At 40.9% G+C, this 72,089-nt stretch overlaps 1 protein-coding gene across 1 annotated transcript; it reads right to left on the minus strand.

The window, feature by feature from the left end:
* Positions 1 to 29,824: 29,824 nt before the first annotated feature.
* On the minus strand, positions 29,825 to 30,970 carry LOC137095869 (uncharacterized protein PF3D7_1120000-like). The gene has a single exon (XM_067463194.1). It carries the CDS (start codon positions 30,968 to 30,970, stop codon positions 29,825 to 29,827), a length of 1,146 nt encoding a protein of 381 aa, XP_067319295.1.
* Between the last annotated feature and the right edge of the window lie 41,119 nt (positions 30,971 to 72,089).

Raw genomic sequence — 72,089 nt, forward strand, 5'->3', positions numbered from 1 at the left:
ACGTCAGGAGATAATACTACTGGAACATAGACATACAACCAAAAAAACTCACAGCAACCCAGTGATTCAGGCCATGAAAGCCTTCAACAACACAATGTATATCATATACATAGGGCCATCTCAGTAAAGATAAACATCAACCAAACCCTTATCTAACTAAACACCTATACAAGTTTTGCCATCCTGCTTTACTTGCCTTGCATTACATGCTGTGGTGATTCAAGTCCTGTTGCAGTAGAAAGCGGAGTTGAATCAGCTGGGGAAAGGTTTACTCATTATATGAATTATATGAACCCTGCTATATGGGTTCAGCTGTAGTAATAGAAGTGCAGAACTGGAAAGGCTTCAATGCCAATCCTACTAGTTTAACCCACACCTGACTTGGGTAATGCCCTAATGCTTTCTGACCTGCTGCTTTTGAATCAATACTCACGGTCCATTGAAAAATAACACTATGTAATAAAATTTGAAATTTGTTCTGTTACTGTTTAATTGTGTGGTACATACTTTGAAAGTAATTGTTATACTTCAAAAACTTCATTTTTGTGGCTGCTACAAAATACGATGAATTGATAGAGACTCAGTGAGCTATCCATTGAAAAACTATAGCAAAATGTGCTGCAGGATGTCCTGAAAAAACAAACTTTTTGCAGTCTAATAAACCTTTTCCATGTTTTATGATAGATCCAATTAGGAAATGACATTTATAACCCAGGAACAAAAATCGGGTCACATAGTATAATACACACACAATGAAAAAAGCAACAAGCTTTGCTCCCAATTTACTTAATGCTTCTGCGGAGTTTTTGAGAGCCAGCCTAGGACTCTAGAGACAAGGCTTTGAAAAATAAGGTCTCTGCCACTTGCCTTTGGTTATGGCATCTCGCCACCCATGTGGCCTATTGGTGTAGCTTTCCTATGGTAAGATTTGTGGATGATGCCCAGAGGGCTTGTTAAAGCACTGTTTTAAGCCAGCATCCATGTATGAATGAGTGTAAACGCACGCACACAAGTACAGCTGCGTGCAGACCTTGAATTTATGTCAGAGAGAATATAAAAGAGAAATCACATTGATTACAGCCTACTGTTCACAGCAGAAAAAGAGAGATGTTTCAACACAACCCTAATTATAGTTTTGTGAAGGAATGTTGAGGCCTGCTGTGAGGTTTCATCAGGATACATTTTTTATTGTGCTGTTGCATCCTGTTGCCACAGAAACTACTACTTCATGGCCTACTTTTGAGAAGACATCTGAACACCTGCAGCATGGATCACTCAGGAGGTGGAAAAGTTAAGGGCAGTTGCACGATTGGGCCCCAAATTACAGTTAGACAACCTGCAGAAGTATGTAAATCAATTGCATTAATGCCACAACCCCTTAATACAGTTCCTCATGTTGTGCTGACCCCCCCCCCCCCCACCATAAAATTATTTCCATTGCTACTTCATAACTTAGGAAGAACTTTCTGACTGTGAGAGCTGTTGAACAGTGGAACTTTCTGCCACATAGTGTGGTGGAGGCTAAATCTTTGGAGGTTTTTAAGCAGAGGCTGGATTACCCATCTGTCGGGGGTGCTTTGAATGCCATTTTCCTGCTTCTTGGCAGGGGGTTGGACTGGATAGCTCATGAGGTCTCTTCCAACTCTATGACTCAATAATAATAATAATAATAATAATTTTATTTTTATACCCTGCCAATCATCTCCCCAAAGGTACTCGGGGTGGCTTAATGTAAATATCTGATATGCATGATGTATTTCCATTCATTGGACCAAATTTGGCACAAATACCCGATAGGCCAAATTTGAATACTGGTGGGGTTGGTGTGTGTGTGTGATTTTGTCATTTGGGAGTTGCAGTTGCTGGGATTTATAGTTCACCAACAATCAAGGAGCATTCTGAGCTCCACCAATGATGGAATTGAATCAAACTTAGCACACAGAACTCCCAACAGAAAATGCTTTGAGTTTTGGAGTTATAGTTCACCTATATCCAAAGAGCACTGTGGACTCAAACAATGATGGATCTGGGGCTGTGTGGAAGGGCCCTACGCAGGCATGTAGTCAGGGGTGGTCCCGAAATTTTCATGGTGGTTCGCGATAAGGCCTTACTGGTACATTATTTAAACTGTTATGTTTATTCATATCATGATCTGATCACCATGCTCAATATATCCCATATGCATGGGGGTATTGGGGTAACGATACAAAAGGTTTGCTAGGGTAGACCCTCTTTCACTCAGACTCAGCCCCCCCCCCCCCCCAAATCCTGGCTATGGGCCTGGCCCTACGTCTACACTGCCATATATTCCAGTGCAAAGCAGTTAATGTGGGATTTTATTCAGCTTTGTGGAAGGGGCCTAAGCTCTCACCTTTTGCCAGTCTACTCAGATAAGATGATAGCCCCCTTTTAAATTAATTTTAAGGTACAGTATTTACATTGAACCAGGACCTTTCCACACAGCCCTATATCCCAGAATATCAAGGCAGAAAATCCCACAATATCTGCTTTGAACTGGGTTATCTGAGTCCACACTCAGATAATGCAGGATCTTCTGCCTTGATATTATGGGATATAGGGCTGTGTGGAAGGGCCCCATAGATAAGTTGGTCCAGGTTTGGGGTGTTGATTTTTTTTAACAAAAATGTCTAGATTTATATATGGGCAAGCAGTGGTTCCCAACTTACAGTCTGCCAGGCGTTTTGGACTTCAATTCTCAGAAATTCCAGCCATCTTACCAGCTGTTAGGAATTGAGGGAGCTGAAGTCCAAAACACTCAGAGGATCAAAGGCTGGAACCACTGGTATATAGAGTACTCCAAGTCAATGCTTATTTCACTTCCTTTTTATCCATTGTTAATTAGTTTGCTTGAGAGTAATTTAAATGCCTAAGCAAACCCCATGAAATTCATGGGGTCACCATAAATCCACTGTAGATTTGGAGACCATATGCACACAATGCTATGTTCAGCAAAGGACAAGAGGGATCTTTTCACCTCTGCAGGAATCTATTGTAGACCATGCAGCTGTGGACAAGTCTATATAAAGACCACCAAATGCTGCATCGCACAAACACGACTCAAGGAAGATGAAAAGCACTGCAGACTAATTCAACCAGAGAAATCAGCCATAACAGAGTATTTGGTGAACCAAATTGGACATAACATATTATTTGAGAACACAGAAATGCTGCACCATTCTAATAGCTACCCTGTCAGACTTCACAGAGAAACCATTGAAATCCGCAAACATGTGGACAGTTTCAACAGAAAGGGGGAAACCATGAAAATGACCAAAATCTGGTTACCAGTATTAAAAATATCTAAAATCAGGACAGTAAATCAAGAGGAACACTCAAAAGACAGGATAATTCCTGACTGGAAACAATCAGGGCCAGCTAACACCTCCCAACAAAGGATTTGCCCAGGAAGGAAGCAGCCAGGTTTTCGATGCTAATCAAGGTGACCAATTGCAACATTCACACTTATCTCAAACAGGCAAGAATTCATTCTCCCACTCGGAATATCCTACAAATATATAAACCTTACTTGCTTAGTTTCCAACAGACCTCACCTCTGAGGAGACCTGTCATGATGGGCCTCATCCCACTAGAGAAAAAATCTATTTGAAATCCGGTTTCTGCCTCCTGCAGAATTCTGGAGTTTGTAATTTAGGGAGGAGCCTTTAACAGCCTCACTAAACTACAAACCTTGGAATTCTGCAGGAGGCAGAAACCAGATTTAAGGCGGATTCATTCTCTAGTGCGATGTGAACAAAACTTTAGGAGAGGATGCTTCTGGAACATGGCCATACAGCCCAGAAAACTCACAGCAATCCAGTGATTCCGGCCTTGAAAGGCTTCAACAACACATATCCACACAGTTTAAATGTACAATCAAAGCGAGCAAAAGGTAAGTGATATGTAAATGAATATGTCAACTTCCATTTCAATTACCTCAAAGTTTCTCCTCTCTCCAACCGAGTCTCATGGAATGCTTTGGTTTACCACCACCTTGCTGCTCTTCACCTTTATAACTCATTTCCTCAAACATTTGTCTTAGTGTCAAGGCAGGAAGAATGTACTTTTCGCTTCAGCTGTAAAGTAGATAGGTTAATTGTGAGCAGGTATGAGCACCACAATTGTTTCCCTTATATGATGTTGTCTGGACATGTTTGTGTCATTTGCACAGCTATTTCAACCCCTGTGGTTTTGAGATTTTAGATCACACAAGGTACACTGATGTCATATTTCTCTGTTCATGGAGCTGACAAATGTTAGCACTTTATTTCAAGGGTGGGAATCAAATGGTGCTGCAGAGGGTGTTGGATTCCAAGTCTGAAATCTTGGGATTTGCTTTTCCAGCATGCTGGCTCCAATCTGCTTCCAACAAAGATCGAGGGAGGATCAGAAGTCTATTTTTTGTATCCTTTGCCAAGGCAAGATGTCAGGGGAAATCTCTCAAACCTAACATAAAGCACAGTTGCAAGCATGGACATTTTATAGACATTTGAAAAAATAGACATTTGCTGTGATTGGTGTCAATTACGGATCCGTGATTGTATTGGTTCAAAAAAACAACAACATTGATTTACAGTTTGTGATTGGTGCATGGCATGGTGGAAAACTTAATGAAGTTATTGTTGGAGGGGTTCTGGAGTCCCTTTCCTGTATCTGGGCTGCTCCTTTTTGCTACCAATGAGAACATCAGCTTCAGGATGGGATTAACTTGATAAACAACACTTCCTGATTGGCATTGGCTGGCAAAAGGAAGTCTTCCCATGGTAGGAAAAAATGATGGTATTTCTGACCTGCTGTGGCATTCCCAGAGCATATTTGGCCAAGGGCTTTAGCTGCACCCTTTTCAGTATTTGTTAATTATCGGGAAAGAAATGAGGAGTTGCCAGTGGGGTCAGTTGTGGGTCGGTCTTTCAAGCTGAGTGGGGTAACTCACAGGGGGTAACCCCTGAGCATAAGCTTTCATAGACGTTCTTTCCTTCAAGCAGTGTTGCAGGCTGGTCTAGTCCTCTCCTCAATTCTGCTCTGGCCAGACCTCATCCCATTGATGAACACTGGAAGGAAAAATGCTAGTGGACAGGTAAGGGCCCACAACTAGTAAAGACTAGTAACATATTCAAGGAGAATCAAGCAAACAGCTATACTTGGAAATCTTCACTGAAACACCTTATGCTTTGTGGTTTTCTTAATAAAGAGAAAACTCCCTAATTTGTTCTTCACTCAGCAATAAAAATATTAATGTTGAAATACATTACAATTCAAAAATATTCTCTCTCTCTCTCTCTCTCTCATCTCCTCTTTTATAACAGCCAACACAATGATCCTCCCCTTTCACAGCAGAGGAAAAATCATGGTTAACACAAGATCAACCAAATATGGATCTGAACCACTAGTCTTAATCCAACCACTATATTATACAATTCTCCAACAGCTTTAGATGTGAGCTGTCTCTTGTAATTATAATTAATTGTGTATCAACATATGTGCTTTTCCTGATGGCTGTCAGTTGGAGTGGGACTCCATGCAGTTTTGATATCTGCATTAATAATCCAGTAATTAGTGGAACTTTTCAGTACATCGCCCACTGGATTTGTTAGGCTGTAACACTAGCCGTGCCTCTACAACGTTATCTGATCTTCAATCTGTTGAAATGGAGCACCAGCTGGACATATGAGAAAGCAACACAGTTCCTTTGCTGCTGGGTATTGCCAAGTCCTTGAGGAGGAAAGGAAAGATAAAAGGGGGAAAGGACAACTGAGCGCTTAGGAGAGGAGACTATGTGAGCTGTCTCTATTCATTACAGGGCTCCTGCAGCCCTACTGAGATTCAGACTCCTCAAAAACCATTTTTAGAAATTGGGAGGTGCATTGTTATTAAATCATGTCATTCCTCCTTCAAGAAGAATACATTGATCCCCATTCTTGACATAAAAATTACTGTCTTTTACTGGTAGAGAGAAACAAATGAAGGGGGTGAACTTCCGTTTTTTTGCTGGTCAGTCTGGTGTTTTATTGTTATTTGTTTACGTAACAAGATTAACTGCGGCAGGAGATAGTTCTTGAAATGATCTTTCTGTTTATCTGCACTTATTCAAGAAACACACCCAGAGGCTCAAGGACATATTTTAGTACATGCCCAGAGCCATAGGTATCAGTTTTACAGGTTCTTTTCTATCCTCTGCCAATTTCTATCTAAATTTCATTAGCTTTATGGGTTTGCCGGAAGAAAGATGCATTGATAACTTTTTGGAAATAATGGACTTTATTTATTCTGAATTTCTGTGCTGATAGCCTTAAAACATGTACAATAGATGAATAACACCTAAAGAACCCACCCAGGTTATAACTATGTCTGGTTACAGGTATTTGGGTGGGGAAAAATCAATCCATGTAGTGGAATGTTACAGGTATTTGGGTGGGGAAATTCAATCTATGTTCTCCTCCTCCTCCTGTTAGGCCCACACCTAGGGAATGTAATTCCCTTGAAGCAATTTGGAATCATTTTCTGAAATGGGAGATGTGCATAAAAATAACATCCAAAACCATCTGAAAAAAAATTGATTTAATGTACAGAAAGAGTACTCCGTTGTTCCTTGAATGGTTCAGGAGAAGAGAAGCCTCTCCATATATTATGTGTAGAGGGAGAGAGAGGTCCAGCCCATTTTTTTTTTAATTCTGGATTCTCACACTAATGGAATGAAACCCTGACAGGGTTTTATTTAATTTATGAAAGTCCTAAAGCTCCCAAAGTAGATTTTGCTAATAATACAGCTGTACCTTGGGGCTCTTTCACACAGCCATATAACCCAGAATATCAAGGTAGATGTTCATTCGTTCAGTCACTTCCGACTCTTCATGACCTCATGGACCAGCCCATGCCAGAGCTCCCTGTCGGCCGTCACCACCCCCAGCTCCTGCAAGGTCAAGCCAGTCACTTCAAGGTAGATAATCCAAAATATTTGCTTTGAACTGGGTTATTTGAGTCCGCACTGCCATATAATCGAGTTCGAAGCAGATAATGTGGGATTTTATACAGATGTGTGGAAAGGGCCTTGGTTAACAAAGTAGATGTGTTCCTGGCCATTAACATTTAACATAAAATGTGATGTCACAAGCAAAGATAACATGGAAAGAATAGGGATAGTTCCCTACATCACAAAAAAGTCATGCAATTTAATATATTTCAGCAAACATTTTATCCAAAACGAACAATATGAAGCAACTTAGTGCCTCATCACACTAGAGTATGGATCCGCTTCAAATCTGCCAGTTGCTGCCTCCTGCAGAATTCTGGTGTTTGTAGTTTAGGGAGATCCAAGACCCACCCTAAACTACAAACCCTATAATTCTGCATATGGCAGCAACCAGTGGATTTAAAGTGGATTCATGCTCTGGTGTGATGAGGTCCTAGGTCTGGTAAGATTTCCTAGCTAAACAAAAACACTGTCAACCTATTGGCTACTGCTTGAAAATTTATTCCAAATTATTACTTTTTTTCCATTCACTGGTATCTACATTTCTTATGATTTCCAATTTGGGGACCAAACCGATAGATCTGCCCCCACCCCCACCCCTTTTTTAACATGGTAGGGATAGTTGATTAAGCAGGCTTATGTACCTCTCTTCCCCGCCGACTTTTTGTTGTTCACATATGTTCAGTAAACGATTATCAAGGTAGCTATTGTTTGCTTTGCCCATGAGAGGCAGGTGCACGGTATAGCAGTTTGAATGTCAGACTATGACTCTGGACATCAACTTTGAAATTCCCACTGAGTCAAGAAAATCCACTGGTGACCTTAGGTAAATTGCACACTCTCAGCCCCAGAAAATCCTGCGATATGTTTACCTTGAGGTTGGCATTACTTGACAACAACTTCAAGGTACACAAGAATAACAACAACCAAAGAGTCAGATGCAAGGAAATATTTCATAGGCATTTTTATGTAAACATAACACATACATGGAAGAAATATATCTGCAGGTTTTGAAATCCAACAGCATTAATTTAGAAAGGATATAGCTATTAAGGTTTATATGAAACATGAATAAATTCTGTGTTTACTCTTGGGTCTCATCTCAAAGATTATGTGCGCATGTACAAATACAGGCAGTCCGCAAGTTACAAACAAGATGGGTTCTGTAGGTTTGTTATATGTGTATATAAGTTGGAACAGGTACATTTTCAAGTGTAACTTCATATACATACACACACACACACAGCCCCCTAGTGGAGAAGCAGGTTAAACTGCTGAGCAGCTGAACTTGGTGACCAAAGGTGGGCAGTTTGAATCCAGGGAGCGAAGTGAGCTCCCGCTGTTAGCCCCAGCTTCTGCCAACTTAACAGTTCAAAAACATGCAAATGTGAGCAGAACAATAGGTGCCACTTATGTGGGAAGGTAACAGCACTCCATGCAGTCATGCTGGCCACATGACCTTGGAGGTGTCTATAGACACCGCTGGCTCTTTGGCTCAGAAATGAAGATGAGGACCAAACCCCAGAGTCGGACAGGACTAGACTTATTGTCAGAGGAAATCTTTACCTACACACACACACACACACACACACTTTGGCTAATATAAAGGTAAAGGTAGTCCCCTGACATTAAGTCCAGTCATGTCTGACTATGTGGTGCTCATCTCCATTTCTAAGCCGAGGAGCCATCGTTGTCCGTAGACACCTCCAAGGTCATGTGGCTGGCATGCTCTGCATGGAGCGCCGTTACCTTCCCGCCGGAGCAGTACCTATTGATCTACTCACATTTGCATGTTTTCGAACTGCTAGGTTGGCAGAAGCTAGGGCTGACAGCGGAAGCTCACGCCGCTCCCTGGAATCGAACCTGTGACCTTTCGATCAACAAGCTCAGCAGCTCAGTGCTTTAACCCACTGCGCCACCAGGGGCTTGGCTAACATAGCAAAGGATTAATACTCCTGTGGCTATCTGTGCCCCTGTTCAGAAGATTTCACTTCACTTTCTGTCCCTGTGATCCTTAGATTTTCAAAAATCCTGTTTGTTTTGGAAACAAGGATTGGGCATAAAGCAACTTTTCCCTATGATAGCTCTTTTAGGAGTGAATTTCCCTCCCTAGAGGCAGATTTCTCTCACTTTCTTTTGTCTCACCCCTGTTCTTAACTGTCAGTTGTTTATAATTCAAATGTTTCTAACTTGGTAACTGCCTGTACAACTATTCCAAAACATGAAAAAATATGAAACCCAAAGCACTTTTTCAGTTTTCAGTAAACATAGATGATGGAGGTAAGGAACAGTGGGTCAGACATGTTAGAATCTACAAGTGTCCCACCTTGTAGCATCAAACTTAATTTCCCTCAGTTACAGTCTCAGGCAGTGGTCGTGAAGAAAACTTAAAGCATTTTTTGAATGGGAATGAATGAATGAATGAACATGTCAAAAAATTGCATGAGGAATACTCAGGAGGGATGAATTCATTTGCAGGATTTTCATCACAGCCAATATGTATGAGAAGCTAGGATTTGCTGCCATTTCACAATATAGAGAATCCCACATTAAAGTTCTTTATATTGAATCTCATCTTCCCACCCTGTTATCCCACTTTGGAGAAATTATTTTGTTCAGTGCCATAAATGTCTAAACAACTGGGATCTCAAGTCTTCCCTTGCAAGAGTCATGCCATATTATTTTGTAGGAAAGAAGGCATTATATCCTAGACTACACTCATGACCAAGTAAGATTGTTTTCAAAGAGTAGAGTCTTGGCAATGGGTCCGTAGATGACAGTAGAGACCTATTTTGGATCTGTATGGTTGCAGCCATTATTCCGCATCCTAGTCTCCAGGACAGCAGAAAACCAGCTTGCTCCCTCCTCCCTATGACTTCCTTGTGTTACACAAGGGTTTGCGTGACACAGGGAAGTCATAGGGAGGAGGGAGCAAGCTTGTTTTCTGCTGCCCTGGAGACTAGGATGCAGAACAATGGCTTCAAACTACAGCAAAGGAGATTCCACTTGAACATTAGGAAGAACTTCCTGACTGTGAGAGCTGTTCAGCAGTGGAACTCTCTGCCCTGGAGTGTGGTGGAGACTCCTTCTTTGGAGGCTTTTAAGCTGGATGGCCATCTGGTGTGGGTGCTTTGAATGTGATTTTCCTGCTTCTTGGCAGAATTGATGGCTTATGAGGTCTCTTCCAACTCTATGATGACTTCCTCTTGGCATGTTTCTCTCTTCAGCCCTCCATTCGTGACTCTTCAAAATCCACAGCACTGTTGCAAACAGCAGACCTCCAGTCACAATGCTCCAGGGCCAAAGCCTCCCAATTATAGGTGTTTAATCCACATGTTTTAAGGTTAGCTTTAAACCCATCTTTAAATCTCTTTTGCTATCCACTGACCTTCCCTTTGCTCAGGTTGTTGGGGGCAATTAACTTACTTTTTTCTTTGGAAATATGCCTTGGTCCATAGCTCAGATTGATCAGTTGTGTTAATTTTGTTTCCCTTGATAAAACATGAGAGAACAAATTAATTTTTGATTTTCGCACCATGTTCCTCTGAGATTTGAAATCATGTTGCCATGCCAGCCTCTATTGAACCAGCTAATATATTAGCAGCCTCTACAGCTTCCAACCACTTTCCTGGTTTCGCCTCCCAAAGGTGGCAAGCATTTCGTTCCAGCACATTGAAATGGGCAACAGGTAAGATTCATAGAGTACTTAAAAACACCCATTACCTTTGCTTTTAACAACACACAGGAGCACCCCAAGCGGAAGTCAGCTGCCTGCTATTCCGTCAGAGCATTTTCAGCTTTGCCCGATTACATTACACACACCACACATATTGAAACACTCTGGCAGTTTTCTAGTGCTCACAGTGAGGAACCGAAACCTTTTGACCTCAAACATCTTATTAAAGCCTATGCTGAACTATACTTCCACAAGGGAGGGATGGAGGAGGACGGCAGTGGAAAAGAACAAGAAACGATTGGACTGATTCTCTCCTATAATTCATTCAAGTAAGCCCTTGTCGAGTGGAGGACCTTGGCTTTGATGTTAAAGTCTCCTAATTGGAAGGAAGTGAAGTGTTAGCCTGTCAGGCTATTAGTCTCTCATCAAATACTTTAAGAGGTATTGGGACACCAAAGTTCTCACACTGAGGCAAAAGAAAACACAGAGTGGCCTGGTCTTTGTTAAATTGTTTAAACTTTGCATCTGTCTTTCTTTAAAAACAAAAAAAACAAAACAGGAATTTAATATATGTGGAGTTATCTGTCCCTGGAACTGCGTTGCCTTTCATCTCGGTTTTTAAAAGCTGCCTAGAGCTCATCATCAGCACCCTGGGCCAGCAATGCTGGGAGGGAGAGGAAGAAGGAATGAATGAAAACGGCTGTAGCTGCAGCCAGTACGGTAGACCTGGTAGAAGGGAAGGAAAGCTCAGCTAGCATTTCCACCCTGGCTCTGATTTCATGATTTCTTGGGGCCTTTGGTTTCGATTTAGAGATCATTGGCGGAAGAGCCTGAGAAATGCCACCCTCTAATGGTAACATTAATAACACTGCATGAGACTCACTTGCAAAAACTGCTCTTCATATATCTTCTGGAACCATATCGGATCCCCTTCCATTCATTCTTTTTCTCTCATGAATAAACACACACATACACAGCATGGGTTGGACAAACATATTTGAAAGTTCATTCATTCATACTTCTAGGGACAGGAAAAGAGATTTAAAGATGGGCTCAAAGCCAACCTTAAAAACTGTGGAATAGACACTGAGAACTGGGAAGCCCTAGCCCTTGAGCACTCTAGCTGGAGGTCAGCTGTGACCAGCAGTGCTGTAGAATTTGAAGAGGCACGAATGGAGAGCCAAAGACTGAAATGTGCCAAGAGCAAGGCATGTCAAGCAAACCCTGACCAGGACCACCTTTCGCCTGGAAACCAATGACCTCACTGCAGGATAACTTGAATGTCAAGAATAGGGCTCCACAGTCACCTACATACCCACTGCCAGGACACCGCACTTGGAGAACAATCTTACTTGGACAATGAGGGATCGCCTAAGTAAGTAATGTCTAGAGAACACAGGAAAACCTGCAAATGCACAGGGGATACATTCCTATCTGTATTGTGGTTACCTGGAACTGTAAGTGTGCACAAATGCCAATGAAATAGCTTGTGTCTGGTTCTAGCATACTACAGAGTAGTGGTGGAATACGCAGAGAAGAAACGTTTTCTAGAAAAAGGTTCCCCAACAAAACTTCCACGGGAAGCATACTATAGAATCGTCTGGAGCTGGGTTTCTTAAACTTTTCAACCTGGCCCAACTAAATTTTTACATGATCCCAGGTACATAGATATATAAAATAGGCATAAAAAACAAACATTTACTGATAACAAATCAGCATTCAAGCCCCCAGTGGCACAATGGGTTAAACTCTTGTGCCGGCAGGATTGCTGACTGTGATGAAACTACCTTTTAGCTGGCAGGGCCGAAGCCTTCATGGCAGTGGCTGGCCTCCTGTTGAACAAAGAAGGAGGAGGAGTCAGCCTGACTCCTGATTGGGTGCAACAATCAGGGGTGGAGTGAGCTGAAAGGAGGGAAAAGGAGCTGTCTTATCTGACAGAAGAAAGAAGAGTCTGAGATTTAGAGAGAGTAGGATGCAGATTGTTTAGAGAGGAGTTACGGCAAGGGCTGACAGAAGAAAGAGAGAGCTTTAGCTAGTCTCTAGGTTAGGGAATAAGGGGAAGACATCAGGCCAGAGCTTTATTAGGTAGATAGACCAATAAAGGAGTGCTGTGTCTTATTGAACCTAAGAGAGGTTTCAAAGTTACCTTATTACCCTGTGTGAGAGCGACAGACTGAGGTCTATGCTCTGTGTGAAACTGTGTCTAAGAGTAGAGCAGTTGTTTAAAGAGACTTAAGCTAAGAAGGCTATTCTGTCAGAGAAAACTGTTTGATTTAGGTAACCAAGTACATGAAACTGCATCAAGATTTTGTACCACTCATTTCATCGAGTTGCTGTTCATATTAAGTTCTAAATAAACTCTTTATTAGTTTACTCTCAAGTGTTGTTCGCCTCAGTCCATTGGTTTACCTCAAGAAACATTCTCTCAACACATCTCCTATAGTCCAGTCAGCCATTGAAGTTCAGTGCTCAAACATCCTTTTACTTAATATACAATCACACCCTTTTTGGTTCCTCAGGCCGGTAATTCTGAGGTGGTGGCAGCTATTTTTACCAAGTGCTTCGGTCACTTAGGCTCAGCCTTTTGTTCCACGCTATATTGAGGGGCAGGAGTGTGATCGAGGTGTCCACCCTGCCAGGATATCCCTTCAACTTCATTATACTGACCAACAGGAGAGTGATTCGAATCCAGGGAGAGCAGAGAGCTCTCTCTGTCAGCTCCAGCTCCCCATTCAGGGACATGAGAGAAGCCACCCATAAGAATGGTAAAACATCAAACATCTGGGCATCCCCTGGGCAATGTCGTTTCAGACGGCCAATTCCCTCACACCAGAAGCAATTTGCAATTTCTCAAGTCGCTTCTGACATGAAAAAAAAGCATTCGAAAGGCCTGCTAAACAGATTGATTTTCATTTTTATGAAGTACAGTTTAAATGTCTTCAACAGAAACCACTATAAACACTGCACATGTGTGTAAAAGTCTAAAACAGCCACTAGGTGGCATTCAGAGATTTGTCACTGTTGCCAATTTTTCAGGTCCCCAACACTGAACATTTTGGGGTCAGGACCCATAGTTTAAGAAGCAGTGGTCTGGAGCACCTGGAAAATTCCCAGAGAGCTCACTTTTCTTTGGATGTTGGTAAGTGAAACCACAGATATGGGTTCCATGGTTTTGGGGGATCACAGAATATATATTGACAAAATGGATTGTGACTTTCCAAAGTGAGGGTGTTAAAATTTGGGGAGATGGTGACAGGGTACAAATAAAGTTGTTGTTGTTGTTGTTGTTGTTAGTATAAAAATACCTCTACAGAGTAAAAGAACAGTCCTCAGCACCTAGATCAAGACTACATGCTGATGTAGACAACTCAGTGTTACTATGTTCAAATTAGCTGTGCTTTCTATATGCAAACAAGGAGAGAATGTTTGGAAAATACTCTAAAAACCAATTCCTGAAAAAAGCAGAGAACAATGACTCTTTCTAATCACAGCAGATAAAAGAAAATGGGCTGGTACTGAAAATAAAGAAAAAAATGCTCCAATAAAAGTCCACTAGCTCAGTTACTCAAGCCATTTGATATGACAACACTGTAAAACTATGTTAATTAATCCTTTGTCACATTTAAGTAACTAAAAGAGGACTATCCTGATTCCATTTTTAAATTTTGAGCATGATACTTAAATAGTATGCCCTTAGCATCTGCAGGAGATTTTCAGTACCCGCTAGTGGATACCAGAACCTATGGATGCTCAAATCCAATATTTTTGTGAATATTTTCATGCTGGGAGTGGTTGAATCTGTGAATATAAAATCCATGGATATAGTTGTCTGACTGTACCATGATATCAAAGGCAAGTCACAGTAGGATAAATTGGATATCATATACACAATTGTAACTCACAAATATGTTCCCATCTTTGACATTAATGGATTGCAAGTGTCTTCTGAAAATGAATTACAACCACAGCTTCATTTTTACTTTCTACTTTGTTCTTGGCAGTACAATGACATTTTTTCTTTTTTTCTTTTTTTAAAAAAAAACATGAATAACATTTCATAACAGATTTCCATGGGACTACAGTACAGAAAAATTATGTGTTCACAATGTATAATTGCTGTTTATTGCATTGGGTTGTTTAGCTTTACCATGGTATTTTCTTCTTAAGTTCTCTGTATTTAGGGACCTGAAAATATTCATTCTTTTTTACTTTTTTTAAAAATCATACTTATGCCAGCATATTTTATTCCTATGCTGTGTTAAGACATACTCAGAACTTTATGTATTTCTGATTTTTATATACATACCACACACATTCTAACTGGGCACAAAAGCCAGCTGCTATGGAAGTTCTTTTACTCTTCCTCCTTTTTTTGTGTCAGGAGCGATTTGAGAAACTGCAAATCGCTTCTGGTGTGAGAGAATTGGACATCTGCAAAGCCATTGCCCAGGGGACGCCCAGATGTTTTTTTTTTATGTTTTTGCTATCCTTGTGGGAGGTTTCCCTCATGTCCCCACATGGAGCTGGAGCTGATAGAGGGAGCTCATCCATGTCTATGAACAGGTATAAAGCTGCAATCTGAATCTAATCACAATTTAGAGAAATGCCTTCAAAAACATAGAAAAAAATGCCTCCCCGTTTAAACCCAGTCCAACTCTGACATCCAGAGCACTAGTATACAATATTCATGTGTACCAAAATATGTCTGCCAGTCAAATTTTAAAGTATTCTTGGGCCAGAAATCCTTCATTTCAATAGAATTTGATATTATCCATATTGGCGCAAAATTATTCGCTTTCTACAAAACACACGTTTTTGTGCACAAATACATTTATCAAGAAAGTTTTACAATATGAAATTAAAACCTCAGTGTCATTCACTGAAAAGAAAGAATTTGAAAATGTTGGTGCTTAGATGTTACTATGGAATAAGGAAAGATTTCGACTCCTGCTAAATAGTATTATCTCAGGTTAGACAGACTTTGGCTGAAATCCTATGCTCACTGAGGTTAGTTGGACTTAGTTATGAGTAGCTATGTATAAGATTGCACTGACTGATAAGTAAAAGATTTGTAGTTTGTGGAGCTGCACATTAGAAAATGTATACCCCTCACTCCAGAAGCATGCTTTTGCCTACCTATCTATATCTGTCCACCCATCTACCTCCATCTACTTTTATTCTACTGTTCCCCCAGAACTAAAATTCAAGCCAACTTAAAAATATTAAAAGAACCAGTATTCACATTTGGGAATAATGAGTATTCATGCCAAATTTGGTTCAGATTCATTATTACTTGAGTTCATAGTGCTCTCTGGATGTAGGTGAACTATAACTCTCAAATTCAAGGACTTCCGGTGGGACGGCATGGCGGCAGGAGTGCCTTGCTGAAGCTCCTCAGCAAGGACCCACAGAGTGCGGCCGGGTAGAGCAAATAGCTCCCCTCCTCAGCCGGATTGAGTGCTGAGGGTACGCGAAACCGAGCAGGATTACCCGAAGGTCCCGAAAGCCACCTTCCCCTCAAGGGAGGGGGCGAAAGGGACCCGGGAAGATATCCGCCGGTAGCGGGCTGCCCCGTGGGGAGCAGGGGGGAACCCCTGCAGGAACTACCGTCGCTCTTCCACCTATTTAAGAGCAAAGAATTTTAAAAATAACAAAAACCCTCGGGTCAGAGGGTAAGTAACTGGACAAATCTTATATTTTCTGACTCTGCGAAGGAAAGAATAGGTAGTCAGAAATCGGGGCAAAGTTACCCGTTTTTCTTCCGTTCCTCGAGTTCGGAGATAATTGCTGGACTTGACCAATTGTGATTTAAAGATTTAAAGAAGCAGGATTAATTTGGACGATTTTGGTATTTTGAAATTTGGAATTGGGAAATTGGAAAAATTGGAGGACCGAAGAGCTGTATTGATTGACCGGATCCGCTTGATGTGGGAAATCTACTTTAAAAACTAATATAAATACGGTAATTTACAATCCTGCATTCCAAATTTAATATCAACTTATAAGGTTAATTTCCCTCCTCTCCCCCTCCTATTTCCTTTTACTACTCTGCCATTCTTGTTTACAAAGTGCCTGAAGGAAAGTTAAACAATCTCCGACCTTGGCGCCATGATGTTTTGACTCCGACGCGACCTTCTTGTAAACAAAGAGGGAAACCGGACGAAGCAACAGATACTAAGGAAGGGGAGGAGCCGGGGAGTCATTTCAAGCGGGACCAATAGGTCGGAGGACTTATCGGGAACACTACCAGGCGGAAGTTGGCGACTCAGGGCGGAAAGATAGCGCCCGCCATTGCAAAGAAGGGCGGAAGTGCAAAGAATATTGATTAAACATAGAATTAAATAGAGATATGGAGAGGAGGAGATAGAAGGAGATAGAAGGAGATAGAAGGAAGATAACACAGACATTAAAGTGAATGCGGATCGTCCAACGGAGTGACAACAGTGCTAACAACGGACTACACGGAGCGACGTGGGACAGAGGTGTAAACGAAGAAACGAAGACAGCCGATTGACGGCAGGGGCGGCAGGAGCGGCGGAAGATAGGAGGAATCAATTTCTTTTTTGCTTTTTTACTGATTAGCAATCTAAATATAAATTTTTCAAATGTGTAATTTCTCTTCCATTTTATAAATTCAATTAATTGTGGCCACGAATTAATTAAAGGAGTTAATAAATTAAAATAAGTATTAAAAATTAATTAATTAATCAATTGTAATTGAATTGATCTGATTTATAAGACCAAACTAATTCTTTGTCTTTTTTTCATATATATGGATTTGATCTGATTTGTATAACTAATATTTGTTTAATCAATTTTGCTTAATAATTAATTATAATTGCTTCAATAATTAATTATAGAATCTATTATATTGGTAATTAATTGGAAGATATTTTTTAATCTATTATCACAATGACGACACCAAAGGCGAAGGCAGACCCAGTCACCAAAATTAAACAAGACCCAAAGATTGACCAGTCACTTTTGCAGAGAAGAAACTCGCAAGGATCCCAAGAGCCTACTCTGAAAGATGTAGTTAAGGAAATTCAAAATCTGGCATTAGCGCAAACTAATCTCCAAACATCACTTGAGAAAGGGATAAAGGACCTAGAGGCAAAACAAGAGAAACATAATAAAGAAATGCAAAATAAAATTGATGAATTAAAAACAGAATTAAAGAATGAATTAAAGAAGGACCTTAAAGAAGAAATAGGAAAAATTGATGTAGAGATGACCACGATGAAGCGGGATATAAAAGATTTAAAAGTCAAAACGAAGGAGAAGGAAAAAGTACAAAAAAACATAGAACAGAAAGTGTCCTTATGGGAGAAACAAAGAGTGAAGATGGAAAAAAGTCAGGAAGTATTGGAGATGAGAGATTTGGAGCATTACCTACGCCTTAGGAATCTCCAAGAAAACCCAAATGAAGATATCAGAATGATAGTCCTGGATATCCTCTCAAAAGCACTGAAAAGACCAACGTCGGAGCTGGAGAAAGAAGTAGACCAAGTTTATCGTGTTGTGACTACATATTCAAGAAAGAACAATACTGCTAGAGATACAATTGTTAAATTTTTGATGAAACGGACAAGGGATGAAGTCCTTTCAAGTAACAGCAAAATTCCACTGCAATTTAATGGAATGAGGGTAACCGTCCTGAGAGAATTCCCAAAATCAACACTAATGAGGCGCAGACAATATTTTTTTCTTACGGATGAGCTGAAAAAGAGAAATATAAGATTTAGATGGGAACGCTCGGAAGGGATAATGGTGACCCTGAATGAGAACAAATATTGGTTGACTTCGGTGGAAAAGGCCAGAGATTTTTATGAGAAGCTAATGAAAGACCAAAAACCTGTGCCAGAAGAGGGAAAATCCCATGATGAATCTCCAAAACCACAACGTAAATTTGCTCCTGGAACATCCTCACTCACCCCCAGAAAGGGGAAACGCAGCAAAAGGGCCAGATTTACCTCCCCAGAATATGCAAAAAAGGGAACGGATGACGACGGAACCTCCAACCCGGATGAAGAACCAGACGAATCGGGATCTGATGTAGAAGAATCTACCAATGGCAATCGATCAGCAAATTAAGGTACTCTCTTTGAATGTTAATGGCCTTAATTCCCCTAATAAAAGGAAACAGTTATTCAATAGGTTGAAGAAAGACAAATATGACATCGTGGCTTTACAAGAAACCCATATTATGCATAAACATACAGCCCATTTAAATAATGAGAAGATTGGTAAACTGTATTACTCCTCTTTTGAAAAGAAAAAAAGGGGGGTAGCTCTATATATCAAAGATACTTTACAATCGGAACTGTCTTTTAAGGACTCAGAAGGAAGAATGATAGCGGCAAGAATCATGTTTGGAAATCAAAAGACATTAGTTTGTAATATCTATGCCCCAAATGGTCCTAAGACTCAATTTGTGGAGACCCTAAAGGGGAAATTGGAAGAAGAGGAATTTGACGATCTAATACTTCTTGGAGACTTTAATGGCATATTAAACAGTCAATTGGACAAAACAAAACCTGTAAAAAGTGGACCAAAAGGCAAGGTGAATTCTCTACCCAAAAAATTGTTAGATTTGAAAGAGGATCAGAAATTAGAGGACGCGTGGAGGTGGAAAAATCCAAGCAGGAGAGACTATATGTTCTATTCCCACAGGCATAAATCCTGGTCGAGAATAGACATGTGCTGGGCCACAAATAATGTTATAACAAAAATTTGGGATATAAACATTTTACCTAGAGACATTTCCGATCATTCTCCGTTGGAAATTTTAATCAACCAAAAAAAAATAAAAGGCAGATGGAGATTAAATGAAAATTTAATAAAAAGAGACCATGATATTCAAAAATATAAGAAGAAAATCAACAGTTACATGGAAACTAATAATACTCCAGAAATACACCACAATATAATATGGGATGCTGCTAAAGCTGTTATGAGAGGCCACTTTATACAACACAATGCAAGAAACAATAAGCTGAGATGGAAAGACCTAAAGGAGGTTTTAAACAAACTTAAAATGAAAGAGTGTGAACTGAAGTTCCAACCAAATAATGAAGATCTCATAAAAGAAATTGAAATTCTGCATCAGAAAAGACGTAATTTAGAAATAGAGGAACAAGCTAAACAGTTGAAATTTTTAAAGCAATATCAATTTGAAAATGCAAATAAAGCGGGTAAATGGTTGTCCAAACAAGTTCGGAAAAAGAAGCAAGCAAATCGAATAACAAAAATTAGATTGGGACAAATGGAGTTAACGACTGATAAAGAAATCTTAAAAGCTTTTAAAACTTATTACGAAGGACTGTATTCTTCCGATTTAATCCCAAAAGAGGAGGTAGTGGAATATCTAAGTAAATTTAATATCCCGAAGATCACAGAGGCTCAAAGAGAAGATTTAAATAGAGAAATAACTGAAGAAGAAGTGGAAGCGGCCATAAGGAGAATGGATGCTAATAAAGCTCCAGGACCTGACGGCTTCTCCGCAGGCTATTATAAAACTTTTATGAAGGAATTGATGCCAAATCTAAGAAAGGTAATGAACGGGGTATTTCAGGGTCAGGGTATACCAGACACATGGACTGAAGCGGAAATAATCGTAATTCATAAAGAACAAACTGACCCTACAGATGTACGTAACTATAGACCTATCTCCCTACTGAATGTGGATTATAAGATTTTCACGAATATTTTGGCCCAAAGACTAAAATCTTTCTTAAGCAATTGGATTGGGGAGGAACAAGTGGGCTTCCTCCCCAAGAGAAATGTTAGAGACAACCTGAGAATGGTTATAGATATGATTGAATACTTTGAAGCTAATCCTCAAAAAGAAGTAGCTTTTCTTGCTATTGATGCAGAAAAAGCATTCGATAATCTTAATTGGGACTTCTTTAAAATTTTAATGAGAGAAATGGATTTGGGACACCAGTTCACTACGGCAGTGGAAGAAATTTATAAGACCCAAAAGGCAAAGGTACAAATAAATGGTCAAATCTCTGAAGAACTCAAGATAGAGAAGGGCACCAGACAGGGATGCCCTATCTCACCCTTAATTTTCATAATGGCATTAGAAATCTTGCTGAAAAATATAAAGGATGATAGAAACATAAAGGGGGTTAAAATTGGCAAACAAGAATTTAAGACCAGAGCCTATGCCGATGATATAATTGGGATAATAGAAAACCCATGTGAAAACATTAAAGACTGGCTGCTTATGATTGAACAGTTTGGGAAACTAGCAGGCTTCAAACTAAATAAACAAAAAACCACTATTTTAACAAAGAATATGACAAAAGAAAAGCAAGAAAAATTGAAAGAAATATCGGGCCTAACAATTGTTAATAAGATGAAATATCTGGGAATATGGATCACACCGAAAAACGCCCAACTTCTCACAAATAATTATGAAAGGCTATGGAAGGAGATACAGAGAGACCTAGAGAAATGGAAATATTTGAACCTCTCCCTTTTGGGTAGAATTGCGCTGATCAAAATGTCAATTTTACCGAAACTACAGTACCTTTTTCAGAATATACCTATAATCAGGAATGTGAAGAAATTTGAGGAATGGAGAAAAGACATTTCAAAATTTGTATGGAAAGGGAAAAAACCGAGAATAAAATATCAAGTTTTGACAGACAAAAAAGATAGAGGGGGATTTGGTCTCCCCAACTTTAAATCATACCATGAAGCTAATGCCCTTATTTGGTTAAAGGACTGGATGACCTTAAAAAGGGAAAAACTTCTCACTCTAGAAGGCCACGACCTTCGGGTAGGTTGGCATGCCTATTTATGGTACGGAAGAGAACAGAAGGAAAGAAATTTTGGCAATCATTTCATCCGATCCTCGTTAATCAGAATTTGGGAGAGATACAAAAACTACTTTTATTCTAAAACTCCTCTTTGGATTTCCCCTATGGAAGCCAAACAAAGGAGATTACTGGGCTGGACGACCTGGCCAACATACAAAGAACTTCTAAATAAGGACTTAATGGTTTTGAAACCCCATCAAGAAATCAATCAAAATTTCCCTAGAATCACCTGGCTACATTATTTGCAAATCAAGGAGCAATATGCTCAGGATTTAAAACAAGGATTTCAGATTAAATTTATTTATTTATTTATTTATTTGGGTTCTTGTACCCCGCCCTTCTCACCCCGAAGGGGACCCAGGGCGGCTTACAGCTGCAAGGCGCACTTAGACGCCTGCTACACAACCAATCATCACAAAAAAATATAACAGTACAAATTCCCACAATTCAACATTATCCAATAAAATCAGTAAAATGATAAAATCAGTAAAAACAATACAAACCTGGAACTTCCTCCTACCCATCAGTGTACAATTAACTTAAAGATCTGTTTTGGTTCCATTTCGACAATCCTGCCGATCTCACACATCTGATTGTCTTATTTGGTTGTCATTGTCTAATTGCCTGGTTGCCCAAAGGCCTGGTTCCACAGCCATGTCTTCACCCTCCTCCTGAAGGAGAGGAGGGTTGGTGCTGTTCTGATTTCCCCCGGGAGTGAATTCCACAGGTGGGGGGCCACCACTGAGAAGGCTCTGCTTCTCGTCCCCACCAGCCTCACTTGTGAGAGTGGTGGGGTCGAGAGCAGGGCCTCCCCAGATGATCTCAAACTCCGAGGTGGGACGTAGAGGGAGATACGTTCGGACAGATACACTGGACCAGAACCGTATAGGGTTTTGTAGGTTAAGACCAGCACCTTGAATTGTGCTCGGAATTGAACCGGCAGCCAGTGGAGCTGGCACAACAGGGGGGTGGTATGCTCCCTGTATGTCGCTCCGGTGAGCAATCTGGCTGCCGCACGCTGGACTAGTTGGAGTTTCCGAACAGTCTTCAAGGGCAACCCCACGTAGAGCGCGTTGCAGTAGTCTATCCGGGATGTAACAAGAGCGTGGACCACCGTGGCCAGATCAGACTTCCCAAGGTACGGGCGCAACTGGTGCACAAGTTTTAATTGCGCAAAAGCTCTCCCGGCCACCGCCGAGACCTGGGGTTCCAGGCTCAGCGGCGAGTCCAGGATCACTCCCAAGCTGCGAACCTGCGTCTTCAGGGGGAGTGTAACCCCATCCAGCACAGGCTGTAACCCTATACCCTGTTCGGCCTTCCGACTGACCAGTAGGACCTCTGTCTTGTCTGGATTCAATTTCAATTTGTTAGCTCTCATCCAGTCCGACACAGCAGCCAGACACCGATTCAAGGTCTGGACAGCCTCCTTGGTGACAGGCGGAAAGGAGTGACAGATCTGGACATCATCTGCATAGAGATAACACCGCAGTCCGAAACTCCGAATGATCTCCCCCAGCGGCTTCATGTAGATGTTAAACAACATTGGGGACAGAATAGATCCCTGAGGGACTCCACACGACAATGGTTGTGGAGCCGAACAGGTGTCACCCAGTAACACTTTCTGGGACCGTCCCTCAAGAAATGACCGGAGCCACTGCAAAGCAGTACCCCCAAGTCCCATTTCTGTGAGTCGTCCCAGAAGGATACCGTGATCGACGGTATCGAAGGCCGCTGAGAGGTCCAGGAGAACTAACAGGGACACACTCCCCCTGTCCAGTTCCCTGCGCAGATCATCTACCAAGGCGACCAAGGCTGTTTCCGTTCCATGTCCCGGTCTAAAGCCAGACTGTGCCGGATCAAGATAATCAGTGTCTACCAGAAATCCCTGGAGTTGAGTTGCCACCACACGTTCCAGGACTTTGCCCAAATAGGGGAGATTGGAAACTGGCCGATAGTTGTCTAATTGAGTGGGGTCCAGTGATGGTTTTTTCAACAGCGGTTTGATAATAGCCTGTTTTAGACTCGCTGGAATCTTGCCCTCCTGTAAGGAGGCATTAACCACCACCTTCACCCACTCCGCCAAACCCCCTCTGGCTTCTTTTATAAGCCAGGATGGACAGGGGTCTAGGATGCATGTGGTAGGCCGCACCTCTCCAAGGATCCTGTCCACATCCTCAAGCTGAACTAATTGAAAAGAATCCAACAAAACTTGACAAGCAGATGCTCTCGTTACATTCTCAGAGACTGCAGGTAAAGTGGTGTCAAAACCCGACCGAATCCGCCCAATTTTATCTACGAAAAATCGAGCAAACGCTTCACAGCGAGCTCCAGAGCTGTCAGGGATCTCGCTTTTCGGCGGATTTAACAGACCCCTGACAACTCGAAAGAGCTCAGCTGGACGATTCTTCGCAGATGCAATATTAGCAGCGAAAGATGTTTTTTGTGCTGCCTCTATTGCCACACCGTAGGACCTTAAGAAGGTATTCAGATGTGTTTGGGTTGATTTAGTCGGGTTACTGCGCCACACGCGCTCTAGCCACCTCTTCTTTCGCTTCATTGCTGCCAGCTCCTCAGTAAACCAAGAAGCCGGGTTAGCTCGGTTACTTGAGAGGGGGCGTTCTGGAGCGATTGTGTCGATTGCCCTAGTCATCTCGGTGTTCCAGTGAGAGACCAAGGCATCGACAGGGTCGCCAGCCAGGGAGGTGGGAAATTCCCCAAGAGCCGTCAGGAAACCACTAGGATCCATAAGTCTCCTGGGGCGGACCATTCTAATGGGTCCACCACCCCTGCGGAGGTTGGGAGGAGCAGTCAGTCTAAACCTAATCAGGTGGTGATCGGTCCATGACAAAGGAGCGATGGTTAGCTCCTCCACTCCGATACTATCACCCCATCCCTGCGAAAAGACCAAATCCAGTGTGTGCCCAGCGATATGGGTGGGACCAGATACTAGTTGGGACAGGCCCATGGTTGTCATGGTGGCCATAAAGTCCTGAGCTGCACCTGACAGAGCAGTCTCGGCATGAACATTGAAATCCCCCAGGACTATAAGCCGCTGGGAGCTCAACGCCATGTCCGAGACCACTCCTGCTAGCTCAGGAAGGGAGACTGTCGTGCAGCGGGGTGGTCGGTACACTAACAGAATCCCTATCCTGTCCCGGTCACCTAACCTGAAGCCGGCACACTCAAATGTAGATGATTGTGGGATGGGGCACCTGATTAGGGGAATACAAACCTTATAGACCACTGCCACTCCTCCTCCCCGCCCTCCGGGCCTTGGCTGGTGCTGGACAGAGTAACCTGGCGGGCAAAGCTGGGAGAGTATTTTGGGACAAATTCTTAAAAACAGATACGAAATGTATAACTAAATTATATGAAAAACTATTAGAATGGTCAACGGAGACTGAATTAATTAAAGGATGCATGGTTAAATGGGCCGAAAATTTTAAAAGACCAATTCCGACGGTTGACTGGGAAATAATATGGAAGAAAAAATTAAAGTACACCTATGCGATGGATCTAAAGGAAAATTGGTTAAAGATGTTTCATAGGTGGTACATAACTCCAGTAAAACTAAATTGCATGTATAAGAATGTATCAAAGAATTGTTGGAAATGTAATGAACATGAAGGGACCTTCTTTCACCTATGGTGGAGTTGCAAAAAATCTCAAAAATATTGGAGAGTTATACACGACGAGATTCAAAAATTTTTTAAAAAGAATTTCCCAAGAAAAGCAGAATATTATTTGCTGGGAATAGTAGATGAGGAGATTAAATTGGATTCTAACGAGGACATATTGTTTGTATATTTAACAACAGCTGCAAGAATGGTTTTCGCCAAGATGTGGAAACAGGAAGACATTCCAGGAAAATCCCAATGGTTAAACAAAATAAATGAAATAAAAGATATGGACAAACTGACTTTTCTCTTGAAAAAGAACACAGGAAAAGTAATAAAGGAGATGAATTGGTCAACGATTGAAGAATATTTGGACAAACTAGTATAGAAGAACACGAGGTGCAACTGAGGACAGGAAGGGGAACCCCACTCTTTTCCTTTTTTTTTTTTTGAGTGGGGTTCCTGTAATCTTTTTTTTCTTTTAAATATTCATATAAATATGATTATAAGTTGATCTGAGCAGAATCAGAAGGGAGTCCTGTAACGAAGCCTCCCAACTGCTGGCACCAAATTATGTAAAGAAGTACTATTTCTATTTTTTTTTAAAATAATCTTTATTAAATTTCCATTTTACATGACTAAGAACCAGCTCATAAAAGATAAAACAAGGTGAATTTTAGTCTAAAAAAAAGTCCCCGAAAATAGTGCATGATAGTTAAGTAGAAGGGAGTGAGGAAAGGGAAGGGATGGGGGGGCTGGGTTAGGGGAAAGGGAAGCAGAGGAATAGAGTGAAGACCCACCACCTCTTATTTAAAACAAAAGAACAGAGTAAAAGATGTTGTTGACTTCCCGGGGTCTTCTATGAGGTCTAATCAATCTTCTTTCTTGCTTTTCCTTCACATTCTCTTCTCTTCATCTTCTTTTGTTTGTGTCTACTTTGCTTAGCTCTCTTTCTTCTCTTCTAGATCAGAATCTTCTTATTTTTTTTGTCTAAAATAATCCATCACTTCTTCCCAGTGTGTTTCTTTCATATTCACCCCTTTGCTTCTTGCTATCAGAAAGGTAAGTCTGTCCATATTTTTTATTTCTAGAATTTTCGTTAGTCTTTCGTTCTCATCCGGTATCTCTCCTTGTTTCCACTTTCTAGCGTAACAAATTCTTGCAGCCGTTGTTATCAAGAATAAGATTTTATCTGTATTTTTCCCTATTTTTAAGTCATGTATGCCCAATAAAAACAGCTCTGCCTTCCATGGTATGTTAATTTTTAAAATATCTTGCAATTCTTTTTGTACCATTCTCCAATATTCTTTAGCCCTCTTACAGGTCCACCAGATATGAAAATATGACCCTTCTTCTTCTTTACATTTCCAGCAATTTGTGCTGTAATTTTTGTTCCCTTTTCCAATTTTCTTGGGAGTCATGTACCAGCGAAGTGCTGTTTTAAGCCAATTTTCTTTTAGGTCTGTGGCGTGACAGTACTTTAATTTTTCTCTCCACACTTTTTCCCATTCTTCCTGCCTGATATTCCTCCTGATGTTTTCGTTCCATCTTCTTTTATAATTCTTTTCTCCTTTAGCCTCTAGTTTCCATTCCAGCAATTTTCTATATATCTTTGTCACTAATTTTTTCTTGGAGTCCATTATTTTATCCCAGAAATTCTTTTCTTGGTTGAAACCAATTATTTTATCTTTTTTGTATTTTTCTTTTATAGTCCAATATTCCAGCCATGAGATTTTTTGTTCCGCCGTAATCAATTCCTCCTGAGTTTTTAGTATCAGATCGTCCCCCTCTTTTTTTAATAAATCTTTATACTTTGGCCACTCATGCCACCCTGAACATCTTCTTTGACCTGCTTCCAGGGGGGAGACCCATAGTGGGGTTTTGTTATACAGCCTAGATTTGTATTTCTCCCATATTTTCAAGATCGTAGATCTAACAAAATGATTCCCGAAGTTCTTTTCATTCTTCTTCCCCTTGTACCAAATGTAGGTGTGCCACCCTTCTCTTAGGTCTGATCCCTCCAATATCAATAATTTTTTCTTCTTTAACGTTGCCCAATCCTTAGCCCAGATCAATGCAGTTGCTTCGATGTATAGTTTCAAGTCTGGTACTGCGAGCCCTCCGTTTTCTTTCCTTTCCGTTAAATTGTCGAAACTAATTCTTGGCTTCCCATTTTTCCAAATGAATTTTTTGATGTCCTTATTCCATTCCTCTATTATTTTTTGGTTTCGTATTATCGGTAAATTTTGGAATAAAAATAGCAGTTTGGGTAGAATCATCATCTTGACTGTGGCAATCCTCCCTAATAATGACAAATTTAAATTCTTCCAATTTTCCATATCTTTCTTTAGCTCCTTCCAATATTCTATATAATTATTTTGTAGCAGTTGTAGATTTTTAGACGTTAATATTATTCCTAAATACTTTAATTTTTTAACTATTTGGATGTTCCACTTATTTTTTATTTCTTCTTGCTCCTTTTTCCCTATATTTTTGGTTATTGCTTTTGTTTTTTCCATGTTAATTTTGAAGCCCGAGACTTTTCCAAATTCTTTTATTGTTTTTATCCAATCTTCTAAATTATTTATGGGGTCCTCAATTACACATATTACGTCATCCGCATAAGCCCGAAACTTATATTCCTGCCCTTGTATTTTTGCACCGACCAGTTTCTTTTCCTCCCTGATTTTATTTAGCAGTACTTCCAAGGTGAGTATGAAGATTAGAGGTGACAGGGGGCAGCCCTGTCTCGTCCCCTTCTTTATATCAATACTATTTGTTTCCCTCCCATTTACCAATACTTTGGCCTCTTGTTTTTCGTAGATTGCTTCGATAGCGTTTTGAAAATAAAATCCCAAATCCATTTCCTTCATTATAATTTTAAAAAATTTCCAATTCACGTTGTCAAACGCTTTTTCCGCGTCTAATGCCAATAAGAGTACTTTATTTTGATGTTTGTTTTCATAATGTTCTAATAGGTCTACAATTGTCCTGACATTTTCGCTCTGGTATCTGTTCGGTAAGAAACCCGTCTGCTCTTCTTTTATATATACATCCAATAGGCCTTTTAGTCTTTCTGCCATGATTAGACTGAATATTTTGTAATCGACGTTTAACAACGAGATTGGTCTATAATTCCTAACCTGATCTTCGTCTGTATTTTCCTTATGAATTAAACAAATGTTCGCTTTGGTCCAGGATTCTGGGATTTCTTTATAAATTCGGGTCCTGTTCATCATCTCTTTAAGATATGGTAGTAACTCCTCCTGGAAGGTCTTATAATAGATTGATGTGAGCCCGTCTGGGCCTGGAGCCTTGTTTGATTTTAATTTCTTTATCGCTTCCTTTATTTCTTTCTCTGTAATTTCTTTATTCAATTTTTCCCTCTGTTCGTCTGTTATCCTTTGTATTTTGTGGTTTGTTAGGTATTGATAAATTTCATCCTCTCCTGCACTTTCTTCTTGATATAGTTTTTTATAGAATTCATAAAATTGTTCCCTGATCTTCTCTTCTTCCTTTATAATTTTACCATCAGCTTTTAATTTGGTGATAAATGTCGCTTCCTTTCTGCTTCTTATTTTGTTAGCCAACCAGCGCCCCGGTTTGTTCGCATTCATAAAGTGGTTCTGCTTTATATACTTGAGTTCTTTCTCCCTTTCCTCCATCTCCAGAAATTCTCTTTGTTTTTGTAATTGTTCTAAGTTCTGTTTTGCATCTTTATCTTGCGGATTTGCTTTTACTTTCCTTTCCTCTTCTTCAATAGTTCGCATTATCTCATTCTCTTTGCTCCTTTTTTCCCTATTTTTCCTGCATTTTTGTTGAATAAAGTTTCCCCGCATCACTGCCTTGCTGGCCTCCCATAATGTGCAGACTGAAATTTCTGGGCTGTCGTTCAGTTCAAAATACTCTTTTAACAATATTCTATTTCTTTCTATATCTTCCTCCTTTTTTAACAAATTATCATCCAGTCGCCATCTTCTTGTTTTTTCCTTTATTGTTATTTCCATTTCAAGAGCGCAGTGGTCCGAATAAATCCTTGGTAATATTAATATTTTTGATACATTAATTTGTAGAGAGGATGTTAGCCATATCATGTCAATTCTTGACCAATTACAGAATCTCGCTGAATAATAAGTGTAATCTCTTACTCCTTCATTTCTGTTCCTCCAGATATCCACCAGACATAGCTCTTTCATCATCTTTATCATTGATCTTGGGAGGTCCCCTTTTTCTTCTTTATTCTTCTTTCCATCATTCTTTTTGGTACTTCTGTCTATCCCCCTGTTCAGTACGCCATTGAAGTCTCCTAACATTATCATCTGATCGAAAATTTGTTCATCAATACTCTTCCTTAACCTTTCCACAAATCTTGATTTGGCACTATTCGGCGCGTATATATTACAAATTAATATTTTTGTATTATTTATCCAAATATTTACCCCTAAGAACCTCCCTTCCTCATCTTTAAATGCCAATTCAGCAGTTATATTTTGATCTATATATGTTACTAACCCCCTTTTTTTTTCTTGTATAGCTGCGCAGAAAGATTGCCCCAATCTTTTATTTTCTAGGTGTTTCGTGTGTCTACTCATAATATGTGTTTCTTGCAGCGCAATGACATGATATCTCTTTTTCTTTAATGCATTATATATTTTATTCCTTTTATTTGGGGAGTTCATCCCATTTACATTATTCGTATAGATTTTCAGTTCACTTAACATACTGCTTTTCCTTCCTCTTCTTCCCCTCTTATCTCTTTTTCCCCTTCTGGTTTTCCTTCTCTTTCTTCTTGTCTCTCCTCTTCTTCCTCCTCCTCCTCCTCACTTTCCTCCTCTTCTAAGTCACTTAGTTCCAGGGCTCCCGCTCCTTCTTCAGAAAATCTTCTCATCTCCTCCTTTTCAATCTCCTCCTCCTCTGGTGAGTCTGTCCGCTTCTTCTTCTTTGTTCTTCCCTTTACGTGTTCGCCATTCTCTCTTTCCCTTTCTGTTGTTATTCTGTTTAGAAACTCCTTCGCTCTCTCTTCCGTCTTAATCCAGTAGCGTTGATCTTTATAAGTCAACATTAAGCCTTCGTCCCTTTCCCATCTGAATCGTATCCTCTGTTTCTTTAATTCTTCTGTCAGCAGTGCATATTTCCTCCTCCTTTTCAACACGATTCCTGGGAACTCTTTTAATATAATAATTTTCTTCCCTTTGTAACATATCTTTCTTCGATTATTCCATCCCAGCACCTCATCTCTTGTTGTTTTCTTTACGAAGTTCACTATTACATCCCGTGGTGTTTTGTTTCTTTTTGCAAAATTCGTGTTGATTCTATAAATCCTATCTGTCCGTTCCATCATTTCCTGTGTTGTGCATTCGACTAGTTCAGCCAATATTTCTGTTACTTTTTCTTTTATGTTCTTATCTATATCTTCTTGTATGTTCCTTATTCTTAATTGAAATTCCATCTCCTTAGCTTCCAATTCCTCCTGCTTCGTCTCCAGCCTACTACTTCTCATTTCTATATTCCTCAGTTTTGTTTTTGTTTCTTCTTGTCCTTTCTTTATACTTTTTTCTTCCTTCTTTATCTCATTCATTTCCTGTTGCATTGTTGACATCTCCGTTCTTAGTTTGCCTATTTCCTCTCTTATGTCTTTTTTAAGTTCCGACATCTGGACTTGGGCAATTTTCTGATATATGTCTTGCCTCTCTTTGATGGTCTGGATTTCCGTTTTCATTGTCTGTATTTCCGTCAGAACTTCCGTCATCATCTCTTTCATCATTTCCTTTAGGTTTACCTCTTCTGTTACTGACATTCTCCTCTGATTTCCTTTATTATCTTTTGGCTCTTTCTCTGCTTTCAGCTTGCTTGTTGCCATCCTGTAATCTTGTCTTTCCTTCCCTCCCTTAAAGCCAAGCCACTCTATCATATATATTATTTTCCTTACAATCTAATATCTTTACCTTGGTACCTGGATGCCTGAATGTGGTCCTTTCACTCGTTTGTGCGATCCTCCCCTCTGTAATACTCTTCTTCCTGTCAGTTCCTTTTCCCTTCTTCCTGGTTTTTTTCTACCTCTCGCGATGTTTCACTTCCCGGCAACCCTCTCCTCTTCCTGAGTTCTCCTCTTCCTGGGTCTTCTCCACGCGATATTACCTTTCTTCCCCGAAATCTCGCGGGTTCTCGTGAGAGTCTCGCCGAGGTCTCGCGGAGGTCCGCGCGTTCCTTCTCTTCCTTCCTCCCTTCCGGATCTCGCGGTATTTCCCCTCTCTCGCGGTATTTCCCGGATCTCGCGGTATGTCCTCTCTCTTATTCCCGCTTTTTGACGTCACTTCCCTTATTTCTGCTCCACGTGTGTCCCCTCCCGCACGGTTCTTCTTCCTGCGCCACGTTGCGCCGCTCTGCGCCGCCCACCGCGCCTCCCTTCCAGGCCGAAGACACAACAACAGGCTTCTTCAAGGTCAGGACCTTCCTTCTGTTGCTCCTTCTATTACTCTGTCTTCCCCCTCCTCCTTCCTCCTTGCCAAGAGTTTGCCTCAGAGACTTGATATATTTATTGGAAAGTTTGCAAGAATTGCGCTAGTGTGATACAATATAAATAAATTGTCCCAATTGACCCTATTTATTGAGCGCTTTCTAAGCAACAATATCTTCCTCTACTCCTGCTGTTTCTCTTATCTCCTCAAATCCAATATTTCTGTCTTTATATTGTTTCCTTTAGTACTTTAGAACTTTTCCAAGATCTGTTGAGTCACTTATTCCCTTAAATTCCTGACTTTTAACTCTTAATTCTTGACTCTTCCTTCCTTATTCTCTTATTTCTCTCATTGGTCTGTTTCTCGTTCTCGCTCTCCTTCTCCTCCTCTTTTATATTAAAGTGGGTGAAAAGAGGGACTGTTCTTTCTTTGCCCCGTTCCGATCTTTCCCCGGGCTTTTCCTCACTTCTGCCCCTTAAGGAGCCTCAGTTTCTTTATCTTTGTCTTGAAGAGCTTTGTGACCTCCTTCCAACCCCTTTTTCTTCTCAGCTTTATCCTTTAATCATGCCTCCTTACCTCCTTGTCATGTTACTCTTCTGTTAAAAGTGCAGTCGGTCGGAGATTTGCAGGCTGTCGCCTGCCACGATCAGGGTGACCCGCCGTGCCTCGGGGACCATATACCGGGTCCTTTCAGGGGTCCCCTCTTGAGGAGGAGACCCCCTTTTGGACCGTCGGTTGGTCCCCCGGTTCCACAGTTCCCCCTGCTTCGATCCGCAGGGGGAAGGGAGCTGTTGCTCTACCCGGTCTCCCTGTCGTGCACACACCGTCACGGAGCTCCTAGTGTGTGCTGCTCTCCGCCATTTCCTTGCACCAGAAGTCAAGAAGAAGTACTATTTCTACTGAATGTGAGGAAGTACTAATTTTCTTTGATGCCAACAATATTTGTAAGGAACCTTCTTTTAGATATCAATTAAGCTGCCACCAATATGTTTCGAGACGCTGGTTTATGTCTCTGTTTATCCTTAGTTGTGTTGTGAGGTGACGTTGGTAGTGTGGAATGCACCAAGCATAAAAGCAATGGAGGAGACAGGTTTGAAATACAAAGAGAACAAGTTTTATTGTTAACAGAACGTAATTGTTGCAGTTTTGAGAATTTGAACTTGGCACAAGGCTTGATGTTACAAAATGGCTGGTTTGAGATACATTCAAGCTTCTGATGTTACAATTCTATAAACTCCTTCTTTAGTGAAGTGCTTTTATTACTTCAGAGTTCCCTATTGTGAATATTCCACACTGTTTGTCCTATACTCGGATCAAACCACTGATCACCAGTCTTTCCTTAATGGCGATCCTTAAAACCCCTTCTGTTAGATTCTTTTAACTTAAGCAATCTAACAAGGTAACACCTTCAGCTCTCTTGCTGAAGAAATATTCACAAATCCTAAGAACTAACTGAATTCTCACAGCTTCACAACCCAGAGCCCTAACTGACTCTGATCCTCTTCCCCGGGTCTCATCCACCGGACTGAATTATTATTCCAGAGTCCTATTTGACTCTGCTACTTTCCCAGAGTCCTTTCTTGACTCTGTTCTTCCTCTCAGGGTCTCATCCTCCTGACTGAAAATTAACTGTCGCTTTCAAACCTTTTATTCCTTAAACTCCGCCCACCTCCTCTGAGGCCTTGTTACCATGGCAACCTATCTCTTACAGTTAGGCCATAGCAACAGATTCAAACACATTATAGATAACACTTTATAATAAACATTATAAATACAGTTTAAACACATTATAAATAACAATTTATTATAAACACATTATAAATAACAATTTATAATAAACACATCTCTACAGTCCTCCTCCCCCCCCCTTTTTTTTGGACTTTTTTGGATTTTACTCTTTTTTTGTGGATATTATTCGGTTCCACTTTTTCCCCCCTTTTTTTATCTCTTAATTCTTTACTTTTCCTACTTTTCTATCTTCTTTTATTATTCCCCCACTTTCGATGTATTCTATAAAACTTAATAAAGATTTAAAAAAAAATTCAAGGTCAATGCCCACCAAATGCTTCCAGTATTTTCTGTTGGTTATGGGAGTTCTTTGCCCCAAGTTTGGTTCAATTCCATGGTTGGTGGAGTTCAGAATGCTCTTTGATTGTAGGTGAACTATAAATCCCAGCAACTACAACTCCCAAATGACAAAATCAATCCCCCCCCCCCAACTCCACCAGTATTCAAATTTGGGCATATCGGGTATTTGAGCCAAATTTAGTCCAGTGGATGAAAATACATCCTGCATAACAGATATTTACATTACATTCATAACAGTAGCAAAATTACAGTTATGAAGTAGGAATGAAATGTTTTGGGGGTCACCACAACATGAGGAACTGAATTAAGGGGTCACGGCAATAGGAAGATTGAGAAACACAGCTCTAGCCAATCCTTCTGCAGACATAACAGCAAGAATATTTCCAGAAAGCCTGGAAGCAATCTTTCCCATGCCTGTGAAGTTGGTAAAATGAAATAAAAGTTTCCTTGAAAAATTTTTAAACTTCAGGAGCACTCACAATAGAATTCTTCAGGTATCCTGGGCTTCACCCGTATACTGTATAGCTTTATATTCCAAAACCTAGCACTTTGAATTGCTCCAAGTGAGATCTATACATTGAATCTGGGCCAGCCCCAGATTGACCATGGATTTCTGTCACTGTGTAGATGAGTTCCCTAACACTTAAATTTCTTTTATCAAACCAAGAGAAGCTAATTGCCAGCTCTTTCGTTCTTTTTCTTGTCAAAGTGTTAATGTGTGTGGTTTTCATGCAACTCCAAACACTCTTGAATGAAACTTATCATCTGGGTTTATTTTGATCCAGATTTCAGCTCCTATTTGGACACATAAACCTTTTGGATACTTTGAAAAATGTCCTGCTTCAAAAGAAAGACAAGAGATCTTAGTCTGGATGCTTCAAACATGGCATCCTTTGAAACTGAAGTTCAGTCTCCATATGATGGTGGGTGTTTTATCTGTCCAGGGAACACAAGCCTGTGCTGCCCGGGGTCCTCACTGATTTAGCTCTCTTGTTACAGGCCTATGACAATGTTAACTAGTTGGGGCAAGTGTAGTAGCTGCTAACATAATATTCTTCCTTGCTATTGTAAATCAATGTTCTGGTAGCTTCCAAGTTAGAGTAACAACATGCACTGTCTTTAGGCCTGCCTTTGAAAACTAGTTGAAAAATTCTGTTATTACAAAATATGGACATTAGCCCACTAAATAGAACTGGATACTAGGGAAAAGTCTTACTGATGTTTTTATGGCTGAGCAATTCAAAATCATGGCTTTGGATCTCAGCACTTGAGAGGATGTCTTCTCCTACACCAACTGGACTGCACACTAAGATTTTCTTCAGAGCCACTTCCCTTAGTTCCTATTCTATTGGAGGAATTGCAGGTAGCTACTAAGTTAGGTTTGTAAGCAGAGGTGAAGAAACTTTGCTTCTCCTTTCCAATGTCTTAGATTACAACTCCTGTACCTTTTTTTACCATTAGCCATGATAGTTAACGATTTGGGACAATGAAGTCCATAACACTTCCACACTGCAAGGCATTCTTCCTCAGTCTATACAAAATCATTTACTTACTTACTTACTTACTTACTTAGGTGATCCCTCGTTATCCGAGTAGGATAGTCTTCCAGGATCAGTGTACTGGAGGTGGGTCCGTAGGTGACTGTGGAGCCCTATTCTTGATCTGCATCTTCTCCCGCAGTGAGGGCATTGGTTTCCAGGTGGAAGGCAGTCCCGGTCGGGGCTGGCTTGACACGCCTTCCTCTTGGCATGTTTCTCTCTTTCACCCTCCATTTGTGGCTCTTCAAATTCTACAGCATTGCTGGTCACAGCTGACCTCCAGCTAGAGCTCTCAAAGTCCAGGGCTTCCCAGTTCTCGGTCTCTATGCCAGAGTTTTTAAGGTTGGCTTTGAGTCCATCTTTAAATCTCTTTTCCTGCCCACCAACATCCCGTTTTCCGTTCTTGAGTTCAATTCTTTTATTTCTCAGGTGGAAACATCATTGGTGGTAAAGAATCTCCTGGGCCAAAACCTGGGACCTAGGGTTGGCACCTCTATAAGTCATCGTGATGAGCCCACAAGACAACATCTACTGATGTCATTAAGCAAGGTGCATTAAGCATCAGCTGGATTTGAAAAAAATGTACCTCTTCAATTAAAAGTCCTCCAGCCTAACAAATATACACACACAGTTTGCAACACAGTGGTCACACCCTGAGCTTTTTCCATTCCTTGAAATCTGGTAAACCTAGACAAAACCATTTTATTTTCCTAGGCACTGAACCTTTAATCATTTCAAGCCTAATATACTTTTATTTTTGCTCTGAACTTTACTGGTATGCCCTTTATTGCTATCAACAGTTGCTATGGTTTTCACTACATTGTTCTACTGTTAACAACCATTTGAAAACCACCATAGACATTTTTAATTAAAAGTGGGTATAAAAATACTTTGAATAGGCAAATATTATTGAACTACATAAGTGCACAGTGAAAGGCAGTCTCTTTTTATAAGACATTTTCAGACTCCTGTTCATTGGCGTTGGGCTTCTACAGACTCTTCAGCAACACATGTATTACTTTGGTACTTGTTTCTGAAAATACAGAGGTGTCTTAGATGGTTGAAGGGGTTGGAGGAATTAACCAAACTCATTAAAAACTTCAAAGGAAATTGAAGTCCGAAATTTAGATCAAAGGATCTGGTTATTCCTTCTGTAATAGAAACCACCTGGTTTATTCCTTGAAAAATACGGGGACATCTTTATACTAGTTTATAAGTACTTAGCATCAAATGATTTAGAATAATTTCCGAAGCCCATTACTGCAACTGTGTTACCATAATATAGCAAACCATAATGTAATTAGCCACTTCCCACTGATTATTGTTAGAACATTTAGAATATTGTGTTACTAATTAGAACATTTTTGGGTTTTTTTTAACGTTCCTTTCAGATAGTTCTTTTCAAAGCTGGATAGAACCAAAGAAGAAGACTTTGCTGTCAGCTTGGAAAAACATGTCTCTGAATGCAAAGGCTGTAATACTGGGGATAAGCAACCATCAGAATTAAGGGTTACATTACTGGTATTTTTCAATATGCTATTTCTATCTCTGTAGGAAACATTGGAGCCCCCAGTGGCCCAGTGGGTTAAAGTGCTGAGCTGCTCAGCTTATTGACCAAAAGGTTGCAGGTTTGAATCTGGGGAGTGGCGTGAGCTCTCGCGGTCAGCCCCAGGCCCAACCTAGCAGTTTGAAAACATGCAAAAGTGAGTAGATCAATAGGTACCGCTCCAGCAGGAAGGTAATGGCGCTCCATGTAGTCATGCTGACCACATGACCTTATTATTATTATTATTATTATTATTATTATTATTAAACTTTATTTGTACCCCGCTAGCATCTCCCAAAGGACTCGATGCGGCTTACAAAAGCCAAGGCCTCAATACACAACATAACAATACACTTAAAACAAAATTAAAACAATTAAAGCAGTATTAAAACAACAAACCACAAAAAATAAACAGTACATCAACAAGATAAAACTGGGCCGGGCCAGAGTAAAAGGGTACAGAATTAAAAGTGCTGATGTGACAGGTGATATTGTAGGACAAGTGCAGTGTGCAGTGTGCGGCAGTCTTAATTCTAATAAAGTACTTCTGGGACTTGGAATTGGAGATTTCCTAATCAGGAAAGGCACATCGGAACAGCCAGGTCTTCAAGTTCTTTCTGAAGACTGCCAATGTAGGGGCCTGTCGAAGATCTTTGGGGAGAGTGTTCCAGAGACAGGGGCCACCACGGAAAAGGCTCTGTCTCATGTCTCCACCAAACGTGGTTGCGACGCAGGCGGGATCACGAGCAGGGCCTCTCCAGATGAGCATAGTGAACGCGTGGGTTCGTAGATGGAGATGTGGTCACGCAGGTAGGCTGGTTCCAAACCGTTCAGGGCTTTGTAGGTAAGCACCTGCACCTTAAATTGGGCTCGGAAGATAAACGGCAGACAGTGGAGCTCCTTGAACAGGAGGGTTGACCTCTCTCTGTAGGGAGCACCACTTAACATCCTGGCCGCTGCTCGTTGGACAAGTTGGAATTTCCGAACCGTTTTCAAGGGCAGCCCCACGTAGAGCGCATTACAGTAATCCAACCTAGAGGTGACCAAGGCATGGACCACCCCAGCCAGATCAGCCTTCGCGAGGTACGGTCGCAGTTGGTGCACAAGTCTTAATTGTGCGAAAGCCCTCCCAGACACCGCCGATGCCTGAGCCTCAAGCGTAAGCGATGAGTCCAGGACTCCCAGACTGCGGACCTGTGGTTTCAGGGGGAGCGTAACCCCGTCCAACACAGGTTGCCACCCTATACCCCGATCAGGTTTACGATCGACCAGGAGGACCTCTGTCTTGTCGGGATTGATCTTCAGCTTGTTCCTCCTCATCCAGACAGACACAGCGGCCAGGCACTCGTCCAGCACCCGAGAGGCCTCCTTGGAATTGGGTAGAAATGAGTAGTAGAGTTGTGCGTCATCTGCGTAGAGGTGACACCTAACTCCAAAACTCCGGATGACCTCTCCCAGCGGATTCATGTAGATGTTAAAAAGCATGGGAGACTGTCTGTAGACACCTTGGAGGTGTCTACAGACAATGCCGGCTCTTCAACTTAGAAATGGAGATGAGCACCAACCCACAGAGTCAGACACGACTGGACTTAATGTCAGGGGGAAACTTTTACCTTTACCTTAGGAAACATTACAATAAAATATATATCAGAATGCCATGTACAATGTTTCAGACATGTCTCTCTGTCAGAAAAAGCAAACATTTTTCTTAATTCAGCTCCATTATTCCTCCTTGTCCAGGCCCATTCTGTTTCTACAGATCTATAACAGCATGGTGTGCTCACGCCTGCATTCTCCATTCTGTCCAACACATACACACAATTGCAGGCAATAACACCCTTGGTTGAAACCTATCATTGTTCTTGGGTCGTTCTCCCTTGAGATAACATTTGGAAAGTGTTCCTTTTTATTTACACAAAAAATCCATTAGTGGATTTGTAGTGATTTCATCTAGGACCATGGTTAAGAGGTCTGTACCTGGTGAGTATCCTCTAAATCAGAGAAACAAGCTTCACAGATTGAAGGCAAAGCCAAAGAGGTTTATTACAATTTTCCCAAAAAGGATGCAAGTACAAGCAATTTGTTTCAAAAGGTATAAGTATGAACTCACAGAGAAATAAATGTCATTTTAAACCTATCTGACAGTTATTCAGACTTCCAGCTTCCTCCCCTGATTGGCTGTAAATGAGGCAGGCTAGGATCCTAGCCAGTAGATTGGTCGGGGATCCCCTTGACGTCACAGCTTGCAGGAGGAGATTCCCGTGGCAGGAAGAATGAAGGCTGGTGGTTGGTCAATTCAAAGAACCAGTCTGTTGCCGAGATGCCCCCTGGGAGGTCACAGTCCATGAGGAAATAATCTTATGGATATGCTGATGAGACTGTGATTTCTAAGAATATAGAGGGGAAATCCATTGCTACACCCCCACCCCCAACAAGGGCTTGTCAGAGAAGTCGAAACTTGGCTAACTGTCTCCCTCTTCTGCCTCTTTCTGGAGTCTCTTTCTCCCCCTCCCTGTCTCTCTCTCCAGGGTTATAATGTCATTGAGTGCTAATGCCCTTATTCTCTTCCCCACCTCCCCTGGCTTTCTTTCCCATACACAGACACCACTCTCTTTTTCTTCACCACAACTCTTTCTTTTCTCTCTTGCTCTTCAAATGCAGAGGGTCTCCTTTTCTAACCTACACTTGGGGTGTAGCTAAGAGACAAAGCAAAGTGAGAGAATCCCCTCCCCAAATAATATCCTGAACGTTTCTATTTGCTGTGATCCCATCCCCTTGGTAGCTTTGTCAACTCCTTTTCTCTAAATGCTTTAACTTGTTTTTGAATGCCAAGGTGAAGTATTATGTTTTATCAGTAGCTTCAGTTAAAAACTCAATCACTTCCTCATCTCCTCCCCCCCCCCCCAAAAAAAGTTCAAACAATGCTGAAAATGTGTGGACTGCATAAACATTTCATGCAAAGAGGAAATTTTTAAATTTGGAGGCAACGTCCTTGTTTTGGCCCTGTCCTATAGCTGCAATGGCTGCATTTGTTCACCTTTTTCTCATTTTGTGCTCATATTTGTGGATCAGCCACTTCATCATATTTATTTATTTACCATATTTGTATACCGCCTCTCTCAACCCGGAGGTGACTTGAGGTGGTTTACAGTCGGCAGTCAATGCCCCCAAACAATATAAAATACAGTTAAAAGCATTACATATAATATAAACCATATAAAAGCACAAAGTACAAGTCCTCAGCATCTCATCACTAAAGTCATTTATCCGTTGTATCATCCAATCGTTCTGTGGATCTCAATTAGTCTGTTACACTGTGTCTGCAAATGCCTGCTCAAACAGCCAGGTTTTGACTCTCTTTTGAAATGTTAGGAGGGAGGGGGCTGATCTAATATCCCAAGGGAGGGTGTTCCATAGCCGAGGGGCCATTGCTGAGAAGGCCCTGTCTCTCATTTCCGCCAGTCACATCTGTTAAGGAGGCAGGACCGAGATCAGGGCATTTATACAAATACATTTATATCCCTGCTCTTGGTCAGACCATTGGATGTGATTTTTTGAGGCACATCGGGCACTTTGTGTCCCAATGCAAGAGGGCAAATGCATCTTTCTGTGCCCAAACCCAATAGGGCAGGTGGAACAAATGTCAAGGGGAAATGCCCTTAAGCCGTCCAAGGGTAATTATGCCCTGATCCTGGATAGGAATGCGCACATACTGATACATTCCTATCAAACATGAACTGAAATCCTCATCCATCCCTAGTTCTAACTGAAGGTAGAATTTCCTGCAATATGAATTTCCTGTATGTCTCTCTGGAGTGACTGTTGTTTACAAAGATGTATATCCCATTCTATCAGTCCAGATACTTTTAGAGCAGCTTACGGTTAAAAGCACAAACAACATTAATGAGTTAAGAAGAGCAGCTTATCCCAAGAGTAAGATCTTTCTTACTAAGCTTGAATGTAGAGATTCCCTTAAATTGTTTTTACAGCCTTAGTAAGGACTGCAAAACACAAACACACACACAGAGAGAGAGAGAGAGAGAGAGAGAGAGAGAAAAACTGAGATGAGAAATGGTGGTATGGACAGCTTGTATTCTAAAAATTTCTGTTGGAGATTTTACTTTTTCTCTAAGGAATGAGTCTTGAAACAACTATTCGTGATGGGGCAGCTAAGACAGATGCAGTTCTTAGAAACGGTGCTGCAGTAAAGATCTCCTTTTATGTTGTGGGTGTTCTCATAACCAGTGAATGGAAATTGGAGCCCCAAAAGCACAACTCATCCTAGAAACTCATTAATCACATCGTAAATAAGTGTTCAAGCAAAGAAAATGTATGCAGCTCAGTCCTGAGGATTAAAATTCCATAGGCTTTTTTCTCCCTTCAGTATGAGTCTTCAAGGGCTTTGGATTTGATTAGGATAGTCTTAATGCACATCAGGAAAAGAATGTATTTGGAATGTGCCTGCAAATACTAGTTTTCAGTTTTGTTTTCATTTGTAGGAATTTTTGTGTGGTCTTTATGCATAGGTTAAGCAAAGATTTCCCCCACCCTATGGTTCACACTATTTCCCAAATATGTGTCTGAATTTCTCTCTTGCATCCTTCCAATTCAGCTAAATCATGAAAAAAAGAAAAAAGAAGAGTAGCCATGTGTTAAATTGGTGTCTTAAAAGCACCTAGTTTAAAAAGTCATTTTAAAGGGGATCTATAAAGTAACAATTTGGGTATTCTTACTTTAAAAATGCCTATTATACTACTATTTCACAAAACTTGGGGACCCTCCAGGTAGGAAACAGAAAGCCCCTGGTTTTGTTCCTGAACTTTCCAATTATTTATTTCTATTTTTGTTTCGAGGTTTACATTTATCATGTTCTGAAATATTCCTGGGGAATTCCCAGCACTTACAAGGACTTTTTTGTGCCCACTTTACAAGTCAGATTAATTTAACCCAGTATTTCCTGAAATGAAATGACGGCTTATTTCTGATGTCTGAGAACTAGTTAAGATGGCCACTACCAAGCAGAAACAGAGAACAAGTGAAGGGAAAAAAAGAAAAGTATTGTTGTGCTGGATTTTTGTAGAGAAAGATAGGGTAGAGGAGTTGTGACCAGTAAGATCTCAGTTTCCACTGAAGAAGAAGAAGAAGAAGACACTTTATTTATATTCCACTTTATCTCCCGAAAAAAGACTCAGAGCAGATTGCAATCTACATATAAGGCAAACATTTAATGCCTTTACACAATGAAAAATGACATATAATACACAGACATGGTAAAGGCCTTCCCCTTTTCATCTCCAGCGTTTGGAGGCAATGCTCAACTCCAGCCATGGGGCGGTGTTCTTGTTCTATTTTTCCCTGTTGAAGAGCCTGCTGTCTGTAGACATTTCCGATTTTGTTACTAGCATGTCTGCATGGGGCTCCCTTCTACCTTTCCTGCTGAAATCTTTCCTATTGATCTACTCACATTGCATGCTTTCAAACTGTTGGGTTGGCAGAAGCTAGGGCTGACAGTCGGGAGCTTACCCTGACTTATAGCTTCATACTGCGTCGAAGGTTCCATGACACCAATTTGGGTACCAAAATAAGCTAAAGTTCCATTATATACAATACCATAGCAAAATGATGTCCTTTATATAAAATGGCAAAATCAAAGTTAATATTAATTAATATTAATTTATTAATTAGTCTCAAGGTCTATGATGATAGGATCAGAAAATGTGGAGAGTTTCAGCTGCAGGTGGAAAAACATTTTTTGGAAATTGAGAAGCAAAATATGAGATAGCCTAGTATGGATTTCTCAGAGAACCAATCTAGCTGTCTTGGTAAATTGGATGTTCAAGTTTTCAGAACTAGTTGAAGCTGTCAGGATGTTTTCAGCTCCAAAAGGACTAATTCAAAGTTCAGGTGATCCAAAAGCAATGTTATGGTCACTGAAAAATAAAATGTATGGTTCAAGTCCCATTCACCATATCCATTTCTCCTACCAGAAATTGGTGGTGGTTGTTGCTGTTGTTTTGTGCCTTCAAGTTATTTCTGACCTATGGCAAATATAAAATAAACATATCACAGGGTTTTCTTGGCAGGATTTGTCCAGAAGGGGTTTGCCATTGCTCTCTGCAGAGCCCACTGCTATTTCACTGTTCATCAGCATTTCCATGGTGAATGAAATCTTTCCAGAAGATGGGAATACTTTTCTTGACAAGACATGAGAATATTATCATAGGAACTAGAAAAATGTTCAGTACATTCTTGTTAGCTGATCCCCTTTCCTAAGGCTATTTTAAATTGTCCCCTACTGGACTCCTTACCAATATTTTCTTGAGGTTGTTCATGATGCCACTGGGCTAAACCACCTGATGTATATGAGCCCTGTGGGTATTTTGGCTTACAACTCCCAGAAATCCCAGCCAGTTTACCAGTTATTAGGATTTCTGAGAGTTGAAGGCCAAAACATCTGGGGGCCCACAAGTTAACAACCACTGCCTTAGAAGCATCCACTGTTGGTGGAATAGTGGACAAGCATATGATTGGGCCATGTTCTCACAGAAGGCCAAGGAAAGCCTTCATCATCACATCTTGCTGCAATTCAGCCGGTCATGTCAGCTATAGAAAAAAAATCACCTCTTAGAAGACAAAGCATGGAACGAAAACTGAGGTGAAGGACACCTTTATTTTGAATTCTTTTGCATGTTGACTTTGAAGTAGCTGACTTTGTCCCATTGATATTTAGGTGCATACAAGACTCCGACTCCATTCTTGATTTATTCTGTCACAAGAGTGTAGTAGTCAGTTGAAGTTTGTAAAATTTGTTCTATAGCGTGCATTTTATATGTATTTATAGATTTGGACTGGAGAGACAACATAATGATTCAAAGTTAAAAAAATTGGAAGGAAAAAAGAACATATTAGAAGACAGTGTTCAGTGCAGCATACTGAATAAGATGTCAAGTTCAAGTAAATTGTCTGCGCTTACAGAATAATATTGGATTTCACTTGCAAAAATAGTCAAGAATGATTTTGCATTAAAGAATCTAGAGACGTTGCTGCTATTACAAAGATTTCTGCTGTTGACAGCTCCAGAGCTTGAAAGTCTGCCCTCCCCATCCTGGATGTGTTTTTATAACTGTAATAAAGGCCATATCTATTTGTCATGCAAATGTATGTTTTCCCTCCAAGGGGCCCATGTAGTTTAAGTTTCTTTGTGTTTGAAAAATTTTCCAGCATTGCTGCCAATTGGCTACAATTTCAAACTGGGGTTCCATTGAATTTGATGGGACATACCTTTTAGGAAACCTGGATTGTATTGGAAGACTGTTTAATGCTGAGACAGGTGAAGAGAAAGAAACAGAAATTCCATGAAGTTTCTACTGGAACCTATTTTTGATCCTGTTACTATTTCATTTTGAATTCAGTTTAAAGCAATTGAAGTAAGCTGAAGACAAAGAGAGAGAGAGAGAGAAACTGGGACATTTTAAAAGTTGCTGAAAAGATGGGACAACAGAGGATTAATTGGGACTCATACTCTCCAACTCTCCAGCTGGGAGAGTTGGAGGTATGAGCATTTGACATTCCTGTAGATTAAGGGTGAGAAATATGCAGCCTTTCACATATAGTTCAGCTCATCACCAACTGGGTCTGCTCGGAGTTGTGATCTAGCAATATCTGGAAGAGTGCACAATTCCTACTTTCGATGGGGGAATGAAAGGCTTCTAATTCATTTTTCTGTCTTGAAGGAGGTGTGCCCTATCTTCTTCTTTATCATCATAAAAAGAAGTTTAATCATCTGTATGTCCTGTGAGATGGTGTGTAGGAGGCACAAAGAAATATGCAGTATTCTGAGTTAAATAACCCAGCCAAGAACAAGAAAACCATTAGATTGCATTTGCAATTCATATATTTACTTAGCTTTATTATTATTTCCTAAGTAAGTAACGTTAGGTTAGGGGAGTATCTGAGTCAGCTTTGTTTTTATTGGAGTGCTGTGGTTGTCTCTCTCTCTCTCTCTCTCTCTCTCTCTCTCTTTGCGAAACAGGTGGGGTGTCTATAAAATGTTGGGAGGACAGCTGCTGGAGCACATGGCCAAACTGCAGCCATGGCTGAGGAAGCGGGCCAACAGAGCTTGCATGTGTTTGCTTGTTTGCAGGAATGTTGCCGGTAAGCTCCACTTGGTCTGGAAGGAATCACCAGAGGACTACACATCACGCAGCTCTAAAGGCTTTCCTGCCAAACATAGACCGCCTTTTGTTTCCAAACAGAACTGAGCGAGGCACTTTCGTACTCACTATAGCAACTGCCACTGCTGGAGTGTTGATAGTGGGAACTAAACCACTAGAGGTGAAACTGAATCAGGCTGGCTGCAAGGAAAGGAACATTCCTAAAATATTTAACAAGCCTTTAGGTTAGGCAAAAAAAAAGGAGTCTGATATCTTGACTTTTATTGCTTTTTTGACCATATTGTAAATGGTTTTTGCAATAAAAAAATACTTTTCTTCCATTTTTTCTCTTCCTTTCTCAATCTCTCTGCCCCACATGAGACTTTGATACCTGTGAACATATTCCCACTAGCATGCACTGTATTTGCGTGAAAACCTTCCTGCCAAAATATGGCAGTCAGGTAAAATTCTTTGTTCCATATTCTCTTAAAGCAGACAGTCTGCCTCAGGGATTTGAGTACTAATGCATCTATGAGGGCACCTTAGGTTTTGGAATGGCTGAACAACAATAATAGCTTAGCATCTTATCACACAACTCTCAGAAAACACTTTTTAAGTAGGCAACCCAACATAGAGAAGCCATTGAAATCCACAAGCATGTGGACAATTTCAACAGAAAGGAAGATACTATGAAAATGAACAAAATCTGGCTGCCAGTATTTTAAAAAACTCTAAAATTATAATGGTATATAAAGAACAAAACTTGAACACAGGGGAACTCCAGATAAGAAACAATCAGGAACAGCCAATCACCTCTCAACAAAGGATTCCCCCAGGCAGGAACAAACCATACCTAAAAACAGTCGGGCCATCAAATGCTAATCAAGGTGGCCAGTTGAAACATTCACACCTAGCTCCATCAGACAAGAGTTCTTTCTCCCACCTTGGACTTTCCACATATATTTAAACCCAATTTTCCTAGTTTCCAACAGACCTCACAACTTCTGATGATGCCTGCCATAGATGTAGGTGAAACGTCAGGAGAGAATGCTTCTAGAACATGGCCATACAGCCCGAAAAACCTCCAACAACCTAGTGTTTCCAGCCATGAAAGCCTTTGACAAGGCAACCCATTGTTTAAGAATGCTATATGGGGACTGGATACCTACTCAGTACTCACCCCATCTCACACACCTCTCTCCTTTTTTATCTAATAAAATAATGCACATCTGACTTATCACATATCCAAGCCATGCCTCCTCCCAATCCGCCCAGTGTTTCCCAACATCACTGTCTTCCTTTTTATTATTTGTTTGGGTGCATCTTGCATAACCATGCAAGTTTGTAGCCTTCATTCCAATGGGGAAACATACAAATATCTTTTCATTCCTACAGAACTATGCAGTTCCAATTTTTAATTATTTTTTTTTTTAAAAAAAGAACAATAATGGGAAAGTGGTAAACATTTATAGCTTTAATCACGGTCTTTTTCTGACTGCTTCTGGAAGTGTTCTGCCAGCCATTTTGGTAAAGGAGAATTGAGCGTAAGACCACCCCCAAAACATGACAAAAAAGACATGTAACTGTCACATGCCACAGACAAGTTTACCAATCACACACAAGAAACTCCTCTTCTACCACACTTTTAATTTACCTAGGCCCATTTTTTAAAAAAAATTCTTGCTCTAACAGTAATTTTTGCCTGAAGAATTGGGTAGGATTGGTTTTTAATGTATTTGTGTTGTGTTGATAATTCTATTATGTTTTGCGTACTCTGTATGCTGATGTTCGTTATTTGGAAACCGCCCTGAGTCTCCTAGGGGAGATAAATAAATAAAGTTTTATATTAATAATAATAATAATAAAGTAAAGACAAGTGAAGTCAGTTGTTTCCCATTTTCCCCAAAATCACTCATAGCAAATTTTTTGACTGCAAGAGTCTATGCGTTATTAATGAAACAATGAAACAAACCTTGCATCATGGGATAGGACCCGTAAGCATCAGTAGGCAAAGAGATAAGGTCCTTAGTTTAACAGATAGCCACATCCACCATCCAGTCATGGATGAAGTGCAAACCCTTGCAGGTAGTTAGCATAGTATGCCTCATTCACAGAATTAAATTTTAATTGTCAGGTTTGCATCTCCTCGTATGATACCATTACGGATACTAATAGTGCTTATTATCCCCTTATTACACTAATGATATGAATGCCTGTAGTCAATTATTTTACTAGATCACAGAAGTAGAACTAAGCAGTGTTTCTCTGCTATGCTATGTTCTCCCTAAAAAGAACAATGTACCTCAGGATGTTGTGCAGTGGCTGATTAAGTATACATCAGAAAACATGTTCTGTAATATTGTATTTATCACTAGCCACCCCCTGCCATACGTTGCTGTGGCCCAGTCTGTGTATATGTGCTTTGTATGTATATATATTTGTTTATATGTGTATATATGTTTGCTTGCGTATATATGTGGTTATGCGCATGCGTTGTAACTTTTTTATTTGTTTTTTAAGGCCCCTTCACTGTGTTTTTCAGTGTTTTTATATGTATATATGTGGTTTTGTGCATGTGTTGCAATGTAATTTTTGTTTTTTGGCTTTTAAAGTCTCTTCCACTGATGGTCACTCATTGGCCTGATAAGTGTATTGTGTTCAAATTTGGTGTCAATTTGTCCAGTGGTTTTTGAGTTATGTTAATCCCACAAACAAACATTACATTTTTATTTATATAAATATCAGGAGCGAACCAGGGGTCAGTTATAATGTGTTTTTCAAAAAACACAAAGTTTTAAAACTTGGCATTATATTAAATGTCCTTGGACCAGTAGCTGGTCACTTGGAGTACCTCTGGTGTTGCTATAAGGAGGCCCTCCATTGTTGATGTAGAATCATACAATCACAGAATCATAGAATTATAGATTTGGAAGAGACTTTGTGGGCCATCCAGTCCAACTCCCTGCCAAGAAGCAGGAAAATCGCATTCAAAGCACCCCCGACAGAAGGCCATCCAGCCTCTGTTTAAAAACCACCAAAGAAGGAGTCTCCACCACACTCCGGGGCAGAGAGATCCACTGCTGAACAACTCTCACATAGAATCATAGAATGTTCAGATGTGGCAGGGCTCAGAATGCACTGTAGTAGGTGGTCTGTGGTTTGCTCTTCTCCACACTCGCATGTTGTGGACTCCACTTTGTGGCCCCATTTTTTTCAGTTTGGCTCTGTTTCTCGTGGTGCCAGAGTGTAGTTTGTTCAGCTCCTTCCAAGTCTGTATAATTCTGTAATAACTATAATATGACCCCCTTATCCATGGAGTCAATATTCATGGTTTCACAAAGCCAACCTCAAAAGAAATCTGCCCCCCCCCCCGCATAAGTGTTTATGGACCCCTCTAAATCTGAGATATGCTTTCCAGCCCAGTGTTTCCTAACTCATGGATCGTGACCCCCCATTTGGAGTTGCAGAGGGTTTTCTGTGGGATCACGGTGCAGTGGTGAGCTATGAATGTTAAAAAATTTAAAAATAAAAAATCACATAGAATCATAGAATCAAAGAGTTGGAAGAGACCTCAGGGGCCATCCAGTCCAACCCCCTGCCAAGAAGCAGGAATATTGCATTCAAATCACCCGAGAGATGGCCATCCAGCCTCTGTTTAAAAGCTTCCAAAGAAGGAGCCTCCACCACACTCCGGGGCAGAGAGTTCCACTGCTGAACGGCTCCCACATCATTGTGTCCTGCACTGAGATTTGTTTTTTTTTTAATGTGTAACAATCTTTTGTTTGCCAATTTAGCTTGTTGTGAGGTCCAGGTTCATGCACAGTTCAGTGATTGACTCTAAGGAATGTGGGTGCTGCTTTGCTTGTGATTGGTTGATTCTTTGTGAAATGTAAGTGTTGAGTGCCTAGCCTTGTTTCTTGTAGGTGGCAACAGTTTTTCTTTGATACCAGCAAATTCATCAAAATATAGGATTGACTGTTTCACTCCTCACGGTTTCAGGTATCCACAGGGAAGAGGAGTCTTTCACAGATATGCTTTATTCTTTGAAAAAGTAGCTGCTTTAGCAGGAACATGGGGTGGAGAGGAACACTCACATGCACCCCACAAAAGAGAGAGAGAGAGAGCAAACGTTATTTGTAACCTAGAGAACAAGATAGGTTGTATTTATTTATTATAATGTTCCTTCCACACTTTCATTCAGTGGGTTTCAAAGATCATATGTTTATAACAACCCGCATACTATGCACATAACATTTCTTAAAATAAAACAGAAGTGACAGAAAACCAAAATCCTTTTAAACAATTAGACTAAGAGGCAGCAAGAGCATACAAAAACATCATGCAAAGTGAAATCGTGTAACCTTTAAAATGCTACAGCAAGCTTGAAAACTCAGTCTGATGATAGAAACATTGTATTGGCAGAACAAGTTGTAGCTACTCAGTGAGGGTGTTTTTTAATCGGCAGGGCACTATAGAAAAACTTCTCCCTAAGGGTCGTTCACACAGCTATATAACCCAGAATATCAAGGCAGATAATCCACAATATCTGTTTTGAACTGGATTATCTCAGTCCACACTGCCATATAATCCAGTTCAATGTGGATTTTATACAGCTGTGTGGAGGGGACCTAAGGGGATACATAAAGGCTTCAACAAAAGATTTCAAAACATAGAGAGTTGGAATGGGAAGTGATGCTCCTACAGATACTTGGGAGATGAAAGTGCTGTGTTGATATAAAACAGTTTCAATTTCTTCCAGGAACAGGTCAGTTGTGAAGCCATTCTTATATACTTTGACCTACAATAGGAAAAACTCAAAATAACGCAAGAGTGCTGGAAAAATCCAAGTGGAATGAAACTAGGGAAGGTATAGGCATTTGCATGTATTCAACTGCTGCGAATTCCTTAAAATATCATGGGAGCAATGAATCAGCTCAAAATTCCCTAAGCTCTAAACTAATAACAGCTCCATGTTCTTATGTGGCAAGTTTTGAAGATTTTTCCTAAAGATTTTGAGACTATCTGCAAATCTCTCATTCATGCACCAGTGGTGTCTTTTCTTCCTTCATCATTTCATGCATGGGAATGTCCTCATCAAGAAGTGACAATGTGAAGAGGTTGCTGAGTCCACTCATCATAATTATTACTCTTTGTTTTGGGACTTGAATACAAGACGTTGTGGTAGAATGCTCTCCATGATTTGTCCATTGCAAGCATGAGGAATTTCACATTAAAATGTGTTGTCACACTAAAGCTGGAAGAGTAGGCAGAGTATGCATCCCATCTGAAATCTGGGAGCAGCCTTCTGCAGAATTCTAGGTCTTGTAGTTCAGTGAGACCCAAGATCTCTCTATCTGAGCATTTTACAGGCCCCTCTCCTAAACTACAAGCCCCAGAATTCTGCAGGAGGATGCCACAGGATTTCAGATTGGATTCTTACATTTTGGCTACTTTTTCAGCCCTATTGTGATACTGGACTGACTCTGGCACTCATAGGGCTGTACTTTGGTGCTCTTTGTGCTCCTAGATGGACATGCAAGAGTGACAGGCAGGAAGAGTTTCATGCTAAAATATGCAGGTATATTTGGATAATAACCCAGGCCAAGTCTATACTGGCCATGTAATCTGGGGCCAGTCCACAATGTTATGTTCTGGACTGGCCCCAAAGCAACCATTATAATGACCATATGCACCAGCAGGTCAAACCATCTGCAATACTGTGTTGTCATCCAGGTGGTCCAGCTGGACTGAGATTGTATCAGCACCCATTATGTACCAATGAAAGTTTTTTCACAACTGACACAGCAAATGAATTAATTACAGAACATATTGTCGAAGGCTTTCGTGAGCAGAATCACTGGGTTGTTGTTGGTTTTTTGGGTTGTATGGCCATGTTGTAGAAGTGTTCTCTCCTGACATTTCGCCTGCATCTATGACCTCACAACCTCTGAGGATGCCTGCCATAGATGCAGGTAAAACATCAGGAAAGAATACTTCTAGAACATGGTCATACAGTCTGAAAAACCTAGAACAACTTATTACAGAACATCTGTAAAAAGGGCACAAAGTCAAAAGTTCAGGTAGTTCAGTGCATGCATTTCTACATTATTTTATAATAAGCCATGAGTCCTCAAAAGAAGATTTTTTTTATAAGACAGGCCTGATTATAAATTTATTTTACTCTAATCCTCCAGCATACTTGCAAATTCCTTTTCTAATTCAAGAATATGACGTATATTTTTCCTTAATTAGAGATGAAGCAGAAGCATTGTGCCTATGTTCAGTAGCACTCCCATCTTTCCCATTCCTCTGGCAATTATCAGTCCACCGAATTCTGCAAGTGAGGATTTTCCAAGATGGTTTTTCCTCTAAGCCGGGAATGGTACAACTTCTCAAATGTAAATACTTGCTTGACATGCTTTTTCCCTGAAAGATAAAGTGGCGCAGACAGACTAACAAGCAAAGAAATATGAAAGGCAGCCAAGACATAAAAGACACAATAATAAAAAGGGCATCCCAAAAGGAACCAGTTTTCCAGAAGTGATGCTGAAACGAAAAAGGTTCTCATCAGCCAGAGCTGCAGCTAAGCCGGTGCCAATTATATTTAAGTATAATGAAAAATAAATACAGCTGAGCTATTAGAATAGCTGTGAGAGTTAAAGGTCTGTCAGCACCTCCATTGTAAATCTAGTTTTTCAGTGGCTTAAAAGTGCTGTAAAAATGGGTTCCAGCCTTAAACTTGGCAGACAGTCATTGCGGTTTCAGACATTTTTTAAAAGGAGGGAAAATGGGATTGGCCTGTTTTTTAAAGCTGTTTAAATGGTAGACGTTGACATTTTCCAACACGTTTTTTCTTTACAAAAAGTTCATCTAATTCAAAAAAAATACTTTGATTGAAAAACAAAATGATGCAAGTTATTATTACTCCATAATAGGAACTAAGCATGTGGTGCTTTTGGTGTTGGTCCAGGACTTTAAAAGGCCAAAGGAGTTCAGATGTGGGTCAGCAGACTAAAATAATTGTAGTCCTTTAGGGTGGGCTTTTAAAACAACCACTTGAAATTGACCTAATAATTCAGCCCACATAGGCATTATTTGTCATATGTCCAGGTTAGAATATGGTTTGGTACCTGAATACTTTGAGTAAACACTGCAGGGCACTATAACACAGTAACTTCTTCGCTATTCTAGGCTACATAGTAAAGTATTTCATGCTACCAAGGTGCCCACCAAATGGGAGGAATGTCTGAAATTGGCTGCATGGTTCCATTTTGCCACCTGAGCTCAGTTTTCAGACATGCAAACAGGGTACAGATGTTGGTACTGCTTTACTGAATAATAATATTTCCATGGGCCTTAGCTGTGTGTTGAAAGAGCCATTTGCTTGATGTTGTTCTTATGGTGCTTTGGATTTCTAAGCTGTATCCCCTGAGAAAAGCAATGGGTTTTCCCCAAATTTGGCATATTATCATCTCGTTTTCTTTAGCTTCCAAATGACATTTCCCCAGTGCGTGCCAGTGAAATGGCATATGAAGTGTTGGCTGACACTTCATATACATTTCCCAGAAAGAATGTAACACTAGTTTAGAAGACAAGGAATGGAATCCTTTTGGGGTCTTATGTCTTCATAAGTGAATGCGCGTTTGTAGGAATTAAAATTGGGCTGTTCCCTAAAGTCTGTTTCCAGTAGATGGCTGCTGTTATGTTACTGTCTGGCATAGCTGGCAAAGTTACACAATGGGACTGAAGCACAATAAATCGGGGTGTTGCAAAAATGCAAAAAAATGTCCCATGGGTTCATCAAATTGTAGCCATGGTGTAGAAAAAAGCTAGGGATATTCTGACTGCTCAATATAGAAGGAACTTGTTGAACCCTGGCATTTCTGCTCCCAACAACAATGGCTGTGGCAGTCTACAATTTGTGGGGCTCTGCCCGAAATGAATCTTCAACACAATTGATAAGAGGCTACCTTAGAATAATTGTTGCTCATGGTTGAGTGTTTATTTACCCCCAGAACCCTTAAACAGACATGATGATGAAATGACATCTTGGACTCTGGTTATAGGGAAACAATAACAGTGAGCCCTACTACTCAGGAAAAGGACAGCAAAGGTCAACAAGTAAATACAACAGCAAGGAATTGCAGGACAGAGAATTGTGTGCCACACAGCCTCCCCTGTGCTCCCTACATTTGTTAGTTTCCTCCATGGAGAATGCAAAAAGCTTTCCTATGATAGTTAAAGTAATGTTAGGTTGTTTGGCTGGCCCTCTACTGGTATGTTTGCCTACCATTTGTGGAACTGAATCATTGACCAGGGAAGGGGAGAAAGCATTTTAGGTTAAAGGAATTTCACACCATTTTGTCCCAATGCTATGGAATCCTGGGATGTATAGTTTGGTGAGGTATCAGCACCCTTTGAGAGAGAAGGTAAAAGACATTGTAGGTAAAAAGGTAAAGGTTTTCCCCTGACATTAAGTCCAGTCGTGTCCGACTCTGGGGGGTTGGTGCTCATCTCCGTTTCTAAGCCAAAGAGCTGGCATTGTCCATAGACCCCTCCAAGGTCATGTGGTTGGCATGGCTACATTGAGCGCTGTTACCTTCCTGCTGGAGCAATACCTATTCAGCTGCTCACATTTGCATGTTTTCAAACTGCTAGGTTAGCAGAAGCTGGGGCTGACAGTGGGAGGTTACACCACTCCCCGGATTAGAACCTGAGACCTTTCAGTCAGCAAGTTCAGCAGCTTGGTAGTTTCACTCACTGTGCCACCTTGTAAAACTCCCTTCATTCCATAGCATTGAGCCACTGCAGGTAAAGTTGTGTTAAATCCCATTAATTCCACAGTGTTAGCTGGGATAACAGAACATTAAAAGGTGGCATGATAGCAATGTTCATCCCAAAAGGGGAGCGGGTAGAATTGTCTTCTTTGCATGACGTTTGATAGGGTTTCATTTTTTACAGAAGATGGGAAATTTACTCACCCCCATCATACAGCATCACCTTCTGGCCTTTCTAGCTCAACCATTTCAAGGATACCAGCCCACTTTTTGAAACAGGTATCCTTTCTGAAACACCACTTTCCTTGGGATCATTCCTCTAAAGTCCCTACGCCAAAAGAGATAGGCACACGTTTTAAAATACTTATTTCAATGAAACCCACACTGTCTTTAAACCACTGATGGAAACAGTAGGAGCATAATCAGACTGGTAACATGAATGCCCACAATGAAATGTCTCAAAGTAATCAGAAAAATCCAAAACTACCCATCACAAGGAACAATACCCATTTTAAGTGTTTCTATGGTCAAGGAAAGGAGTGGAGTTGATTTGTGACGATTTCTACACATTACAGAGAGGGAGACCCACAAACAATCACCAGAAGCAGTCCTGTGTCGTTTGATGGGCTCCATTGGATTCCATCTTTGAAGTGTGTAGAAACAGGTAGAAAAAGAGGGAAACTTCCATATGATGAGGCGCTATATATTGCAAAGGATGACATCTTAAAAATGGAGCAAGCTGCTTTTCTTTTGTTCCAGAAACTAGGAAGAAAGAGATTCTACCTGGATATGAAAAAGAATTGCCTAGTGGGAAGAGTGGTTCGACAGGAATACCTTGCCCTGGAGTGTAGTGGAATTTCCTTTTCCAGAGGTTTTAAAACAGAGGCTGGAATAGCCATTTGTCAGGAGTGTTTTGATTGTGTTTTCCTGGCATGGAAGTGGCTTTGGATGGTCTTTGTGGACTCCTCCAACTCTATGATTCTACATTTCTGTAATCTTGTTCTTTGTCTCAGGAAGCAAAACATCTTGAACCAACCCAGGATATAATAAATAAATAATAATAAAAATCACAAAAAGAAAGAAAATATTTTAATATCTTTTGAGGTGGCCTCATTTCCAGTATAACCACTATTTGCCTCTATCCAGGGGCAGCTCAACCCATTACACAAAGTAAGCATTCGCAGTATAGTTGATTTTGCCCAGGGATGCTCTTGAGACGCTCTTGGGGGAAAATAGACCTTGACATATGTGAGTTGTAGTTACTGGGATGTATAGTTCACCTACAATCAAAGAGCATTCTGAACACCAATGATGGAATTGAACCAAATATGGTGCACAGAACTCCCATGACGAACACAAAATATATATCAATGATTGGTTGGGGGGGGGGGGGGGTTGCCAAAATACTGTTTGCTTATTGTTGAAAATTACCTAGGGCCGCCTCTGCCTCTATCCATGTCTTGTTCAGGATCTGAGCAATGAAACACATTTCTTTTAGTTTTTAAGCAGAAGTTGTGTGGCCAACTGTCAGGAATGTTTTTATTGTGTGTTCCTGCAAGGCAGAATGGGGTTGGACTAGATGGGCTTTGGACTAGAAACTGTATGTTTCTATGATTCTATGATTTTTGCAGTTTAGCAATTCCTAGATGATAAGGATAATTTTTAAAAGGAAAATTTCCAAAGATACTGAATTTGTTTTTAAAAGCAAGAATGATCCAACCTTACATTAGCACATTTAACACTTTTGAAAGTGTTGACACTTTTTTCATCTAGTAGCAATGGATATGGCTCATAGAAGTGTTAATTATTTATATATTTAAAAATCCTGTACCACCACCTGCAAGTGGAATGCTTTAATGTACCAGTAAATGTTATTTACACTGAGCAAGCTTGTCTAAAATGAGTGTTTCTGGCATGGATCTGTTGTGTTAATTCTCGTGCACTGTTGGGATTTTCCTCACTCCATTTTTATTTGCATAATAAGGTTGCTTAAGGACAAGACAGGCTACGTTTATGCTATTTGTTTATTTTTTATGTTTTTCTTGTCTTAACTGGATTGTAACATTGCTGCCAATACAATTAATATTGCAATACATTGAAAAATTTATTGCACATCAGATAATTTATAATAGTCTGAACAAGAGAGCCTATATATTTAAAAGTTATTTAGTAATGCCTTACCGGTTTGAATGCATATATTTTACATGCAACTAAGTTTCTTAGACTGCCCTTGGCCCATCTACACAGTACAACTGAGGTGATTTGGTGGTGAATGGACTCTGTGTGGTGCCGAGACCACATTTCCCTTAATGTGGCCTTCTTCCACGTGTATGTGTGTGTGTGTGTGTGTGTGTGTGTGTGTGTGTATATATATATATATATATATATATATATATATATATATATATATGATGCTCCAGAACTTCCCTGAAGCTCTCTGGATGTTGCTCACATTTCGGACCAATGTAAAAAAGTGGCCAGCTTTCTATGTAGAAGAGACCATAGCTATTCATGCTGCCATCCCACTTTCCCCAGGCCAGGGGGTGGCACTTACCTTTCCTCTATCAATCTAGTCTTAGCAGTGACCACTGGCAGTGGCAGATTGACCATTGTGCTTAAGTGTGCTTAAGCACACGGTCCCGTTTGCCAGGGAGCTCCATCTTACTGCCAATGATGGATTTTGCTTATGCACTGTAATTCTAAATTTGAAAGGATTCTGTTTTGGAGAGATTGCGGACATAATGATGGAGTTGATAGTCTATGGGAGTGTGTCACAAAACAGGCAGTGTTGGCCTAGCAGCACTATATCTTTCAGGGACCAAGTAAGTAAGGGAACTCATAACATAGCACAGAGCCCCCATTTGTCCTAAATCTGGCATTGATAACTGACAACAAATCTGTTGGTGGTGGGTGCCTGTAGCAGTGCTAGACAGTAGGGGTGTGCAATTCAGCAAAATCTCATGCTGATTTTGGCTGCCGCCCCTGTTCTGTTTTTTTAGGGAACTTCCTGAATTCGGGAGGAATTTCCATTTTCATGCTTGAAATATTTGGTACATTGAGGCCAATCAGTATGACACTCACCTCACTTATAGGCCACGTCTTCTACTGCAAGCCTGCCAAGATTCAGAACATTTTACCAATCCACTGATTTTTTTTTTTTTGAATTTTTAAAAAGTTTTTACCATAACATTTTTTAAAAAAACCACAAGAGGAGAGCCTGGGAATTGAAGTCCCAAGCGCATGCCACAAGAGGACACAATCAACCAGGCCTCTAATTGGCTGAGAAAGAAAGTGAGAAATCTCAACTCCCATCATTCTCCAAGTGGGAACACAAGGCTCCTTCAATGCTTGCACCACAGAAAGTGCTGCTGGAAAAGCGAGTTCCCATTTGCTTCACGTGAGTGCGTGGGGGGGGGGGGGAGGTCTTCAGGAAGGGATGGAGGAGCCTGCTGGGGAAGAAAGCAAAGGAGGAGCCACAGTTTTCCCGATTAGTGAGACTGACCTGCCCACATGCCACTGCCTCCCCTCCCTCAAGTAGAGTGCTACTCAGCAGCAATGGTCCCCATTATTAGCCCCCATTAGCCAAAAAGATCTGGCTGCTGTGATCTGTTCCAGCTAAGGCTTTGCCTGCCTCATGCCAGGCTTGTTTTCATGCATTCAGCAACCAAATCCCCCAAATCATAGAATCATAGAGTTGGAAGAGACCTCATGGGCTATCCAATCCAACACTTTGCCAAGAAGCAGGAAAATTGCATTCAAAGCACCCCCGACAGATGGCCATCCAGCCTCTGTTTAAAAGCCTCCAAAGAAGGAACCTCCACCACACTCCGGTGCAGAGAGTTCCACTGCTGAACGGCTCTTACAGTCAGGAAGTTATTCCTAATGTTCAGATGGAATATCGTTTCTTGTAGCTTGAAGCCATTTTTCCATGTCCTAGTCTCCAGGGCAGCAGAAAACAAGCTTGCTCCCTCCTCCCTATGACTTCATCTCACATATTTATACATGGCCATCATGTCTCCTCTCAGCCTTCTCAGGAACAGGAAAAAAAATCTTTTGATCAGTTCCATGACTGAAAAAGTTTGGAAATCACTGTTCTAGACGGTGCAGTGGATCATAAGATCTTCCCCCTTTTAAATGCCTTCCTGGAATTGACAAAGCCAACATCCCAAAGGCCAGATGATGGTGTCGCTGTACACCTCTTGGGTTACGAGGTGTTTCTGAGAGCAGCCCTCTCTTCAGCTCTTTTATAAGTTGTGTAGCAAATTCCAAACTCCTAGATGTTTTAAAAGGCACGGTTGCCATGGAGGGTGACTCCTTGTATTGCCAAACGCTTACAGCTGAAACGTTTTCTTTGGCATCTGAGTGCAGTGATTTCATCAAGACGGGGAGCGTGAGTCAAAACCTGATGTTGAGCTGAACGACATCCGAATCCAGAGTTGCAAAGCCAGAATATTGGGGCGGGGGGAGGTTGAAGGGAGTAGTGTTGGGCTTATGTGCACTTCTTGGAAACAGCTTTATAGACCATCTACTGCTCCTTTGTGGACTCTCCTATAGAAAGCCCATAGAATGATACCCATTCACATCATTACCAACTTTACTATGGGATCATGTTCAGGCAATGGCATATATGCACCTTCCGCTAACAACCAAGCTTCTCCTGTGTTTGAATTGCAATAAATAGACCCTGCACCAGTCCAATAACTGAAGTAGCCAAGCTTTGTTTAAATAAAATTAAAATACTAGCTGACCGGTATCTGTTTGTTCCTGACTAACACTCTGTATGAAGAGAAAAGGGGCTGGAGGAAGGGTAGTTACACTTCTCTAAAAAGGCAGCAAATGTGGGCAAATATTAGCTCTTGAAACTAAAGGGGGGGGGGGAGTTATTCATTCACTCAGCAGCCCTTTCAAGCTATCAGTCTTCTAGGTATTTCTATTAGCCTTAATCATCAAGGTTGTTTATTTGGAGCAATTTCTAAGAGAATAAAAGTACCTTTGGCTCTTATCTGCTGTCATCAAAGCATCCATTAGGATATCCTAGCCCTGTAGGGAAGCTCAAGGGATTACTCAAAGAATCAAGCAAGAATTCTCTTCTCCTTCTCTCATTCTTCAGTGCACAGAAGTTCAGATGAAGGGGAGGGGGGCAGAATCTGAAAGGAAAGATTTGTCTTAGAGGTATTTTCCTTTCTTAAAAAAAAAGAATTCAAACAGGATTTTGTTCAAGGGAAATCTGTAGATAAAAGCATTTAAAGTGCCTTGAAACAAAGGCAGGCTTTAGATTCCTATGGGTGCTTATTTCTAACTTACCTGCTCAAGTCAAGAAGGAGAGATAGGGTGCAAATCAGTGGGGAGAGAGAAAGAGAATTTGTGGATTCTTCGAAAGAGCTCTGCAATAAGTGAAAGGGCTGCCAGCCAGGCTATTCATAAATAGAAGGAAGTGCTCATTGGATGCTGAATGTAGAGTTTTAAACATCAGCTGGAGAAAAAACCTGAATCAGCATTCATGCAAATAGGATTTTTCTGTATTAGTACAGAGGTCACTGGGAGCCCCCGCCCTGGTGGCGCAGTGGGTTAAACTGCTATTGAACATGATGATTGAAAGGTCACCGGTTAGAATCTGGGGAGTGGGATGAGCTCCCGTCATTAGCCCCAGCATCTGCCAACCTAGCAGTTTGAAAGCATGCAAATGTGAGTAGATGAATAGGTACACCTCTGGCGGGAAGGTAATGGCACTCCATGCAGTCATGTTGGCCACATGACCTTGGAGGTGTCCATGGACAATGCCAGGTCTTCGGCTTAGGAATGGAGATGAGCACCAACCCCCAGAGATGGACACGACTGGACTTAATGTCAGGGGAAACCTTTACCTGTCAGGTCTCAGTACTATTGTCATCCTCAACATGCAGTTCTTTCATAGTGTTCTGTGGCAAGAAACAAGACAGAAGCAATGGAGGTGAAATATATGTGGAAGACGAAAATGGCATCTGAAACATCTCCAACTTTGAAAATAGTCCCATGAGTGAAGCAGGGTGATGACACAATTTTTTCCCCCAAAGAGGTTTCTGAAGTGTGATTTAATGGAACAATTTTCACCTTCTTCTGTGAGTGCCCTCAAGTCACCTGTCAACATTCAATGGCCCTATGAATTTAATTGGGTGTTCTTAGAGAAGGAATGTATTCAGATGTTGTTTTGTCAGGTTTTTCCTCTGAAATAGAACCACAACACCTGAATGTTTATTGGTGGTCTTCCATCCAATGCCCAACTAAACCATGTAAATATCTGATAAACAGGATGTATTTTCATTCACAGGATGAAATTTGGCACAAATACTCAATATGCCCAAATGTGAACACTAGTGAGGTTTGGGGAAATAGATGACATTTCATAGTTGTAATTGCTGGGATTTATAGTTCACCTACAATCGAAGAGCATTCTGAACCCCACCAATGATAGAATTGGGCCAAATTTCCCACACAGAACCCCCATGACCAACAGAAAATACTGTGTTTTCTGATGGTCTTTGGTGACCCATCTGACACCCCCATCATGACCTCCTCCCAGGGGTCCCGACCCCAGGTTGTGAAATGCTGATCTAATGCTACTTGGAGAAGGTCAGTAGTTTTTAAATAACCACCAGTATCTTTTAGAAGCTTTAGTAGTTCCACCTGGTTCACTTTTTCTGGCTATTATGGCATTTATTGTGGGTAAATAGAAATGTCATAGTATGATTCCCAGTCTAATCTTCTCTTTCATTTTACCTGATCTGTATGCTGAAATTCCATAGATAAAATCTCTTTTCTTTAGAAGGAGAAAGTGGCCCTCTGCACATGAATGGTCATAAAGATAGACTGCACTTTGAGTTCTTTGCTTCCTCAATTTAGAATGCCTGAAAAAGGTTCATATCCATCTTTGCCTCTGTATCTGGACCACCAGTTAAGCATCACCTTGCATTTGGCAAAGATGGCTCCAATTCACAAAATTGTTAAATTGCTATAATTTTTTTTCACATGTAATACCGAAGGTCTGCCAGTCTTGCATCCCACACCATTTTCTTCCCAAATACCTTTCTTCCTCCAAGAACAGTTTTTCTTTCCATGGAAAGGGACTTGCAGCAATTCCTTATTATTGCCAAAACCCTATTTTTTTTACAAGACAAATGAACAAAAGAAAATCAAAATGCTTTTTTCAAAGGAAAGGATCAACCTGGGTTGGGAGAGTCTGAACAGATGTTTTCCCTCAAATACAGTGTATTCTTTTTCAAAAGGAGCCTATAACACATGGTATACTGATCTCCCTTCAACACATTCTCACTTCGAGATAACAAATGTAGCACATGGTGTTGCCATGGAAGCAGATAGTAGTTTAAACAATGACTGGACCACAGGGGAAATGATCAATAGAGCCATGCATTTTCTTTATATCTCACTTCATGCTATGGAATTTCATACCTCTATGGTTTCATTCATACTCCTATTTTGATTCCCAGTAGGAGTATAACCATGTCCAACTACTAGTCATAAGTGGTTATGAGTAGCAGTTGTTACTTCTGCATCAAGAAAAGGCTATATAAATCATTAAAACAACTGGAAAATTTGCACCAGTAAATGTATGCCCTTTGAGTACTTGTTGTTTATTTCCTTTTCTCAGCCAAGCTCACATCTCTTCAGCCAAAATCCAATATGCTGGCCACTATATGAACTTTGCCAGTTCACTTGTCTATGATTCTCAGTTGCTCCTAGCAAATTGGACAACTTGTTATGTTCTCCTGCTTTTGTGTGGCTTTTTGTGTGTAAAGTTTTAAAAATGAGGGGTGGTGCTGTCGCTCATAACCAGTATTTGCACTTCAGCATTCATCGCTGCATCACTGTTCAGAGTGCCAGAGATTTCCATGCAAAGCATGTCCTCTACCACTCAACCCCACTCCTTCTCCAATGCTCATTCTACACACACTGTCAAAGAAGTAAATGAATCCAAGGGCTGGTATCCTGTTAATGGTTTTATGGAAGTGCCAGTCCAATTTATGCCTGTGTAATCATTTTGTTGTTGAGGTTGAAATACTTTACCAACTGTGAAATGACCAAATGCCCCCAACCCACCATTTAGGTTGCTGCAAACACATATACATAACCCTTATGGGGGGGGGGGGGGGCAATGCAGAGCAGGGGACAGTGGAACAGGATCCAGCTAAATTACTGTAATGCAGTGATTCTCAAACTCTGGTCCTCTGGGGTTTTAGACTTCCGTTCTCAGAATCTCTGACAATTGGGAGTTGAAGGCCAAAATACCTGGAGAACCAAAATTTAGGAATCACTCCTATAAAGGAATCCACAGCACTGGCATCACCCTCCGTCATGCCCTGCTCTCAGGACTCAGACAGCAAGGGGGAAGAGCAAGTGGAAGTACCAGGGGTGGAACCTGAAACTAACAACTCCCAGCAGTCACTCAACTTGAAGCGGGAAATATCGGAGGTCAAACTAGAGGCAAAACTCAGTGAATTCATGAGGAAAGCACAGAGATACCAACCATGCTGGAATGCAGGCAGGAAAGCGGGGTCTCAGAAGGCATTGAAGCCATTACAACAAACACTGGGCAATTAAGATAAGACTGTAGCTTGAACGCCAACCCTTTGTTGCTGACAACTAACCTGCAATGCTCTGCTTCCTATCTCTGGCTCAAGAGCTCACCTTTGCTTAAATATTGTTGTTGTCTTGGATTGTCTAGATGAACTTCTTGATTTATTTCTTTGTGTAGACCTCGAACTGTCTGACTAGGTTTAAGCCCTAACTCCTTCTGCTTTGCTGGTAACGATTTGACTTGGACTCTGGAAAATACCAGATTTTCATTACTGTTTGCTAGATATTTTTGAGAAGAATCTTGAACTGCTTTTAAGAATTGGACACCCTCCAAGACCCCTTGAGGATCACTTGGAGGTCACAGAGGATTACTGCCACTGTATGTATTTATTCATTTATTAAAAACATTTATATTTGCCCTTCTCACCCCACAGGGGACTCAGGGTGGAGCACAACATATATACGGCAAACATTCAATGCCAGGACATAAAACCATAATTATATATCAACATTAAAATCACTTATATCCACATTAAAAGTTGCTTTAAAAAACACCTCAGGACACCATTTTGCCTCATTGCACTGCCCCAAAGGCTTGGTCCCACAGCCAGCTCTTTACCATCCTTATGAAGGACAAGAGGGAGGTGGTTGATCTAATATTGGCAGGAAGGGAATTCCATAATTGGGGGGGGGGGGGCAATCACTGAGAAGGTCCTGTCTCTCATCCCCACCAAACACACCTGTGATGGTGGCGGGACCAAGAGCAGGGCCTCCCCAGAAGATCTTAGTTTTCGCAGTGGTTCGTAAAGGGAGATGCATTCAGACAGGTACACTGTATATCACTATAGGAACATAGCCAGACATGGGTCTAGTGCCACTACTAGTAAATGGCCACATGGTGTGGTACAGAAGTTTAACATGTGAGTTTGGGGTAAGTGTGTTGTTGAAAAATCAACTCCCCTCATAAAAGATGAATTAATCATATGATTCTTATGAAATATTTTTAATGAAGTCATCCAAGTTTTGTAGTTGCAAAACCCTTTCATTCTTGTCCTTTGAAAGGGTTCATTCCCCCGGAGCCCAGACATTACACAAAGGATTAATCATTCATTTACATAACCCAAAGAAGGTGGAGGGGAAATGTGTTTAAACAATAGATGGATCCCAAATCCTCTCACAAAGGAGGTTTATCTCATACCTCAAAACTACACACCCCTGGGTTTCCCCTCAAATTTCATTCACAGTTTATGGTGTACAGATGGTTATGAACAAATTGAGATTCTTACATACATTCTGTATATTAAAAGGGACTAGGATGCACTGAAATTGATATATACAGATATGACCCATCACATCTAGAGAAATCTTTAAAATTACTGTAATATTATGTATGTGCTTGGGAAACTCTTGCAATGTCCTCCTGTGAGGTGAGTTTGCTCGGGTAAACAAAACAAGCGGGAAAGACCTCATCCAGGTACTCAAAAGAGGATTAATCTCCTGAGAGGATCCAGATGGTGGAAAACACTAGACACAAACAACATTTTGATGAAATTTATATAAATCTGTATGTCTTCCATTAAGCTTTTTTATGTTTCCATAACCTCTTTATTGACTTGACAGCTCACACCTTTGTGTAGACCTCACCTATAATCCCATCCTAGATTATTTGCATATTTCCTCTAACCATTTAATCAGTCTGGCTTGAACAGACTCTCTGAACTGTTCCTGCTTCAAATAGACGAATGAAATCATTTTTTTTCTCACCACAGGAGAGACTCCATCCATGTTTGACATCACAGAGATTCGACAGGTGACTAGATCCTGGATCCTTACTTGACTGCTTTTCAGCCAGTCGGGGTGGGTGCAGGAATTTTGAATGGCTATCAAAGGGGGAAAATGTCTTGCACTGTGTTGTATGGATGTGTCCAATTCCTTTTGAGCAAAGACTCTGTAACAGACATCCTTCAGATCTAAAGCTAATAAACCTCTGTTTGTTGCCTTCAGACCCAATCTACTTATTATCTGGCTGCCAAAGTAGCAAGGAGTGCTGGGTGACAGATTCACACCACTCCTTTAAAGTTAGCTGAATTTTGTCTTCAAGAGGGACATGGGTGAAGAACATTTTCATATGTCTCTCAATATAGGATCTCAAGTAATATTTGTTCTTATGCCAGCTTAAACTAGGGAACACATTTGACTCAGTATTTGGGAAAGACAGATAAAATTGTTAGCAAAAGATGGGATCCTAATACAAAATGTCTTCCCCATTGACCAAGCCCATGATAAATTTAATTTAATCTGATATTAGCTGAGACCTTGTTGAACTGTATATAGGTGTCAGCATAGATACCTATAGAGAAGCAGCAGGAATAAAAAAATGGCAACAGTGAGTACAATGCAAAAATTGATAAAACGAAATTCCCAGCTGCTAGCAACCTGTTTTCTCTTTCCATCATGCCTAGTCTCTGGGTGAATCCTTGAAAATAATGGCACTTTGGGAAGGATGCTTTAGAAAAAAGTCCGTTCTTTACAGCAGAAATGGCAAAACACACATGGCTAAGGTACTACAGCAACTTCTGTTGCTGACAGCATTTATGTTTTTTGGAAGAAAGGCCATCAAGTGGGAGGAATATACAAAAGAAGTTCATGCAAATACAGAAAGCCTTTGCAATCACTCCTTTTCTGATGCACCTTATTAGAACCAAGGATAATATGTAGTTAAATGATGGGGGAATCATGATAGATAGATAGATAGATAGATAGATAGATAGATAGACAGACAGATAGACAGATAGACAGACAGACAGATAAAAGATATACCTTCATACAGAATACAATTAAATTATGGAATGTTGTGATGGCTGGAAGATGAAGATGCCTTTCAAAGGAGACTGGTGAAATGCATTAAAGACAAGATCTGTCTGGCTACCACCCATGATGGATATATATTCCCTCCAGAAAAAGTGGCAGCATACTCCTGCATAACAATTACCATGAGAAGCATAAGGTGATATGTGTGGCGCGCTCATGTCCTTCCTGTGTACTTTGTTGGCTGCTGTGTGAACAGAATGCTAGATTAGACAGATCTTTGATCTGAGCCAGCATGGGTCGTCTTATGTTCTTATAGTTTTGTCTTAAGTCACAGAGAATTTGGAGGACATTTGAGGTGAAATATTTTTCATCCATCTGTTGCAATTGTCCTCACTTTGAGGCCATCACTATCAGTGATGAATTCTTTCCATGGCCTTAAAGACACTTGGCAGGCCATATGACTCTAAGATGAAGCTGAATGGAGGCACTCAAACTAAATAGTGGCTATGGCTATTAAGCTACGGCTATTAAGGAGTGTCTTCTGGACCTATCCCCCTCCACAAATTGGTAAAAACATTATTTATCCATGCTTCAGTCACCAGCAAAATGGATCTCCTTCTCCCAATGCAGCTGATGGCCAATAAAGTAGTGTCACAATTGCATCTAAGTGTAGCCAGCCTTCCATATTAGTAAGATTGAAATTTGTAGATTTAATATGTTATCTCTAATAATTTCCTGGCCCTCCAGCATGAGTCTATGGTCAACATTCACCAGGTTTAAAAGTGCTTTTTGTACTTTTCTCAATTTCACTCTTACAAGGAGAGGCGGGTAACAAATAAAATAAAAACAACAACAACCAATACTGCAAAAACACAATCCAGAGCAGAAGAGAACACTTGTGTGATGATGATGATGATGATGATGATGACGACGACGATGACGATGACAACAACAACAACAACAACAACAACACCCCCTTACCCTCATGGAAGTGGAAATCTACTATATTGATTTTGAATATATAAGTAAATTGAGGCAACTGTTCCATATTCACAATTCCTACTTAGCCACAGTAATGACACTATTTCAATTCCCTCAGGAATATATCCACTTTGTTCCTTGAAATGTATTCATAATTATTTTGATCATTTGTTCTGAAAGTACCTGCTGTAAGAGACCAATACCCCCCTCCCCACTTATTTGAACTCATATACTACAATTGTTTCTTCAATTCAAAGAATCTATCCAGGGACAAGCAATGAATGTCTTTTGACACAGCATTAGTCAATGGACCACAACTGTAAATGCACTGCATTCAGTGCAGAATTTAATGCAGTTGGGCACCAATTTAATTTCCTTGGTTTAATTCTATGGAATCCTTCAAGTTGTAGGTTGATGAGACACCAGAACTCTGGCGGAGAAGGCTAAAGATCTTCCAAAACAACTCCCATAATATCGTAGCATTGATCCATGGCAGTTAAAGTGGTGTCAAACTGCATTAATCCTACAGTGGAGAGGCATCCTTAGATAGCTTAAAATTCAAGAAAATATTCCTATCTGAAATGACTTGTTGTGATGAGTGTTTTTCCTTCACATACCTTTCAATATTAGTTGCTATGGTGCAATAGTAGGAGAATGCAGATGCCTCTAACCCACACATGTCCAACGCAAGGCCTGTAGTCCAAATCTAGCTTGCCTCAACATCTTTTGTGGCCCACAAGGTTTTCAATACCAGCCCAACGTATCTACATTTATACAGTCTTACATCACCAAACAGCTTTTTGAAGGCAACTGTAAGGTTGATGTGGCCCTTAGTAAAAAATCAAATTGACACCTCTACATCTAAACTTTGCTTGTAAGCTTCCAAGAAGATCCTGTCTACATAGTTCTGGACCAGAAGGTCTTTTTGTCTTAACCAGTAACTTTGCTCTTACTGTCTGAAGTAGCTTAGTGTGTCTCTGAGATGGATCATTTCTAGGCTTAAAGGAAGGGTAATTGTTGATTGCGGTTGGAGTGTAACTTCCAGCAGTCTCTGCTAGTACAGTCAATAGTGAGGAATGTTGGAAGTTGTAGTTCAACAACATCAGTGGAGAATAATAATTTTCTCCACTAGTGTGCAGGAGATTGTGGGCATTTCTTTTTGCTTTTTTGCTAAAAAGGAAGCACACATCTAACTGTACTTTAGGGCCATGGTGGCGCTATGAGTTAAATTGCTGAGCTGCTGAACTTGCTGACCAGAAGGTTAGTGGTTCAAGTCCATGGGATGAGCTGAGCTCCCACTGTTAGCCCCAGCTTCTGCCAACTTAGCAGTTCAAAAACATGCAAATGTGAGTAGATCAATAGATACTACCTTGGCAGGGAGGTAAACGGTGCTCCATGCAGTCATGCCAGCCACATGCCCTTAGAGGTGTCTATGAACAACACAGGCTTTTTGGCTTAGAAATGGAGATGAGCCCCACCCTCCAGAGCCAGAGATGAGCACCACCCCTTAGAGCAGTGGTTCTCAACCTGGGGTCCCCAGGTTTTTTGGCCTACAACTCCCAGAAGCCCCAGCCACTTTACCAGCTGTTAGGATTTCTGGGAGTTGAAGGCCAAAACATCTGGGGATCCACAGGTTGAGAACCATTGCCTTAGAGAAGAGGTGGCTCGTCCATTATGCGAAGTAAGCGGTCGCAGAACACTTTTTTTTGCCAGGGGCGCAGAGGCGCCTCTGTAAATGCCCCTCGAACGCCATTTGAGGAGCTCCCCCTCAGCTCACAACAGCCCTAGCAGTCCGGGGGGAGCCTCGGCTTTTTTGCCTCGCTGCCGGGCGATCCTCTTCCCAAAGGGGCTGGGCCCTTGAGCCTCGCTTAGCCTTTCTCATTCCTGCTCCACCCGACCACCGGGTGCGCGAGCAGTGCCGTCGCTCAATCGTTCTCCGCGTTCGAACCCTTCCCCATGACCGGCTCCCTTTCCCGATCCTCCGGCGCTCCACCCGCCTCCTCTTCTCTCCCCAATCTGCGGGTGGGCCAAGGGGCGGAGCCGCCGTGCCTGGCCCGCTTCGGGTCCGGAGGCATGTCTGAAAACCCCAGCATGCACACCAAAAGTTGCCTCTTCTCCTGACTTTCTCTTCAGCCATTGGGACCAAAAGAGAGAAAGAGAGAGAGAGAGAGAGACCCTCCGGCTGGAGGTATCTCCCACCTCCGCTCCCTCCTTTGTTTTTGCACCTACCTTCAGGAAAGGTGGGCATCTCCACCTCTCTCTCTCTCTCTCTCTCTCTCTCTCTCTCTTGGTCCCAATGGCTGAGGAGAAAGTCAGGAGAAGAGGTGACTTTTGGTGCACACGCCGGACCCAAAGCGGGCCAGGCAAGGGAGCAAATGCGGCATGTGTAGTTACTAGTTACTGGGATTTATAGTTCACTTACAATCAAAGAGCATTCTGAACTCCACCAATGATGGAATTGAACCAAATATGGCACACAGAACTCCCATGACGAACAGAAAATATATATCAATGATTGGTTGGGGGGGGGGGGCAAATTACTGTTTGCTTACCGTTGAAAATTACCTAGGGCCGCCTCTGCCTTAGAGCCAGAAGGGGAAGCCTTTACCTTCTCTGTGTTTCTAGGCATTGAATGTTTGCCTTTGTGTTGTGGATGCTGGGTCCACCCTGCTCCCCCTCGGGGAGATAGGATGGAATACAAATAAATTATTATTATTATTATTATTAGCAGTAGTAGTAGTAAAGGTAAAGGTTTTCCCCTGACATTAAGTCTAATTGTGTCTGAGTCTGGGGGTTGGTGCCCATCTCCATTTCTAAGCTGAAGAGCCGGCGTTGTCCGTAGATGCCTTCTAGTTCATGTGGCCGGCATGACTGCATAGAGCACCATTACCTTCCCGCAGAAGTGATACCTATTGATCTACTCACATTTGCATGTTTTTGAACTGATAAGTTGGCAGAACCTGGGGCTAATAGTGGTAGCTCACTCTGTTCCCCGGATTCAAACTGCCAACCTTTTGGACAGCAAGTTCAGCAGCTCAGTGATTTAACCTGCTGCACCACTGGGGATGCCTTATAATTCACATACCAAATTTGATTGCCAATTATATTTTGATTTATTCTATTCCCTTTCAATACATGAGCTTTCATGGCAATACACATTTAGTGGATTTTACGTTTATTTTGCCTCTTAAACAACTGTCAAATTTAAGAGGTGAATGCATGTGCATGTGTAAAATCAGTGTGGAATTGTGTATTTGGATTCAATCCGAAGCTTTGTTTCAATAACCACAACCAAAATTACCCAGAAGGTATGAAGTAACCACTGAGAAGCAAATTAACAGCTAACTGTATGTTTATACAAAACTTTTATTTAAAAAAATATGCATATGTTAACATCCAACTTTAATTTATTGCAGCTATGGCAAGACTAAGAAAAAAACACAAATTAGAAAGGGGAGGGGTAGTTGGGTGGGAATCTTACCATTTGTCCAGAGCCTTTTCACCATAAAATGACTTTGCTTTTAAACTTCTGTACAACTTGCATCTGGCAATTTTAATGAGACGAAATAGGCATCTTATTAGTGGTTCCTTTCATGTCAACCATTATGACTTGTAAAGGATTGTCCTGTAATTAGCAAAAGGTTTTAAAAATGGTAGCAAGTTATAAATGCTTAAGGGTGTCTTCGTCTACCTGGATATTAAATAAAAAAAATCACAAACAAATACACCCGATATGCCGCCCCTTTTTTATTGCATGTGATTTTTGGCTTTAATCAAGATCCAGTATTTTTATATATGCGAAATAATTTCCACATTGCTTACTGCCTGTAGCACTCCTATTGCATAGGCCCTCCACCCCTCCCTCCCTCCCTTTACTTATTCTTTCTTTCTTTCGAGAGATTATCCAGCTCATTTTACACCAGTCTTGTGGCTAGCCAGCTGAACAGCAAATGTAGACTCTGTTCTTAATTTTTCATGATGTGCTGCGGCTACATAGCTCACGGGACTCGGTGAAAATATTCTGAGATGCTGCACTGAGATAATTTATCAAATGGGCTGGTTCTCAGTAACATCCTACATCACCTTAGCATAGAGTAACTATCAGCAGTGTTACACAACATTGGCACTAAACGGTTACTATACTAAATATAGTAAACCCCCCTTTATACAAATGGATGCATTTTTCATAATTTCAGTTACTTGTGGCTATGTTTGTGGTCTCAGTCTGTTGTCTAGAGCAATTCTCTAGTATACTTGGCCAGAAGTCGACCCCACACATTCCTCGTGCTCCTTCCTCTTATTATTCACACATGTGATACACATGTGATAAGGAAGCAACAAAAGGAAAGTTGAGGATGGATGGGTTCCCCTACAGGACAGCACATGAGAGTGGCAGAACTCTTCCCAACCAAAGGAAATAAAAATTATAAAGGTCAGTTACAGTTTCCTTGGTTTCAGGCATCCACAGGAGGTAAGAGGGACTGGAATGTATCATCTGTACTTTAAAGAGCCTCACTGTGCTTTGGCACCATAACAGGGCAATGTAGTACTCACGGTTCTAACATGCTAAAGGAAACAGCTGGGGAAAAAACATCCCTGGATCTTTCTATTATAAATAGCTAATGACCAGTGTTCAATATTCCATTTTGGAGCGGAGCCCTTGGTGGCGCAGTGGGTTAAATCCCTGTGCTGGCAGGACTGAAGACCGACATGTCGCAGGTTCGAATCCGGGGAGAGGCGGATGAGCTCCCTTTATCAACTCCAGCTCCTCATGCATGGACATGAGAGAAGCCACCCACAAGGATGATAAAAAAAAATCCATTTTGGAGCAAGATAATAGAACATGGAGCACCCAGTGGCACAGTGAATTAAAGCGCTGAGCTGCTGAACTTGTTGACCAAAAGGTTGCAGGTTTGAATCTGGGAAGCAGGGTGAGCTCCCACTGTTAGCCCCAGCTTCTGCCAACTTAGCAGTTTGAAAACATGCAAATGTGAGTAGATCAACAGGTACCACTCCAGCAGGAAGGTAACAGCGCTCCATGCAGTCATGCCAGCTACATGACCTAGAAGGTGTTTACGAACAACACCGGCTATTCAGCTTAGCAATGGCGATGATCACCACCCCCCAGAGTCTGGGGGGGGGGGGGTGGTGGAGACTGGACTTAATCTCAGGGGAAAGCCTTTACCTTTACCTTTTAATAGAACATGTGACTTCCTCACAGTTCCAGACTTCCTGGATGAAAATAATTATCTCAATCCATTAGAGGAGCACAGGAGAAGGCCTTCTTGGTGATTGCCTCTAAACCTTTGAATCCTCTCCCTAGTGTTGCTGTCCTTTCATCAGTAAGCAAATACGTTTTATAATTACTCAAATAAACCTTTAGAACAAAAGTATTTTTAGGATAGTGGTATAGGAGGGTGCTGTATTGCATTGTCTTTTGTTCCAGATTCAATGTGGATATTGCTTTAAATCTGATCCACAAAGAGATTCTTATCTACTTAATCTGATATCAGACTCCAGAATGAAATATTCCAAGTTTTCCTTTTGGTCAAGAGGATGCTTCTATAGACACATGTACTCTACAGTACATCATCCTTTATCACTGAACTCAGTATAAGTCTTGAATAAATATGTATATGCACACTGACCAGGGAGAAGTCTTATTGGCATCAATATTACCTTTTTTTTTTTTGGTGGGGGGAGGGGGGTTGAGGATTTGAATTTTGGGTTCGGGGGTATTTGTTTCCAGTTTGGAAAATTCAGGCTACCTAGCTATTGAGGCACAGTGTGAAACAACACTAATCGATGTGTAATGGTGTAGTTGAGAGGCAGCAATTTAATTTACAATAGTATACTATTTGCGACATAACAGAAGATATTTCCTGCAATCATTGTCCACAGAATAAACACTAGCATTATAAATCCCATGTAGGACTGAAACTGCAATTCTATCACTTTTGTGTCAGTCTCAGTGTACACTAATTTTTCTTTTCCTCTCCATACTGGCATTAAGTTCTTTATTCAGAATGACAGGGAAATATAAATAACTTTGAAAC

Source organism: Anolis sagrei, chromosome 1 (genome assembly GCF_037176765.1).
Source record: "Anolis sagrei isolate rAnoSag1 chromosome 1, rAnoSag1.mat, whole genome shotgun sequence".
NCBI classification, from domain to species: Eukaryota; Metazoa; Chordata; class Lepidosauria; order Squamata; family Dactyloidae; genus Anolis; species Anolis sagrei.

Coding starts and splice junctions, on each gene's coding strand:
- LOC137095869 (XM_067463194.1), bottom strand. CDS start 30,970: ATGGCAACAAGCAAGCTGAAAGCAGAGAAAGAGCCAAAAGATAATAAA.